General features: G+C 39.1%; 1 protein-coding gene and 1 long non-coding RNA gene across 3 annotated transcripts; one reads left to right on the forward strand and one right to left on the reverse strand.

The window, feature by feature from the left end:
* Nucleotides 1–5,208: 5,208 nt before the first annotated feature.
* Nucleotides 5,209–53,997, reverse strand: BTBD1 (BTB domain containing 1). The gene is made up of 8 exons (XM_003413868.3): nt 53,588–53,997; nt 44,751–44,907; nt 36,408–36,513; nt 25,689–25,886; nt 22,347–22,539; nt 12,820–12,907; nt 7,530–7,676; nt 5,209–7,050 (listed from the first exon to the last, which is right to left on the reverse strand). The coding sequence occupies exons 1-8, from the start codon at nt 53,980–53,982 to the stop codon at nt 6,892–6,894; spliced, it is 1,443 nt and encodes a 480-aa protein (XP_003413916.2). The 5' UTR covers nt 53,983–53,997; the 3' UTR covers nt 5,209–6,891.
* Nucleotides 53,998–54,168: 171 nt separating this feature from the next.
* Nucleotides 54,169–58,457, forward strand: LOC104846235 (uncharacterized). Of its 2 annotated transcripts, none has more exons than XR_775828.3 (4): nt 54,169–54,398; nt 55,179–55,296; nt 56,170–56,331; nt 58,232–58,457. It is a non-coding gene; the product is annotated as an uncharacterized LOC104846235 (long non-coding RNA). The 2 variants fall into 2 exon arrangements; XR_775830.3 differs by having other exon boundaries at nt 54,169–54,347.
* The last annotated feature ends 13,632 nt before the right edge of the window (nt 58,458–72,089 follow it).

The following is a 72,089-nucleotide window of genomic DNA, read 5'->3' on the forward strand; positions in this document are numbered from 1 at the left end:
CCGCTCTGCGCATCTGCCCCGCCCTAGAGCGACACCTTCCGGCCGGCGGAGCGAGTCTTGTCGTCCCTCCAGAGCCTGTGCACAGAAGGCCCCTCTTCTACTGGACAGTGGCCAAGGAAAAGAGGGAGAGATGGGGACCCGAAGCCTGATCATGTCGTGAACCCCTCCTCGGCTAGTGGGGAACTAGTATTATCTCCGGTCTTCAATTTCCTCATCAGGAGGAAAAAAAAAAAAAGTATTGTCACGTCACCTGTGCTATTCTACAGGATGGGAGTGAACGGCACGGAGGAGTGCGCCGGGCCAGGTGTCTTCTCGCTGCTGCAGTCAACCAACAGGTGCAGGCAGAGTCCCACGCGACTGCTTCCTATGGCCTACAGGTGGATGTAGTCTCGTGTTGGCTTAGCCCTTGAGTACATTTCATGTATTGATGAACCTACCCGCCTTGTGCCAGGCACTGAGGATCCCACAGTGTAAAAGGAGTGGAAATATACTGTGCCCTGTGATGTGGCGAAAAATGATGCTGGAGAAGTCAGTAGATGCAAGATCATGGAGTCATTGAAGGGTTTGGAACAGGGTCAATTTGTGGTTTAGAAAGATCACTGTCTAGTGTGGCCAACAGAAGGAAAGCCGGAGGTAGGGAGATCTGCCACTTAATAGGAGATGGTGGCTAGAACCAGAGCAGTGGCAGTGGGGATGGAGAAAGGGTCATTCCAAGGACATTCCGGAACTGGGATGGCTGGGGATGTAGGAACGAGAGCAAAGAGTCAAGGACGATGCCAGGTTGGGGCCCAAGGAAGGGTTTTGGGAGTCTGAGGTGATAACGGACGTAATGAGTTTGAGATACAGTGGGACATCCAAGTAGAAATACTGAGAAAGTAAGTCATTATATGTAACTAAAGCCTGAGAGCTTTGGGCTGGTAGTATAGATTTTGGAGTCTTCTGGAAATAGATGGTAATTGAAGCCATGGAAGTGGCTCAGAGAATATAGAGCAAGAGACCTCAGGATTAAGGGAAGGTAAAGGAAGAGAAGCCGCTAAAGGTAGCCAGAGGTAGGAGTCGGATGTAATGGCAGCCAAGGGAGGGTGCTTCAAGAGGAGGGAGTAGTGATCAGTGAATGAAAGCCACAGAGAAGACATGTAAGACAAGGATTGAGAAATGCTGATGGGATTGAGACATGCGTAGTGTTGACCCAGGCAGGAGTAGTTTCAGTGGAGTGGCGGGAACAGCAACCAAACTTGTGAAGTGGGAAGGTAAAGAGGGGAAGAAAAAATGGACGTATCGAATATACAGGATAATTCAATGAATTCACTATGAAAGAGTAACTGGTACTGGAGAGGGGCATGACATTAAAGGACTTAAAAAAAAAAAAAGTGAACCATATTTGAATGTTGATAGAAATGAGCCAGAAGAGAGGTTACAGCAGAGGGAGGTTCCTGAGGTGGTGGGATATTGTGCACAAGTGGAGAGAATGACCTATCTACAGCAAGTCTTAGCCACACACCTCTTTATAAGAGGAGGGAAAGTTTAGGTACACACATAGGCGATTATAGGTTTGGTAGTAGAAGCTGGAGTTTCTTTCATTAGCTAAGGGTGGGGAGGTGTTAAAGGCTTGAGGAGAAGTGGAACAGATTTGTATAGCCACTCTGAAGAATGGCAAAGAGCTGCCTATTGAACCACTCTCACCTGGCAGCCCTGATGGTCTAGTTGAGGTTGGTGACCATGAAATTACCATGACTCCCATCTGTATAGTTACATGATTTTAAAAACTTGGGCTCACCAGACAGGATGTTGAAGAAGATGAGACAGACAGCTGGAGGGATCTAGGGAGTATAAGGGGTTACTGACAAAAGATGGATTCTAACAGGGTAGGGAAAGAAGTGAAGAGAGTTGAAAGAACAGAGAAGTCAAAGGGCTGGCTGTCTTGAGGTCCAATGACAGATATAATTGAAGTATGAGAGCTGAAAGAAGCATCGAATGTTGTGGTCAGAGAGTAGGATATTTTAATTTACTATTTCAGAGATAGAGGAATTGTAGATGACAGGAACATGGTGTGGATATGAGAAGGAATGGCTGACATGGAATGGTGAAGGTGACTGGGGAGATAAGGTAGGAAATGGCAAGCTAGGTTTGAATGGGTCATCCTCATGGACACTAAGGTCACTCAGCCTGAAGGCTTGGGTAGAGGAAGACAGTGAACCAGGTGTTAAACCGAAGTTATGATTTGTTTGAAATCAGTTAAGAATTTAATCACAAAAGCTAAATCAACATTATATAGCAGCCATTTGCACAGTTTTGGGTGAAGTCACGGCAGCCTCAATTAGAACTCTGACAGTCGTGTTGGAAATATAAAATAGGGGCACTTGCGAAGGTGAATTATTAATGGTATCTGGCAGTTGACTAGATGGGTAAGGGGAGAGGTGCCCCACAAAGAACCATTCAGCCTTTCCCAGAGCTGAGTCAGGAGTGGAGCATGGGAGTACTTCATTACGCACCCCAGGAGGGACGGAGCACCTGATTTATTGCTCCTGCTGAGGTCTGTCTCTGGAATGGAAAGAGAGAGGCAGAGTGGGAAGAACTATTGTCCAATGGGGTGGGAAGGAGCAGGGGCTATGATCCAAACAGCAGAGAGCCTATTATAAATGTTTGTGCTAGCCCCCATTTCATCTTCTCTCAGTTTTTAGTAAGTTCTATTAAAACCTCTCTCTTGTCTTAGCTTCACCAGTATAAAGAAAAAGGGATTTTTAAAATGTGCAAAGTAAGCAAGAGTAAATGAGCTGTGCACCTCGGGGCTGCAGATGTTAGCGGCTGGGATCGCTGTGGCACGGTCCCCTCTTTAGAAGGATGCAGTTTGTCTAATTCAGGGACAATGCCCAGGCTTTGAATCTGGTGACTATAACAGTAAAGAAAGAAAACAGTGGCTTGAAGGAGAAGGGAATAGAAAGGGAGGTGGAACAATACATTTTAGATATACTGCGTATGAAGCAGGGAGCAGGGCTTCCAACTGGTTTGAACCCCTGCTGAGAATTTGCATTTCTCATAAATTCTAGGATGATGCTAATGATGCTGGCTAGGGATCAATTCTGAGAACCACTTCTCAAAATTCATTATACATAAGAATCACCTGGGGATCTTGTTAAACTGTAAATTGGTTCAGTGTATCTGAAGTGGAAAGGCAAATTCTCTGCAGAGGTTCCAATGCAATGAATCCTTCAAAGCCTGGAAGACCTACCTGGCTCTCTCTAATGTCCTACCAGCTTGTCTATTCCCAGGTAAGTTTTTTCTGAAAAACTGTAAGTACTACTTAACATGGAGCTAAAAGAAAGAGCACTTTGATAATGCAATCAATCTCACTTTGCTGGGTAGATACTGGAATAATCACATATTCTTAAAATAGAAAATATTTCTATTCTACAGTAAATTCAGATTAGACAAAAGTATCTTTTTGGATCTTATTGTAAAGTTTGAGAATGGTGACATAAATGTTGCTTTTGGGCCCAGAAAAACAGTATTTTTCCAACTCTGTAGCTTCGGAGATAGACCTGGATTTAACTCCACCTCTTTACCACTTTACCACCATTTCTTTACCTCATACTGAAGTTGTGAGAAACAAATGAGAATGTAAGTACTTAGTGCAGAGCCTGGTGCATAGTAATCACTCGGGTAGCTATTGTCAATAACAACTGTGAGATGGTTGTCACACAATAATACAGTGAATAAAAGTGAATAATCTCTACCTACTGAGATTAGAATGGGGGAAAAAGCCTGAGACCACAAAAAACTGGTCAAGAAGTCAATCACAGAAGCAGGAATATTGTGAGAGACCACTATTATAAAAATTCAAAGAAAGGTTTAAACACAGAAAAAAAAAAAACTTTGATGGCCACTAAGGAGGGAAGGTTTAGGGATGGGAATTCATTAACTAGACAGTAGACAAATGTTAATTTTGGTGAAGGGAAAGACAGCACACGATATAGGTGAAGTCAGCACAACTTGACCAAGGCCAAGTCACAGAAGCTTCCTAGACATATCCAAACACCTTGACAGACTGAGTTAATGGGGCTGAGGGTCAGGGACCATGGTCTTGGGAGACATTTAGGTCAATTGGCATACCACAGTTCATGAAGAAAATGTTCTACATCCTGCTTTGGTGAGTAGTGTCTGGGGTCTTAAGAGCTTGCGAGCAGCCATGTAAGTTACATCTATCTGTCCCAGCGTGTTTGGAGTAAAGGAGAATGACGAATAGCAAAGACACAAGGAAAACAGTCCAAAGGACTAATGGACCACATGAACCACAGTCTCTACCAGCCTGAGCCCAGAACTAGATAACAGCCAGCTACCACCACTGACTGCTCTGACAGGGATCACAAGAGAGGGTCCGGGACAAAGCGGGCAAAAAATGTAGAACAAAATTTGAAATTCACAAAAAAAAGACCAGGCTTCCCGTTCTGACAGAGACTGGAGGAACCCCTGAGACTACGGCCCCTAGACACCCTGCTAACTCAGAACTTAAGCTCCTCCCAAAGCCCATCTTTCAGCCAAAGGTTAGACAGGCCTATAAAACAAATGTAGCCCTGGTGGCGCAGTGGTTAAGAACTTGGCTAACCAAAAGGTTGACAGTTCAAATCCACCAGCCGCTCCTTGGAAACCCTACGGGGCAATTCTATTCTGTCCTATAGGGTCACTATGAGTCAGAATCAACTTGATAGCAACCAATTTGTTTGGTTAAAAAACAAACAATAACAAATGTGATGAACGAACTTGCTTCTCAGTTCAATCAACTACAGGAGACCAAATGGGCAACACCTGCCCAAAATCAAAGAGGAGAAGGCAGGAAGGGACAGGAAAACTGGATGAATGGACATGGGGAACCCGGGGTTTAAAGGGGTAGAGTGCTGACATATTGGGGGAATTGCGGCCAATGTCGCAAAACAATTTGTATATACATTTTGAATGAGAAACTAATTTGGGCTGTAAACCTTCACTTAAGCACAATAAAAAAAAAAAACTGGTCAAGAAATGGACAGCAGCAGTAGTTGTTATTTCGGTAGTTTTTGTGACTTGCTGTGACTTGCTTTAAGGCAGCAGCAATAAGACATTCTTAATTTATGTTGTATTATTTCCATAAATTAAAAATAAAAGTTAAACCTCAATTAACTAAAACCACTGTTCCAAAGTGGTGCCTTACATTCAACTTTTAGAAGAGACAAATGACAAAAAAAGGATAACAGATGTTTATTTTTTTCAAAAAAATCCAGGGGATGTCCCACTGTCTGTGAACAGTTCCATTTTTTGTTCACCTTCTATGACTATATTCAGTTACAATCATTGTTGTTCATTACAACATCCTTGAGGCATCTGAAATACCCCAAACATCAAAAAACATAAACTTATCTCCAATAAACCATAGTTAAGGCAGAAGAATTTTCCATAATGGTTACTGCAGAGTGTTTGTGGTGAGTTAATTAACCAGAACCACACATTCCACAGATATTCCAGTTAACTGAGGTTTATGTCCAGAAGGTCACTGGTACCAGAGAGAGAAAATTTTCCCTTTTCTTCAGCAACTTCAAGAGATCTTTGCCACCAACACACCTCGCTCCTTCTTGAAAATATATAATTTAACACTATTTTGGATGAAAACATTTTAAATCCTAATTACTATTATTTAAGAAAAAAATTCTTTTTAAATTGGTACTTAAGAGAATTTTGATTTTTAACTATCTTCCACAACTATCTGATATACCTTCAACTTAATTACACTTAAGTTTTTTTAAAAGATACTCACTTTCAAGGGGAAAAAAAAATGAATGTTATTTCATTTATATAAAATAATTTGCTTTATAAAAAAAATATATAAATGTTAGTCTGCCAGTTACTTCCTATCCCTTCCTGCCCCGGCTGCACCAGTGATGTTAATGATGTCTTAGGTATTAAACATATTTTTCTTCTTAGATAAATCGTGTAGGTGACAGAAAGCATACTTTTCAGCGGGAGTGCTTCTGTTGGATATCTTTAAAATTTCACAAAGTAACTGTCAGAAATATGTTGGTATTTTATTCCGTTTCTTCCTGTGTAGATTACCACCACAACGCTGAACTGGTGTCTGTTTACCCAATCATCATCATCTCAGTCTTGGGGAGTTTCAGCAGCATCCCCCCCAGAGACAGACAGGGACAGTGGTGCAGTTTAACGATGAGGAATCCAGTCTTAGTCTATACTTTTAGAGCCTTTGTTTATATCACATTATGGTGAATTTACAAACTCCACTTATAGTTTAAAACATATAACACATTACTCACTATTACAAAATATCGTCTTCTGTAAATGCACTGAAATTTGCCTTAGGTATTTATTATTCCTATGTTTAGTACCTTTCCAAATGCTAACAACTAGGTATTTCTCCACAGTTTCTTGATATTTCAAAACCCCAAATATAAAGTCAAATTTCTTAATTTTCCAAAATTAGCTATTTGTGTTAATAGGAACTCTACAGGAATACCAACCCATCTCATTTCATCTAACCTTCAAAGCAGTTAAAACAAAAAACAAACCAGCTATATATAACAAGAATCTTTCAATTACAAAACTATTGAAAGACCATGAATCAGCTGATCTATGAAATTATACAACAGAAAGGTAAACAGCGGCTGCTTTTTTTTTTTTTTTTAAACAAACTTAGCTCTCTTTTCCCCTAAGGTTATAAGAAAATGGAAAATCTGCCTTTAAATCATGCAGAGTAAATCAACATTTTTCTATCTCCTCTAAGAAACGAAAGTGTTTTTTATCTTACAAATATTCGTAACACTCAAACTATTTTTTGTGGCCAGTTATTTATGCCTTTAAGACTAGACTATGTGGTACCATTTAGCCAAGATGTATTATAGTGCTAAATTATGTATAAAATATTATTTCTGGTATTTGTCCATCTTCTATTGATGTGCCATTATTATTGCCAGGAGAACTAAAAAAGAAAAAAACAGTCTTGCTAGCAGTAGGTGTTTCATGCACTACTTTCTTCAATCCTTTTGTGCCATAGTGGGAATCTGGACCCTAAGTGAGAACAAAAGATTCATTAGTAATTTTCATTTAATAAGCAATGTGGTGTTTTAATTAATCTATTTCATTATAGCTCCCGTATAAAATTTTATGCTAAGGTGACTTGATACACCAAAACTCAATGACTCGGTCATTCCATGAAGAATGAAGATTTTGCTAAAAAGCTAAGCTAATTAATGATTACAAAGACTGAAAGTAAAACTTAGCTATTGGAGAACAGTGAAAAGGTTTTAATAATTATTTTATCTTCTGTAAAACATTCAATCTCTACTTAAACAAAAGGCTGCTTCTTCATAAAATTATTTCTTTCAAAACAGAGGTGGGCTAAGAGGCACCTCTCAAAGTAGCAGAATATTTTCCCTTCCAGCTTCCTTTTCTTCCCTCCCTAAAAGACTACTGTCAGTGACTTCTGTAAGAGGACACATTGGGCCCCGTGTGAGTTCCCCATCTGGAACATTCTAAATGACTCTTACTTTGAGTGTTGCACATGCTGTGTAGCACACGTTGGGCAGGATCTCTATAGGTTCTTTGAACATGACCCTGAATGTGTTAGAGGTCCCATCGCAACTAAATCCGGTGTCATTTTGTCCCAAGGTTTGTTTTTTTTCGTATTCAATGATCTGTAATTTTTAAAGAGGAAATGCATACAAGTTAAACCAACTGAAACAAGGTTTGATAGAAAAGAATACGGAGCTAAATCTCTGTGTTGCGGTTTTCCTCTCCTTATCTCTAACCAGCAAGGATGGCTTTAAGCATGCTGTCGGGGAATGGCTGTTTTCCATTCATCACAGTAATGATGGGGGGGACGCCAGGTAACTGGGGCTTGGCTGTAGGAGGAAGAGGAGCATCCATAAAAGACACAGCTTGGACCCTGACAGGGAATGCAACAAAGAATCCCTGATGGAGCAGGAGAACAGTGGGATGCAGATCTCAAATTCTTATAAAAAGACCAGGCTTAATGGTCTGACTGAGACTAGAGGGACTCTGGAGGTCATGGTCACCAGACCCTCTGTTAGCCCAAGACTGGAACCATTTCCAAAGCCAACACTTCAGACAGGGATTGGACTGGACTGTAAGACAGATAATGATGCTGGTGAGGAGTGAGCTTCTCGGCTCAAGTAGACACAGGAGACTATGTGGGCAGCTCCTGTCTGGAGGTGAGATGACAAGGCGGGGGGGACAGGAGCTGGTTGAATGGACACATACAGAGAGGAGAGGAGGAATGTGCTGTCTCATTAGGGGGAGAGCAGCTAGGAGTACATAGCAAGGTGTGTATAACTTTTTATATGGGAGACTGACTTGATTTGTAAACTCTCACTTAAAAGCACAATTAAAAAAAAAGGCAGCTTGGGAACTGGATTTTTAGAATGTGTGGCTTTTAGCTACCTGAGGGAAATGAGCCTTTACTCCTTGCTAGCTTTTGTCTTGTTGCTAGGAGACCCCCTTAGCATGTCCTATGTTTAAATGTTATTTACTGAAATTGAAATGACCTTAAATGCAGTTTTCAGTTATGTGAAGGTTCAAAATGTGAAGATTTTGTCTTTTCAATTTAGTTCCATGATCCAGGCCAGGCATGGTGCAGGGAGGCCCCAGTCACTGGAGAAGACATGTAATCAATGTTGGTTTGGTGCCGCAGAGCACATACAGTAGGGGGTGTGCACAAGACTGGGGACCTCCACAGAGGAAGAACTGATCTTGTCTGCAGGGGGAGGTTTTAAAAGCTAAAGTAAGTGTTTAGGAGGTTACAAGAGGAAGGTCTTCCAGGCTGAGGGAAGGACTCGTGCCTGCGTTTCTGCATACTAATAGTAGTAACAGTAAAAGACGCAAAACCAATCTGTGTGTTAGAAGTCATGACAGTGTCACCTCTGCAGGGACAGTGACTAGAAAAGAGCATGAGGGGGTCTGGGCTGCTGGTCAGGTCCCTGTTCCTTCTTCTGGCTGCTGGTTACACAAGTGTGTTCAGTTTGTGAAAATTAAGCTCTATGTACTACTTACAAATATGTGCAATTTTATGATGTATATCTTAGTTCAACAAAAAGTTAAAATTAAAAAAGAATGGCATGATGGTGGCCTGGGATAAAGTTAAGACACAGAATTTGGTTGTGACACTGTGACGTGGAGCAAATCACTTCAGTTCTCCCAGCCTCAGTTTTATTAACTTTTAATTTGGGAAAAATCCTTGTTTGCTTTCCTCCTGAAGGTTGTTGTGAGGATCAAATGAAAAAACTGCAACAATGACCGAACAGACCACGTTCCAAACACTTTACATGTGTCATCTCAGCCAGTCTTCAAACACTGTGAGGAGGTGCAACCATGCCACAGTAGACAAGGACACTGAGGCTTAGAGAGTCCCAGAAGTTGCCTGTGGTCACAGCTTCTAGGTAGTAGGGATCAAAATCAAGCACAGGTCAATCTGAATTTAAAGATCATTCACTTGGAAATTTCATTTTATCTCCAATAAAACATAGATGAAAGTTCCTTAAAAATGCCAACTCATTAAACAACTCTAACGTGGCATCGTTATTATTAAAGGGGCCCTGGTGGCCCAGTGGGTAAGTGCTCAGCTGCTAACAGAAAGGTTGGCAATTCCAACCTACCCATCGCTCTGTGGGAGAAAAGACTCGGTGATCTGCTTCAGTAAAGATTACAGCTTGGAAACCCTCTGTGGCAGCTCTACTCTATCACACAGCGTCGTTGTGAGGTGGAATTGACTCAATGGCAATGGGTTTGGTTTTTTTTTTTTTAAATCATTAACCAGCTTTACAGACTTGCTGTCCCTCAGTATTGCTATTCCATGGGGATATTAGAGAAGCTGAGACAGAATAAGCTCCTTACATAATACAGCCTGTTACAATCATCTTTTGTCTTAGCTCATTTTAGGAGTAGTTTCTCCAGTGATCTCACATTAACAGACCACGGATAAATGGCCACCTGCCCTGACAGAGTAGTTGGAAGAGCCAGCAATTCTCTTATCCTGGTGCAGCCACCAGCCTGCAGCCCTGCTCAAAACTAAACAGCCCAGGCAGCTATTGGTAGTCAATGTGGGTTGACTACTGCTGTCAGAATCTTCCATGCCAGCAACATGCCGTCTCTGCTATGTTATACAGTGCTTTGGAGCTAATACTCTTGAGTTGATCCAAAGCTGTGTTTTCAGAAGTCCATGGCTCTCCTTTGGGTATAGGGTGAAGAAGCTCTCTGCCAGCATATGAATAAGACTAATTTTCACAGCAAAATATCATCTCTATCATGCTCACACCCAGTACTTAAACAGTACAGATTTTTCCTTCTATACTCCGTATCTCTGGATTAAGGCTCCACGGTGTACATTATGAAAAAGCCCTCAAGGTACTTCTAACATATACTCTTGTTTAAAACATGATGATTTAGAGGAATTGAAAAAAGCATTTTCAGGTTAACACTATTCTCACTTCCTACACCTACCTGTGTCTCTAACAGTTCAGTTGAAACTGCTTTTTCTCAGCAGCCACTATCAGAATAACTTATTTCTCATTCTAACAGTCTCTAGAATGTTCCTGATAGTTTTCAAGATTGAAGGGCATTCTAAGTTATAACAATCCTTAAATGCTCACATAAAACACAAGTATCACCACAGGTACTGGCAGAAAGGAAGGAGGTGAGTGAAGAAAACCTGGGTGTACATAGATGCACAGTAATATAACAAATACTGAGAAGTACATATCAGAAAGGTTTCCTACTCTCTGGCAACTCAAAGTACAACAGAATAAATTTAAGAGTACAGTATAATCAAATAAAACACATAAACAGAGTAAATTATAGGTTGTAATGGAAGGACTGAATCAGAGACCATACCTGCTAGCTGGTGTATATCTGATACTGTGGGAAGTTTCCTGAAGGAACTGGGCCTTTACTGAAGAGTTAAAGCACAGGTTGGAACCTGGTGGCCATCGGGACTCAGCTTTAGACTCACTTTGTTTAGACCTCACAGAGCTGGTGTTTCTGAAGATTCTGAATTACTGGTCAACACTTAAAAATGGGAAATGGGGAGATTTCAAGCAAAAATCCAGATTTCTGGCTTCTTATGAAAAATAAGAAGCTCTGACATCCATGGGCCCATACTGCCACACTGCAACTAATGACAGGAGCTTAGTCAAATAAATGCCCCTTTAAGTGTTCCACTTCCCACACTCAGCTCCTGTTGCTATCGTCTCCCACACTAGGACCACTTTCCCCGTTTAAAATCACCTGCCCAGTCCCTGGTAGGCATTGGAATTTGCCATCTGTCACAAAGGAATAGATGGTTATTAGTGTATCTGCAGCATGCCTGAGACTAGCCATTGGAGGAAGAAAATGAAAAGAACTTCTGTCTCTATTTTGCTTATAATATTTATATTTCATCACTTTAATATACCTATTAACCCTGATGCCTTCCCTCAGTTTGTACCCAAGGGAGCCTGGTGTCTCATGTAGACATGAAGTATACCGACGAAAGCAGGGTTCCCACAATTCAAAGTGGCTGAGAGTAAGGCTCTTGGTCCCTCCTAGGCCTGCTGATTATATAGTCTGCTTAAGTAGGTTCATGGACTCAACTGGATAGGATCTTCACAATACTTAATAAAGTATATCAAGTGCAGTGGACAGTGATCCCAAAAATCTTTCATACCACTCAGAAGTTTGCTGGGGTTTTTCTGAACTTAAAAACACGGGAACAAAATTTTCTAACCTATTTAAAAACCTTTCAAATAAACAATTTCAGTGGGCTTTGAACTTATTTGTTAAAAATATTAAAAACGTAACACTTTCTAATTAGTTTGTAAGAGCAACAAACTAACATGAACAGTGATATAAATTCATCAGCTGAATATGCTGTATGGGGTTAAAAAATGAGCGTGATGATCTCATTAGCATAGCCGGTAATGCAACTCCTCAAGGAGTCTTTGTGATGTAGTACAGGGTCTTCACCGAGCCAGGTCTCTGAACAGTTGTATCACAAAGTATAAAACCACTATTTAGAAAACTAGTGATATATTTCAATCACAAGGTTCATGGAGATTTTTACTATTAAAAATAATATTTTAGAGAATGAAGTTTTTTTCTGTTGGTAAGTAAAAATTTGAAACATTGTCCACTTCCTTTTCCCATTTCTATTTTTTGGGTATGTTTTAATTTGTGCATAATATATAAGCATAGTACTGCATATATACAATTTAAAAATAAAAATGCAATGTAGATGTGCTTTCAAAACTAATTCCATTAATTTAGGTATGCAATCAAGAAGTATGGAGAACACTGGTTTACTGAAAGGGAAGGAAAGAGGTATTTACTTTCTTCCAGGCTAGGTAATAGTGCCATATCCAAAACAACTAAGGTGGAACAGATCTAAAGAATGAGGTATGGTCAGACCAATGCAAGTCAGCAGGGCGTCTGTAGTTGTCACAAGAATCATATAGCTTCTAGGACCCTAGAGCTCAAAGGACTAGGAGAAAAAAAAGCAGGTGGTTATTTTAAGACAGTGTACAGCAGGAAGTACCAAGAAGGGGTTTCCTGGACAAAAGAGAGCTCCTTGTAAGCTAATGTGTCTGTCAAGAACCATTTTCTGAAACCTCTGATGGTGAGATAACTATCAGGCTGGAACTGCTCATGTAACACAGAACTCTCTAGGCTTAAAATACTACAACTGGGCTTTCTGGTTCCTTAGACAATTATATTCAAATATGGATTTTGTTGTAAAATTACATGTTTATTATATTTCAAGATAATATATAATGAAGAAAAAAAGTGTACCTGTATATTCACTTGATAATCCGTGGGGCCATGAATAGATCCATATAAGCCAAATCCGACTATAGAAATTCTTCTATTAACTGTGAACCTGAGAAAGAAGCCAAATATAAAATAAGTAATTCGGTAAGCACTCATATTCTGAAGAATTAAATTTTTCAGTGTTACCTAGAACATCTAAGTTTGCTTATTAAAAGGAAAACTCACAAATTAAGGTATCTTTGGAAATGTAAGTCTGTTTGCTTATAAAAACTTCCTTTTAAAGGTAGAGAAACTTAACTGGAATTTAATTAGAATTATTCTGTACTCTACAGTTTTGAGAGTCAAAGGAACTCATTTAGCTTAAATACCCACTTTTGTTATAATAATTTTAGTGATGAACTAGTCCAAGTAGGTTTGCATATCTTCTTCATGAACACAGAAGTTTCAGCCATTAGGCCTGAAGCTCAGCATTCCAAACTGACAATTCATTAGTTCAATAAATACTTTCTGAGGGCCCATCATATTTAGGTACTGGGCTTGGCACTTAGAAAATAATGGTCAAGACAGACATTTTCAATCCCTGTTGAGCCTATAGCTTAGTGGAGGACACTGATAACAAACAAGTAAACAAAAGAACAAATAAATAATCAAATTGTGATAACAGTTATGATGGAAGCAGACTTCTGCAACTGAGAATATTGTAGGGACAGGACCTAATTCATAACAGGTGGGACAGAATGAAGACTTCATACTAGAACATTTGGAAAGTCCACTTTGGCCATAACAGTTAAGATATATTGATTCACTGTAAGGATTTTGTAAATGTACAAAACAGACATTAAGTATGAATGGCACCAAAAGTCTATAAAATCTGAGATAATCTGTAATGTAAAGCAGTGACTGTCAACGTTTTCAACAACTGTGATTATTACTATTAGTACTACCATACCACCACTTAACGAGTACTTCCTTATGTTCCAGGCACTCAGCTTTGGTTCTGTAGATGAATTATTTCCTATAATCAATACAACGGTCCTAGAAACTACGTGACACAGAACTATTTTTATTATTCTGTTTGTGTAGTTGAAGAAATTGAGGCTTAGCGAAATTAAGCAACTTGTCCCTGATCAAAAAAAGTGACAGAGCTGTGATACCGCCCCAGGTCTGCCTGGATCAAAAACCACTAAGGGAAACTGCCAGCAGAGTATGAGGACCACCTTAAAAAGTTTCTATATACATAACGGTAGGTGCTACACATATATTTAGATAGGCAATACAGCACACAAAGGACACAGTCAGGACAACTCCTTAGACATAACTCAGTACCTCGAGGGAAGAAGTTCCTATGCTCAAAGGCGAGGGACCACAGATTTGGGGGTCATTTGCATCAATTGGCACAAAATAGTTCATATAGGTAAAGTTCTCTATCCTACTTTGATGAGTAGCATCTGGGGTCTTAAAAGCTTGTGAGCGGCCATCTAAGATACATCTATTGGTCTCTTACCATCCAGAACAAAGAAGAGTAAAGAAAACCAAAGACTCAAGGGAGCAAATAGTCCAAAGGACTAATAGACCTTATGAACCACAGCCTACACAACCCTGAGACCAGAGGAACTAGATGGTACCCGGCTATTACTACCTATAGCTCTGATTGGGACCACAACAGAGGGTCTCAGACAGAGTGGGAGAAAAATTGTAGAACAAAAAATCAAATTCGCAAAAAAGACCAGACTTACTGGTCTGACAGAGACTGGAGGAACCCCTGAGACTATGGCCCTAAGATACCCTTCTGAACTGGAACTGAAGCCATTCCAAGAGACCACCCTTCAGCCAAACCATGGGCCCATAGAACAAACAAGGAACGTGCTCCTTAGAACAATCAACTGTATGAGATCAAAAGGGCGACATTTGCCAAAAACCAAAGATGAGAATGCAGAAAGGATAGAAAATTAAGACAAAAGGAAAACAGGGAACACAGGACAGAAATGGGGAGAGTGCTGACACACTGTGTGGAGTAACACCAATGATACGAACACTTTATATACAAACTACCAAATAGGAAACTGATTTGCTCTGTAAAGTTTCATCTAATGCACAAAATTTTTTTAAAAATTCAATATACCATTTATATCTTTTTCTTATTATAAAAAGTAATATATTTTCTGTAAAAAAAAAAAAATTAGAACACATAGAATAGATAAACAGGAAGAACATTTTAAAGCATCCATAAATCCATCATCCAGAGATAACCTCTGTTAACTCAGTCTGTATTTCCTTTTCAGGCCTTTTCTCTATGAACACATATGTATTATTTAAAAATCATATCAGAATACACATATTTTTGTAGCCTGTTGTTTTCACATAAAAAGGTAGTGAGTTACTACTGATTCACTATATTTAAATAACCCCTTCTTATGGATAATCTAGATTATTTCAGCTTCTATTGTTATAACAATCCCATGGTAAACAACCTTATACCTAAATCATTTTACAGAACCTTAATTATTTCCTTAAAATAAATTCCTAAAAGTAGAATTGTGGAGGGAAATGAAAGGCACATTTTTCTTCTTTTTTTTTTATTGTGCTTTAAGTGAAAGTTTACCATTTAAGTTAGTTTCTCATACAAAAACTTATACACACATTGTTATGTGACCCTAATTGCTCTCCCTATCATGTGACAGCACACTCCTCCTCTCCACCCTGGATTTCCTATGTCCATTCAACCAGCTCCGGTCCCCCTCTGCCTTCTCATCTTACTTCTGGACAGGAGCTGCCCACGTAGTCTCATGTGTCTATTTGAGCTAAGAAGCACACTCTTCATTAGTATCATTTTATGTCTTATAGTCCAGTCTAATCTTTGTCTGAAGAATTGGCTTCAGGAATAGTTTTAGTTTTGGGCTAACAGAGAGCCCAGGGGCCATGTCTTCTGGGGTCCCTCCAGTCTTAGTCAGACCATTAAGTCTGGTCTTTTTACTAGAATTTGAGTTTTGCACCTCACTTTACTTCTGCTCCGTCAGGGACTCTCTGTTGTGTTCTCTGTCAGGACAGTCATTGGTGGTAGCTGGGCATTATCTAGATCTTCAGTCTCAGGCTGAGGGAGTCTCTGGTTTATGTGGCCCTTTCTATCTCTTGGGCTCTTATTTTCCTTGTGTCTTTGATGTTCTTCACTCTCTTTTGCTCCAGGTGGGTTGGGACCAATTGATGCATCTTAGATGGCCACTTGCTAGCTTTAAGACCCAAGATGCCATTCATCAAAAAAGACCAGACTTACTGGTCTGACAGAGACTGGAGGAACCCGAGACTGCGGCCCTAAGATACCCTTCTGAACTGGAATACTTTCTTAATAAACTTTGTTATGCCAGTTGACCTAGATGTCCCCTGAAACCATGGTCCCTAGACTCCCGCCCCTGCTGCTCTGTCCCTCGAAGTGTTTGGCTGTATTCAGGAAACTTCTTAGCTTTTGGTTTAGTCCAGTTGCGCTGACTTCCTCTGTATTGTGCATTGTCCTTCCCTTACCTAAGATAATTCTTGTTTACTATCTAGTTAGTAAATACCCTTCTCCTTCCCCACCCTCGTAACCATTAAAGGATGTTTTCTTCTGGAAAGGCACATTTTTAAGGCTTCTAATATTTATTATCAAATTGCTTTCTGGGAAGGTTATTACACTTTACACTCCAAAAGGAATAAGAACGGTTTGTACCTCACTCTCATCAACCACAGGTGTTTTAATTTCTTTTTGTCTTTGTGAAACTGATGGATGAAAAGCAGCATTTTGATTGCATTTGTATTTCTTTGATTACTAATGAGGTGAAACATTTGCTCATGGTGTGCTTACTGCCCCTGCAGTTTCTCTTTAGTGAAATGCCCACTCATGTTCTTTTCCCATCTTTCTCTGCTGGCAAGTTTGTCTTTTTCATGTGGATTTGAAAGTGCATGTTATAGATTTCAGTTATTTATACTGTGTTAATAACATCCATTTTAAAAGGTTTCTCATTTGTCATTTAGGTTTTAAACCTTTAGACTTGTGTCAAGTTTAGCCAGGCCTGCCTCATCCTCATAGCAAATAAACATTCACCTGTTCGAGGACTTTCATGTTTTTTTTGTGTGTGTTAAATTTTTAAAATTTATATGAAGATTATGAGAACAGAAAGGATCTAACTTTATTTCTCAGAAGTTAATCTTTTCCTCAGCTTCATCATATTCTAAATGCCTACCTATGTTCAGGTTGGCAACCCTAGTGGAAAAGTGGTTAAGTGCTACAGCTGCTAACCAAAAGGTCAGTAGTTGGAATCTACCAGGCGCTCCCTGGAAACTCTATGGGGCAGTTCTACTCTGTCCCATAGGGTCACTATGAGTCAGAATCGACTCGACGGCAAATGGGTAAACGGGTCATATTTAGGTTGGTTTCTGAACTCTATAGTCTGCTCCATACAACACTAACTTACTATAACTTTATAATACTTTTTCATGGTTCACCTTTATCATTCTTTTTAAGAGAAACATTTACTCTTTCAGATGAACTTTGGAATAATTTTGCCAAGCCACTCCCCTCTATATAAAAAAAAGATTTTTGGAAAGACATGCATAAAATACATTTAAAAAGCCCTGTCCTTATTAAAGTTTGATTCCAGCCAAAATTCTCTAGTTCTTCGTAAAGGCACTATACTGTATATTTCTTACTGGGTTTAACCCTAGTATTTTATGCTATTTCTTATCACTGTGAATAGGATCTGCTTTTACTCAATATTGTAACTGCATTCTGATAACAAATAGGAACAGCACTGATTTCTGCATATACATTTTATAAGTGCCCACTATTCCCTCTTATTGCTTCTAACAGATTTTTTTTTTTTCCCTTTTAAAACTGATTCTGAGGTAACACAGGTAGACTAGTTGCTCTCAAAAGGAGTTTACCCTTTAGGATGCATGCTTTGTCATCACAAAGGTTTAGGTGCATACTGGCAGGGAGCTAGGGACACTTGATTTCCTGGGATGCTTATGACCAAAACCAAAACCACACCTGTTGCTGTCATGTCAATTCCGGCTCATAGCAACCTTATGTAGTAGTTATTAGGTGCCGTCGAGTCTGTATCAGTCCACAGCAACCCTATGCACAACAGAGCAAAACAGTGCCCAGTCCTGTGCCATCCTCACAATCGTTGCTATGCCTGAGCCCATTGTTGCAGCCACTGTGTCAGTTCATCTAATTGAGGGTCTTCCTACAGGAAAAAGGTTCCTCATAAGCACAATTAAGTGTTCTGGAATTCCCATTCTTCATGATGTTATCCGTAATTTGTTATGATCCACACAGTCAAATGCCTTTGCATAGTCAATAAAACACAGGTAAACACCCTTCTGGTATTCTCTACTTTCAGCCAGGATCCATCTGACATCAGCAATGATATCCCTGGTTCCACGTCCTCTTCTGAAACTGGCCTGAATTTCTGGCAGTTCCCTGTTGATATACTGCTGCAGTCATTTTTGAATGATCTTCAGCAGAATTTTGCTTGCGTGTGATATTAATGATATTGTTCTATAATTTCCACATTCGGTTGGATCACCTTTCTTGGGAATAGGCATAAATATGGATCTCTTCCAGTCAGTTGGCCAGGAAGCTGTCTTCCATATTTCTTGGCATAGATGAGTGAGCACCTCCAGTGCTGCATCTGTTTGTGGAAACATCTCAACTGATATTCCATCAATTCCTGTAGCCTTGTTTTCCACCAATGCCTTCAGAGCAGCTCGAACTTCTTCCTTCACTACCATCAGTTCCCTGATCATATGCCACCTCTTGAAATGGCTGAACATTGACTAATTCTTTTTGGTACAATGACGCTGTGTATTCCTTCCATCTTCTTTTGATGCTTCCTGTGTCGTTTAATATTTTCCCCATGGAATCCTTCACTATTGCAAACTTGAGGCTTGAATTTTTTCTTCAGTTCTTTCAGCTTGAGAAACGCCGAGCATGTTCTTCCCTTTTGGTTTTCCATCTCCAGCTCTTTGCATGTCATTGTAATACTTTACTTTGTCTTCTTGAGATACCCTTTGAAATCTTCTGTTCAGCTCCAGACCACTTAATTGTGCTCGAGGAGCGTTTACATAGATCAAGAGGCAGTTGTTCAGACAGAACAAGGGGATACTGATTGGTTTACAGTCAGGAAAGGTGTGTGTCTGGGTTGTATTCTTTCACCATACCTATTTAATCTGTATAATGAGCAAAGAATACGAGAAGCTGGACTATATGAAGAAGAACGGGGCATCAGGATTGAAGGAAGACTCATTAACAATCGGAGTTATGCAGATGACACAACCTTGCTTGCTGAAAGTGCAGAGGACTCGAAGCACTTACTAATGAAGATCAAAGACCAAAGCCTTCAGTATGGATTGCATCTCAACATACAGAAAACAAAAATCCTCACAACTGGACCAAGGAGCAACATCATGATAAACGCAGAAAAGACTGAAGCTGTCGAGGATTTCATTTTACTTGGATCCACAATCAACAGCCATGGAAGCAGCAGTCAAGAAATCAAAAGATGCACTGCACTGGGTAAATCTGCTGCAAAGGACCTCTTTAAAGTGTTGAAGAGCAAAGATGTCACCTTGAAGACTAAGGTGCGTCTGACCCAAGCCATGGTACTTCCAATCACATCATATGCATGTGAAAACTGGACAATGAATAAGGAAGACTGAAGAACTGACACCTTTGAATTATGGTGCTGGTGAAGAATATTGAATATACCATGGACTGTCAAAAGAACGAACAAATCTGTCTTAGAAAAAGTGCGGCCAGAATGCTCCTTAGAGGCAAGGATGGCGAGACTGCGTCTTACATACTTTGACCATATTGTCAGGAGGGATCAGTCCCTGGAGAAGGACATCATGCTTGGCAGAGTACAGGGTCAGCGGAAAAGAGGAAGACCCTCAACGAGGTGGACTGACACAGTGGCTGCAACAATGAGCTCAAGCGTAACAACGACTCTAAGGATGGCTCGGGACTGGGGAGTGTTTCATTCTGTTGTGCACAGGGTCACTATGAGTCGGAATCAACTCGATGGCACCTAACAACAACAACAACATAGGAAAGAGGAGAACTAACCATAGAGTTTCCTAGGCTGTAGTCTTTACGGAATCGGACTGCCTTTCAGTTGTCAGCCTAGTGCTTTAACCACTGCGCCACCAGGGCTGCTAGGCTTCTCAAAGTCCCCTACAAAAGAATTCCAAACAATTTTCAAGTGTACTGCCAGAATTCATGTAGGGGAAAAACTTGTTTATAATATGTGCCTTGAATCTAATTCCATTTAAAAAGGCAATTTTTAATTTTTCTAGTACAATTTTAATTTCACTGACTTTTCCAAGAGGAAACTCTTACACAAATAGAAGAAATATTACACATTGTTTTATTTTAGAACTTTACCAAGGGTTATTGACCATTTAAAGAAAAAGACATACTCAACAGCAATGCTGCTCCTGGTATTTGAGACATTACTTGGATACACCTGTAGCTTGCAATTGTAGCTGTCTATCCTGTTGATATATACAGGTGCTGCATCTATTTCAGTTTGCCTCCTAATGTAATCCTGCCCAAGCACCTACATACTGAAGTTTCTATTATTTTATTATCAGTTACATTTAGTTCTCCTTTACAACTAGGTTATTATATTTTTAAAAAATAATGCAGAAAGCACATTATCATTAATCTCATTTCATGTCAGTAAACAGGGAATTACAAAATATTATGGAAAAAAAAGGAAAATTAGGCTTAACGGAGTTGAGAATTACTTAAGTAGATTATATCCTCTGCAAATAATGAAAAAGGCCCCTTTCCTTTCCAATATTCACGCTTCTAATTTCTTTATTAGTCAGAATTATAAGAGCACTGCTGAAAAACAGCAAGGACAGCAGGGATTGCTATTCTGCGGCTGCCTATCATGTTAAAGAAGTAGTCTTCTAGAACTATTAATAGTTCTATCTGGAATGAAGGTAAAATGATCAAAAGCCTTTTTTGGCGTTTATTAAAAGTTTTTTTTTTTTCCATTAATCTGCTATTGTGATGAGTTATATTAATACATTCCCTAATACTGCTCATCCAGTATTATTCTTCAAAAGTACTGTAGATTCAAAATGTGAAAACTTAGAATTTCTGCACCTACATAATAAGTGAGGTTGATGCACAATTTTTTTTTTGTCTTGTCAGATTTCTGTATAAGGATTATGCTTTCTTAAATAACTGAGAAGCATGTTCTTCTCTTAATGCTCAAGGAACTCATTTATTCCCTGTAAGGTTGATAAAACTCACCTGTAAAAACCACCTTGTGAAGGGACAGTTCTTTGATAACCTTTAATCTCTTCCATGGTTATTGGTCTACTCAGGCTTTCTTCTTCAGTCAATTTTGATAATTTACATTTGCCTATAAAATGATCCATTCCATCAAAATGTTCAATTTATTATTATAGAGCAAACCCAGAACTCAAAAAAATTCTCCTCAGCCTATGACTGTACTCCCATTTTTATTTCTAAATGTGAATTTTTTTTTTTTTATTACTTTTGCCAGAGGCTTGTTTTATTGGTCATCTTAAGTAACCAGCTTATGGAGTTATCAATTTTACTATTTTTGATCAATTAATATCTACATTTACCTATTTTCTTTCTCCTTATGTTTCTTTTGCAATTCATTTTTTAGCTACTTTGTTTGGGTGCAAGCTTAAGTCATTTATTTGTACTCTTAATTTTTTTTACTAAAAGCTGTTAAAGTTGTGTTTTCTTTGGATTCATCCCATTTTTTTTTTTTTTTTTACTTTCCATTAAGTTTTTATGCATAGTATTCTCATTATGATTGATTTCTAAATATCCACAAATGCCTTTGCCATTTTAACCCAATATTTAGAAGTTTTACCCCAGAGAAGTTCTATTTTTTTAACAAACTTGTTATTAACTTCTAGTTTTATACTAAAGTGCTATTAAGTAATAGAAAATCCGAAAGGCATGTTTTATGAAACTGGCATTTGGATTCTATTTTGATATTTAACCTAAAGAAATACAGTAAAGCAAAGATAAATTCCTCAGTAACATATGCATACATTTTCAAGATTCTTGATTTTTGTCCCACTGAACAGCTTTTATAAATATACACCAAAGTATTTTTCATGCAATATTTATGCAAACAAAAAGCTCACACTAAACATAGTAAGGCTATTTAAGAAATCTTACTGCTAGCCCTGTGAAAACCAGTGTTTGATCAATTACGTTCTAATACTCAGCTGACTGGCAGTGGACATGCACACAGAATTCACTTCACAGAAGGTCTAACCCAACCCTTTCTTCTTTACTCATTTCCTAAGGAGTCCTCTCACTCATGAGTCAGTGAGAGACCAGGATGCCTCACTGACTGCTTGACTGTTATATTAACCTGGAAATGTTAAAAAAAAAAAAAAAAAAAGTACAAAATAAAATGCTGGTTTATTATCTCCCACAATACGAAGATAAAGGCCAAATACTACTGCCGTCCCTGCCCACCCTGGCCATCTGTCTACACTATGACGGATACCTGATTCGGTCACTCGTTCCGCTGTACCCCCAACGGCTCTCTACTTGCTGGAATCTATTGATGCTGCATTCCTTTCCTCGGAGGCAGCATCTCGGTCGGTCAATGTACTCAACTCGGGGTTTAGGATTGACAGTAAAATGAAGAAAGAGATTAACCACTTCCCGATCTGACAAAATTCCAGATTGAGCAGGACCTGTAGAAATAAAAATATAAGCCTCAATTAAAGTAATTTGATTTCAATTCCTAAGATTCTAATACTCTACTTAATAATGTGAACTCAAACCTGGAAGATACAAAGTAAGAATGAGGTAGAAAAATCTCAGCATATATAATTTTAGGCTATAGTTAATTTTAAGGTTTCAGGAAATCCATTTGAGGTTAACAGAATAGAATGCAAGGGTCAGAATCATTAATAAATCAAAGCTTAGATGAAACCCCGAGATAAGAGAAAGATCTCTGGATTTCGATCTTTGGATTTACCTATCTATTTACCCCCTCTGAGTACCACAGGCTTTTGCTCACCAGAGAGGAGAGTCATTCCCTATGGTGGGGAAACACTTATAGCGGCAGCCAGAGTTTGGTGACCCATCCATTCCCCCACTCAGAATCTGTCTGAAGCCATGATTTCGAACTAAGGACTATATTTAGAGGTAGAAGTAGACAGAGGATAGTGCTTTACTTCTGGGGTTTAGAAATTAACAGAGGGCAGAAGCTAAGATTAGAAGAGCTGTGGAAGCAACATACTATATATGTCCTGGTTTTCCCATTCACTGTTTCTGAGAAGAGAAAAATTCCAAATGGCTTAAACTTATCCAGGAGTGAATGCTGTTCTTCATAAAAGATGCCAGGAGACCCCTTCCAAGGCCCATTGAAAACAATCTAAGACACTGGAAAACACCTGGTTCAAGAAGCCATAATTTCCAGATTTTAAAGACCCCCTGGTGTTTTTTTTAAACATTAGATTAAAATGTAAAAAGTGTCACATAGGTCAAACAAAGTATGTCAAGCCTGCCAGACTTGGCCCAAAGGTTGTCATCTGCAACCTTGGGATAGGAAAGATTGTAAAAAAAGAAAAATATAGTTACAAACTTAAAATCCACATTTTAGTAAAAAAGAACAGTCAAAGGAGCGACTGCAATGGAAACTCATGTAACTTACTCAGAATGATCAGAAATAAGACCTTAATGATGAAAATGGGTGATAAAAAGCAGAGACTAACACACAGGTAACTAGTGCTCTTGAAGAACTGACATAAGAAATAAGATGATGCAATAATTCAAAAGTACAGTAAGCGAAAAGCTACTGAGTTGAAAAACGATGTTTTCAGATCATGAAAACATCCTTATATATGTACCCATATACCTACCTAAAGAAAGTAATCAAAGATACAATCCAGTTAATGGAGGGGTGAATCAAAATAAAGATAACGTAATTCATGACCTTGGAGCAGGCAAAATTTTTTAAACACAAAAAGCCTTCACCTTAAAGGGAAAGATCGATAAACTGAACTTCGGTAAAATTGAGATCTCTGTTTATCCAAAGATAACACTAAGATGATAAAAAGGCAATTTACAGACCAGAAGATGATGTCAGCAATACATGTATCTGACAAGAGACTTGTATCTGGAATACATAAACACTCTTACAAATCAGTACACAAACATCACGGGCAAAGAACCTGAACAAGTTCAGATATCCAAATACTGGCATGCTCCACATCATTAAGCATCAGAAAAACAAATTAAAGCCACAATGAGATATGTCCTCCCAAATGGCTAAAACTACAAAAACTGACAACACCAAGTACTGAAGAGGATGTGGAGCAATCATTTCCCTTGAACTGTCTTCACACTGCTGTTGAGTGTGAACCGTCATGACCAATTTGAAACACTGTTCGGCAGGATCTACTAATCCTGAACATATGCATACTCTGTGACTTAGCAATTCTGCTCTGATACATCCAACAGAAATGTTTACATATGTACACCAAATGACATGTATAAGAATGTTCTTATTGGCCCCAAAATGGAAACAACACAAATGTCCAGTAACAGTAAAATGGATAAATAAAGCATGGCACATTCATACAACGACTATAATGGAATATTATACAGCAATTAAAAAGAATGCTACACACACAATCACAGGGATGAATCTAACAGACATAATGTTAAGAGAAAGAAGCTACATACCAAAGCATACTGTAAGTATGATTTCATTTATATAAAGTTCAAAAACAGGCAAAACTAATTTATAGAAGCCAGAAAGTAGTCACCTTTGGGAGAGTGGGGTATTAACTAGGAGGGGCATGATGGAGGCTTCTGGCAGGTGGTTCTGGGGTGGTGGTAGTATACTGTAGATTGATGTAAAGTGTGGTTAAACAGGTGTGCTCATTTCATCTGCTCACTTTACTACATGGGTGTTATATTCAATAAAAAAAAGTTTACAAAAAGAAAAAACATTCATCAATTCTGACCAGCAAAAACAAAAACAATTTGGGAAAAATTACAACATATAATAAATCACTAAGAAAAATTTGAATATATGATAAATATACATCAATTTATGATAAATCGGTATGAAAAATCTGAATATCCCAAAAGAATGACAAAAGACATGAATGGTGTTAAGAAAAAAATACATAAGTATAATGAAAAAGCCATCTAAGTACACAGTTTTTATTAGCACACAAAGAAATATAATTCAAAACATCCATGAGGTTATTTTCTTAAATCAATTTGGCCATGATTTAATTGTTAATATAGGTGATGACAACTTGTCACAGATGGTGAGTGGTGGAACTGAGATTCAAAACCAGGTCTGTCTGATTTTAATCAGTAGCATCAACCTTAAGGGTCAAAAGAATCTGTCATTATAACCTTGGGCAAGGCACTTAACCTCTCTTAGGTTCTTTTACCTAAAAAATGCAGATAATATTATCTTGAAGGCTTTTATGAGAACTAAGTGAAATTATACAAACATTCATGGATCATGTGACTAGAAGAACAACTGTTGCTGTATCCCGAGTCAATTCCAAGTCATAGCGACCCTACCAGACAGAGCAGAACTACCTCATTGAGTTTTCTAAACTGTATTTTTTTAAAGGAGCAGATCACAAGGTCTTCTGTCCCTCAGGACCTCTGGTGGGTTCCAAAGGCCAATCTTTTTGTTAGCAGTTGAGCGCTTAACCACTAAGCATCAGGACTCCTTGGAAGAGTGACTGATGTATTGCTATCTAGTCAATTCCGACACATCCTCGATAAACAAGTTTATTTTCCTCTTTGGCACAGACAGACTGACTGGCTGCCCATTAAAATACTCTCCAACAGATCTTGGCCTTACCTGCTGCAAACTCCTCAATTGTCATCAGTGGGAACCGAATTAAGGAAAGTGCTTTTCCCAGAACTTTCTGTTTGTTTCCAAAAGTCACAGGCAATTGTTGTCTCTGACATTCTGCTTCTGCCCAGCGTACAACAGCTCCAAAAAGTCGACTTTCTCGAATACTGAGCGTGTCTCTTTCTAGAACTGCACAGAGTGTGTCTACAGGTAAAATACAAAAATAAGTCAAACTGGGAGTACTTTGCTCTTTAACAAAGCAATACTGACATATAAGCTTACATTAAGTTTTCAAACCTCCAAAAAAAAAAATAGGTTAGATACGTAAAACTAAAGTTTCTAAACTTACAAATATTTAAAAATTAAAGGAATTAAACTCCAAAGTTGCCTTTAAAGGTTAACATTCAGTTAGTACTTAAACGCAAGCTTAGATATACTATCTCCTTATATATTCCTTACAAAGCAAACTCAAATATTGAAAACAAGATTAATAATAAATAAGCCACAGAAAAAGGCTCCAAGCTAATAACATATATTCACAAAGCCCACAGATTACAGTTCATTCTTTCATTCAGCAAATATTTATTAGTAAGTACTATGTGCCAGGCACTATTCTACACACTGAGGATACATCAGAGAGCAGAGAGTTAAAAATCCTTGCATGGAGCTTATACTCTATTGCGGGGGGGGGAGGAAGGGAAGAACAGATTAAACATAACTAAATTATATAATACGTTAGATGATAAGTGTGAGAAAAAAATAGCAGAGTAAGGGGAATCAGGAATAAAAATAGCATGGCTTGGGTAGGCCTCACATGAGCAAAGACTTGCAACAGGCTGGAGAAGAACCCAAGTAGAAGCCTAAAAAAGGCACTGCAGAACTGCCAGTGTGAAAGCTCGAATCTGTGTGTCTGGAATATTCAAGAAACAGGAAGGAGGCTAGTGTGGCTAGAGTAGAGTGAGACAGAGGGAAGAGTAGTGGACGATGAGGCCAGAGCCATAGGGGGAGCTGGGGTACAATTATGTAGCATTCTGTAGACCATTTGGTTTTTATTTTGAGTGCAATGAGGAACTCCTGGAGGGTTTTCAGCAGAATAGTGGCATTTCATGTTCTAAAAGGATCACCCTGGCTGCTGTGTTGAGAATGTAATAGGGGCAAGAGTAGAAACGAGAAAATCAGTTAGAATACTCTAGCACTGATCAAGATCAGAGATGATGGTGGCCTAGTGTGGCGAAATGAGTTCCTTTATGTGGCCTTTTGCCTTGGTTCTTTGGAAAAGCAGCTTGAGAGATTTTTCCCCTAGGCTCTGGGGAGTTACTTTTGCACTAGTTTTCTATCCCAGAGAGCTGCTTACTTTTGCCAGGCTGATGGACATTTCATGGGTAAGCTGTAAACAACTTGGATCTGATTCTCTGTCAGGTCCTGGGCTGCAGCCTGCCCTGTGATTGGTACGCACCTTGCTGGGATTGGTTAACAAACCATGCAAATGAAGTGACTATGGACTATGCATACACCACTATGCAAATAAAGTATCTGTGGCCTACTGAGAGGGAACTGATTAGTTTTTGGCCCCTGGCAGGAGGGGCTATGCCTGGAAATTGACAAGGAATTGTATACATAAGCAGCCAAATCCACAGAGGTTTTTGAGACTGAAAGAAGCAGGAAGAGAAACAGCAGGAAGAAATAAAAGGAAGAAACCAGAAAGAGGCAGAGATAGAAAGAGAGACAAGGCGAGGAACCTCCTAAAAGAGCTATAACTTGGGATAAGGGCTGTTTAACCCTGAAGACAGCAAAAGAGCTAGAAGGGGCCCAGCAGCACAGCCAGATGTGATAAGCCCAGAAAAGGCCCAGCAACAGAGCTGGTGTGACAGGCCTGAAGGGGCTCAGCAGCAAAGCTGGTAGCAACAGGCCCAAAAGCAGCCCTGCGGCAGAGTTGGTGGTGACAGATGGCAGGACCTGTCCTCAGCGGCCTGAGAGGAAGCCTGTATGGTTGAGAGATGAGAGTTGTCCTGCACCTAAGAAGTGAGACTTTGCCTACATGCTTCATGATTCTGATCACTGAGTTGTAGCTGCTGATCCAGACCCTGAGATGTACCTTCTTATTTCCCTAATAAATCACTTGGTATTATCTGTGAGTTCTGTGTGGCCACTGCAACAGATTATCTAACCCAGAAGCAAGGTAGAAAGTGCTGTGGGAGGGACGGCTGGTGTCAGGATTGGTAAAAAGGTTGGTGAGTGGAGGGATCAGCCTTTGGCTGACCTTGATTCACATTATTCCCCCTGAGGTTAGATGAGCCCTGACACCACCGTTTTATACCTGGACCAGTACGGTAGCAGTGGAATTGAAGAAAAATGATTAGACTCAGGTTAAGACTGAAGGAAGATTCAATGAGATTTCCTAACAGATTGGATATTGGGTGTGACAGAAAGAGAAGAGTCAAGAATAATTCCAAGGTTTATAGTCTAAGCACTGGAGCGATGAGGGTGGCATCAACTGAGATGAGAAGGACTACAGAGGAGCAAGTTTGGGGTGGGGAAGAAGATGTGAAGTTTAATTTTGTACCATATTAAGTTTGAAATCCTTATATGATATCCAAGTACAAATGTCAAACCCATACCACAAGCCCTCTCAGAATCATTTTCCTCTTGTCGTAGGCAAAATTACCATCAGCTCAGTTACTTTTAAGCTACAGCAGATAAGAAGCAGTAAGCTCAGAGGAGAAAGGGGCTTTAGGAGCCGGCATACCAGAATGGGTGATAAGCTGGTCATCTAACGGAGAGAGAAGAGAGTTTATGAAAAGTAGATGTAACTACTTGAAAAGCACAGCAGTTAGGAATATTATGCAAAGAGAAAGAGATTAAGAAGCAGCAATACCATGTCAGAGGCCTGAGTGCTTCACTGTGCAGTAACAGCATAGTATCTAATGCTCCTCCTGACGAACACCAGTAATCACAAGACCACCCAATTATACTCAATATATACTGTTTCCCCCACGTGTCGGTCAGTTTGTCCTACTGTGAGGGCTTGTGTGTTGCTGGGATGCTGGAAGCTATGCCACCAGTATTCAGGTACCAGCAGGGTCACCCACGGAGGACAGGTTTCAGCTGAGCTTCCAGACTAAGACAGACTAGGAAGAAGGACTTGGCAGGTCTACTTCTGAAAAGCATTAGCCAGTGAAAACCTTATGAATAGCAGTGGAACACTGTCTGCTACAGTGCTGGAAGATGAGCCCCCCAGGTTGGAAGGCCCTCAAAAGATGACTGGGGAAGAGCTGCCTCCTCAAAGTAGAGTCGACCTTAATGACGTGGATGGAGTAAAGCTTTCGGCACCTTCATTTGCTGATGTGGCACAACTCAAAATGAGAAGAAACAGCTGCAAACATCCATTAATGATTAGAACCTGGAATGTACGAAGTATGAATCTAGGAAAATTGGAAATCGTCAAAAATGAAATGGAATGCATAAACATCAATATCCTGGGCATCAGTGAGCTGAAATGGACTGGTATTGGCCATGTTGAATCGGACAATCATATAGTCTACTATGCTGGGAATGACAACTCGAAGAGGAATGGCGTTGCATTCTTCGTCAAAAAGAACGTTTCAAGATCTATCCTGAAGTACAACGCTATCAGTGACAGGATAATATCCATACACCTTCCTTGGAAACTTTATGGGGCAGTTCTACTCTGTTCTATAGGGTCGCTATGAGTCGGAATCGACTCGACGGCAATGGGTTTGGTTTTTGGTTTTTTTGTACATGGAAGACCAGTTAATACGACTATTATTCAAATTTACACACCAACCACTAGGACCAAAGATGAAGAAATAGAAGATTTTTATCAGCTGCTGCAGTCTGAAATTGATAGAACATGCAATCAAGATGCATTGATAATTACTGGTGATTGGAATGTGAAAGTTGGAAACAAAGAAGAAGGATCAGTAGTTGGAAAATATAGCCTTGGTGATAGAAACAATGCTGGAGATTGAATGACAGAATTTTGCAAGACCATGGTTTTCTTCATTGCAAATACCTTCTTTCACCAACATAAACGGCGACTATACACATGGGCCTCACCAGATGGAACACCCAGAAATCAAACTGACTACATCTGCGGAAAGAGACGATGGAAAAGCTCAAGATCATCAGTCAGAACAAGGCCAAGGGCCAACTGTGGAACAGACCATCAATTGCTCATATGCAAGTTCAAGCTGAAACTGAAGAAAATCAGAGCAAGTCCACAAGAGCCAAAATACGACCTTGAGTATATCCCACCTGAATTTAGAGACCATCTCAAGAATAGATTTGACGCATTGAACACTAGTGACCGAAGACCAGACAAGTTGTGGAATGACATCAAGGACATCATCCGTGAAGAAAGCAAGAGGTCACTGAAAAGACAGGAAAGAAAGAAAAGACCAGGATGGATGTCAGAGGAGATTCTGAAACTTGCTCTTGAGCGTCGAGCAGCTAAAGCAAAAGGAAGAATTCATGAAGTAAAAGAACTGAACAGAAGATTTCAAAGGGCCTCTCGAGAAGACAAAATAAAGTATTAGAATGACATGTGCAAAGAGCTGGAGATGGAAAACTAAAAGGGAAGCACACGCTCGGCATTTCTCAAGCTGAAAGAACTGATGAAAAAAATTCAAGCCTCGAGTTGCAATACTGAAGGATTCCGAGGGGAAAATATTAAATGATGCAGGAAACATCAAAAGAAGATGGAAGGAATTCACAGAGTCATTATATCAAAAAGAATTAGTCGATATTCAACCATTTCAAGAGGTGGCATATGATCAGGAACTGATGGTACTGAAGGAGGAAGTCCAAGCTGCTTTGAAGGCATTGGCGAAAAACAAGGCTCCAGGAATTGATGGAATATCAATCGACAGGTTTCAACAAACAGATGCAGCGCTGGAGGTGCTCACTCGTCTATGCCAAGAAATACAGAAGGCAGCTTCCTGGCCAACTGACTGGAAGAGATCCATATTTATGCCTATTCCCAAGAAAGGTGATCCAACCGAATGTGGAAAGTATAGAACAATACCATTAATATCACACACAAGCAAAATTCTGCTGAAGATCACTCAAAAACGGCTGCAGCAGTATATCGACAGGGAACTGCCAGAAATTCAGGTGGGTTTCAGAAGAGAACATGGAACCAGGGATATCATTGCTGATGTCAGATGGATCCTGGCTGAAAGCAGAGAATACCAGAAGGATGTTTACCTGTGTTTTATTGATTATGCAAAGGCATTTGACTGTGTGAATCATAATAAACTATGTATAACACTGTGAAGAATGGGAATTCCAGAACACTTAATTGTGCTCATGAGGAACCTTTACATAGATCAAGAGGCAGTTGTTCGGACACAACAAGGGGATACTGATTGGTTTACAGTCAGGAAAGGTGTGTGTCAGGGTTGTATTCTTTCACCATACCTATTTAATCTGTATGATGAGCAAAGAATACGAGAAGCTGGACTATATGAAGAAGAACGGGGCATCAGGATTGGAGGAAGACTCATTAACAACCTGCGTTATGCAGATGACACAACCTTGCTTGCTGAAAGTGAAGAGGACTTGAAGCACTTACTAATGAAGATCAAAGACCATAGCCTTCAGTATGGATTGCACCTCAACATAAAGAAAACAAAAATCCTCACAACTGGACCAAGGAGCAACATCATGATAAACGCAGAAAAGATTGAAGTTGTCAAGGATTTCATTTTACTTGGATCCACAATCAACAGCCATGGAAGCAGCAGTCAAGAAATCAAAAGATGCACTGCATTGGGTAAATCTGCTGCAAACGACCTCTTCAAAGTGTTGAAGAGCAAAGATGTCACCCTGAAGACTAAGGTGCACCTGACCCAAGCCATGGTATTTTCAATCGCATCATATGCATGTGAAAGCTGGACAATGAATAAGGAAGACCAAAGAAGAGTTGACGCCTTTGAATTGTGGTGCTGGTGAAGAATATTGAATATACCATGGACTGCCTAAAGAATGAACAAATCTGTCTTAGAAGAAGTACAACCAGAATGCTCCTTAGAAGCAGGGATGGCGAGATAGCGTCTTCCATACTTTGGACATGTTGTCAGGAGGGATCAGTCCCTGGAGAAGGACGTCATGCTTGGCAGAGTACAGGGTCAGCGGAAAAGAGAAAGACCCTCAACGAGGTGGACTGACACAGTGGCTGCAACAATGAGCTCAAGCATAACAACGATTGTAAGGATGGCGCAGGACCGGGCAGTGTTTCACTTTGTTGTGCACAGGGTTGCTATGAGTCGGAACCGACTCGACGGCACCTAACAACAACAACAACATATACTGTTTAAAGAAGGCAGGTAAAGTAAAATATGTTTTAGGTATCTTATTCTCATGGCCAAAATAAAATGTCTTCATTCTTTAAAAGTGTTGTTGTAGATACATGGGAAAATTACTTACATGGAACCTTATTCTCTAAAGAATCTAAATACAATAGACACTACTATAAAATATTTAATAGTTGTATTTTAAATTTAAATGGGTATGAGTATGACACAGATACATAGCAGAAATCAATTAAAACATTAAATATGATTAAATCACCCAGAAACAAAGAGGAAAGGAAAAAAAAGAAAACTATGATGCAATGGTTTATCCACATATTCATACTAAGAGTCAAATAATTAATATCAAACATAGCTACCATTCTAGCAAAGTTATCACAGTCTGCAGAACATAGTAGGGGTTCCAAAAATGTTGTCAAGGAATTGGTTAAATATGTGCCCACTCCTCATTTACTGACATGCTTAGGTTCCAAAGATCACGTCCTTAGGCGAAAATCAGCATTATGCGAAAATGGCAGTTATCATTAGATAACTGCCAAGCTACATCATTACATAACTGCCAAACCATTGAGAATCATGGCCCAGCCATGCTGACATATAACCTTAACAATCTCTGCCAGCGTTATTCTCGCCTCGCTCCTCGTTGTTCATTACTGCCAGATGTATGCTAATGTGCAAAATAGCTGGAGAGTAGATTTTTCACTACTATCATAAATGCAAAACGTAGGATGACATGATGCCAATAAGTGAGTAATGGGTATAATTAAAAAAAAAAAAATCCCTTCTGTTGTAGCTGAGCAGATGAGTATAAACTAAGTCTCCATTTAAGTTTTTGCACAGGTAAATTAAAGGTTATTAATCAATATACCTCAATCCTTGTTGGATTAGGAATATACAATGACCATAATATTTAATCATTCAATAGAAAAATAGAAGACTTCAGACCTACATGTCTACCTTGTGTGCTAATAACTTCAGTAAATATAAATATATAAACTTAAAGTATGACCAAAAAAAAAAAGCACATTATACTGCCCTTGGTACAGTGTAAATTCATTTTGCTTTATCAAGGTGATAAATTATTTTCTTCCTTTACCAAAAAGCTATAAAAGAGAAACAGTACTTCTCCACTTAGAAAATAGTAAACACATCCCTCCAGAACACATATTCAAATCCCAGAACAGAAAAACCATTCCCAGAATCTAAAACAGCTGTCGAAAGTCTCCTGACCCAGTCTGTCTTTCTTCCAGCTTCTAGACTTCTCTTTAATTCCCAATTTTTAACAAATACATTTGAGGTAAATTAGATTATGGGGTGGGAAGAGGTAGAGGGACATACAGGTCATCTATAGGCAGATGTGTTAAAAATAAGAAATTATAGCTGAGAGTCTAATGAAGATCATGACATAATAGATTATGTTTTAGAAACAGTACAATACAGGATTTTAATATGAACAATTATGAATCAAATCAACAAATATTTATGGGGCATCTAATCTGTGCAAGGCACTTACTTCAAAATCTCCAGGCTCCAATGGTATGTGTAATTTAGGAGCTATTTACAAAACAACTTCCAAGAGTAAGTCACCCAGATGCAGGCAGTATTGTTTCAAGTGAGAGTACATTGAGGAATAAATAGAGCACTCGACAGCTCTTCAATGGGAAGGAAATTAGGATTAAGCAATGTTTCATTAGCAATTTGGGCAGTGTTTAGAGCCCTCCAACACGCAGTAACTCAACAGCTGCAAGAACTCACTATGGACAGGTGCAAGGGAAGAACCAGGCCAGGCCCAACAGCTGTTCAAGGGCTGACTATGTGCAGGTGCTAAGGAGGAACCAGACCTAGGCCCTGCCCTTTGGTATAATACAAGCAGAGTGCAAATTCTTCCTAAGGGATTCTGCAACAGACAATGGAATGTGTTATTATAACAGGAATACACTGTCATGGAAGAGGGAGAGTGTCAGTTCTCAAGAAAGGAGTCACTGCAGAGATATAATTTGAGCCCAGATGTTATGACTGAGTGAAAACTAGACAAGGGGGTAAGGAAAGGCAACATTCTAGAGACAGGCAGTCAGTCCAGATGGTCAACAAATATTAACTGAACATGCACTATGTTCTCTTTCTTTAGGTACTAGAGATGCAGTGTGAAACAAGACAAAGTCTCTGCCTTCCAGGAGTTGACGTTCTGGGAGGGGAAGGCAGACAAGCAACATATGCACACGTACACAAAAAGCCAGATTAGAATTTCAGACAGTGATATGTATAAGGAAAATAAACCAGAGTCATGGAACAGGGACTGTTTAGGGGAGTGTGGATACTTTAACTAAGCAGGGTCTGAGAAGGCCTCTCTCAGGTCTCATGTAACCTGAAATCTGAGTGATAAAAAGGAAATACTCATAACAGAGATTCTGAAAAAGAGGATTCCGGTCAGAAGGAATCAAAACCCGTTACTGTTGAGTTGATTTCAACTCACAGTGACCCTACAAGATAGAGGACAATTGCCCCATAGGGTTTCCAATGAGCGGCTGGTAGATTTCAACTGCCGACCTTTTGGTTAGCATCAGGGCTGTTAACCACTGCAGGAACGCCAAATACAAAGGCCCTGAAATAGTGGAAGATAACGATTGCTAGCATTTCACCCAAAAATTTGTTTTCTCTTCTTCCTGGGATGTGACTAGTCCACATCTCTCGGTCTCCACTGAAGTTAGGTGGGACTGAATTCTGAACAAATGAAATGGGACCCAAAATGAGGGTGCTATTCAGGGCCAACGCTTTTAAGATGCAGGTGTTTTCCCTGCCTACACTTCCTCCTGTTCTGCCAACGAGATACACATAATGACTAGGCCCTAGGGAATGGAGGTGCTACTAACAAAGGGAAAAATTGGCAAAGGAACAGAGAGATCTGATGGGGGTGGGCAGAATCAACCGTTTTTGTTTTAGCTGTGTTGTCTGAAATAAAGTCTTCAACTGGAGATGTCAAGTAGACAGTCGGGTATATGAGCTTGGAATCCAGAAGATATGGTCAAAATATGTATTTTGGGTTAATCATCATAAGGATAATATTTACAGCCATGGACCTGGATTAGTTTTCTTTATTCTCCTATAGGAGTCCTTGGGTGGTGCAAACAGTTAAGTCCTTGACTACCAACTGAAAGGCTAATGATTCAAACCCACGCAAAGGTGCCTTGGAAGAAAGGCCTGGTCATCTGCTTCTGAAAAGGTCACACCCATGAAAACCCTACAGAGCACAGTCCTACTCTGTGACACATGGGGTCTCCATGAGTCAGAATCAACTCAACAGTAACTGGTTTGGGTTTTTTGTTTGCTTGTTTTTACTCTCCTACAGGAGCAAAGTCAAACTCTCTGGCCTGTCATTAAACAGCCCTCTATAATCTGGCTTCACCTGCCTTGCACTTCCCTTCCTCTATACTTGTTCATGTGGTTCCACTAGCCTGTAACACCCTCTCCTCTTCACCTACCCAAGTACAGGGAAACCTGTGAGAGCCAGAACTTGATGGGATTGCCTTATTTTTCTGGGTCTCGCCAGTTTTCTCCCTTTTACAGGGTACAGTCTTACCACTTTTCTATCACTCGTTTTAGTGGAAAATATTTGTGTTTTCCTTCTCTGACAGGTTTCCGCCTGATACAGGTTCTAGTTTTATTGTACTATCCATTCTTTAGGGCCCATATCAGACCCTGCCCTGTCAAGATTATTATCATACCCTAATTTGAAGTAATCTTGCCATTTTCTGGATTTACAAAGTAGTTCTCTTCTATATATCTAGTTCAGAAAATTATAATATTCTGCCTTATGCCTTAGTGTTTTAATGTTATTTTTCACATATTTGTTCCTTGATTTTCCAATTCCCCTTCTTTATACGTTCTACCCTTGCCCAAGCCCATTGCTAACAAGTCCATTCTGACTCATAGTGACCCTAGAGGTCAGAGCAGAACTTCCTCATAGGAGTTCCAAGACTGCAAACCTTTACAGAAGCATCCTGCCACCTCTTCCTCCTGAGGAGTGGCTGGTGGGTACGAGCCGCTGACCTTTCAGTTAGCAGCCGAGTACTTATAACCACTGCGCCACCAGGGCTCCTTATTGTGTCCTACAGGACCTTACTATAGCGCCGCGCACATGGTGAGCATTCAATGAACATTTGTTAACTTGATTTGACATCTTTAAAACAGGCAATAGGTAGTTAAGGCTTTTAGGAATATTTTCCCCTAAATGAAACAAAGTAAAACTCTTCTTTTAAAGAGGTAGACTTCAATTATTTGGAAAAACAACCAGTTTAAAAACAGCTCATTCTCCAACAAGGCTGCCTAGTACAGCATTAAAAAAAAAAAAAAACTGTGCTTAAAATGTAAAAAAGGTAGTTCACAGTGAACTTACCTATATCAATATCAGTAAACCCTTCTGCACTTATTGCATCCATCGTGCTTTTGTCTATTGTGTCTAGACAAAGACTAGCAAGCTGAGGTTCATCAAACAGTCGAGCCTAAACATAAGAAAAGGTAGTTATTTTTCCTTCAGACTACAGATATTCAAATCTGAGACTAAAAACAGTAACAATCACGCTAACGCACATACTTAAAACGCAATTATAATGTCTATCCTTAAAACTTTTCATTCCACAATCAGAAATGAAAAGCCAAAAACACATCCGCCCTGCTGAGATAACAAATTTACATTTCCAACAACAATCCTGTTATTTGTATTTTCATATACATACATTGCCTATTTTCTTATACACCGCTTACTTTGGTTCTCAGAGAACCATCGGGGGTAGATAAGGCAGACATTATTATCCCTAGTTTCTAGATGGGAAACAGGCTCAGAAAGGTATACTAAGTTGCTTAAGGCCATCTAGCTAGTTATGTTTCAAAGCTAGTACTTACATCCAAGTCTTAGGATATTTTCACTAACATTAATTGTCAAGCACACAAGTACAAACAGATCAAATTTCTTTTTTTTTTTTCATTTCCTGTTTTGATTGTGGGTCAGGGGGATGGAGTACATGAATTTTAAAGTATGAGAGCTATGGAAACCTAAAAAAGGACTCAGGAATAACTAGGCCTAACAACTAAAGAACAAATAAGTAAAATCATGTGATGGAATATCAAACAACACTGAGAATGAACAATCTACAACTGTGAACAACATTATGGATGAACCTCACAAATACAACGATGAGCAAAAGAAACCAGAGTCTATACTGAGCAAGAGTATACACTGCATGATTCCAGAAGCGGGAATGTAGGCTTTAGGAGATCAGAAGTAGTGCTACACACTCGTGACATGTGCTTTATTCAGCATACATATTATAATTTAAAAAGTTAAAAAAAAAAAAGAAGGGGCACTGAAGGCCAACCTCAAATGGGATTTACAAACAAACAACACTGAAAAATTAGACGTGATGCTGGGCACACCAATGACCAACCTTTCATCTGGCCTTGGTCAGCTCTGTTTCCATTAAGTAGCATGGATAAACACACATGAGGATAAGCACTAAACGCACAGAGGTATTCATTCTGGGTCATCTAGATAACTGCTAAGAATATCGTCAATTAATTAACCACACCATAAATGACAATATTATTTGGCACGACTGATGACTCTTCCTTTAATTTGAAAGGAAAACCCATTTTCAAATGACTAACTCAGTCACTACCGAACTGATGACAATCCCTTAGCTAAGCAGTTACCGTGTGTTTTATGGCAGAGAGAGGCAGCAACAAACACACTAGATTTAATTTTAAAATGTACATTAAAAAAAAATTTATTTATTGTGCTTTAGGTGAAAGTTTACAAATCCAGTCAGTCTCTCATACAAAAAGCCATACACACCCTGCCGTGCACTCCCCGCTGCTTTCCCCTTACCAGCTCCTGTACCTCTCTTCCTTCTCCTCTTGCCACCAGACAGGGGTCACCTGCATAGTCTCATGTGTCTACCTGAGCCACGAAGTTCACTCCTCACCAGCATCACTGTCTATCTTTAGTCCAGTCCAATCCTTGTCTATAGAGTTGGTTTCGAGAATGGTTTCAATCTTGGGCTATCAAAGGGTTCAGGGACTATGACCGTCAGGGTCCCTCCGGTTTCAGTCAGACCATTAAGCCTGGTCTTTTTTGGACAATTTAAGACCTGCATCCCACTGTTCTCCTGCTCCATCACAGATTCACTGTTGTGTTCCCTGTCAGGGCAGTCATCAGTGATAGCTGGGCACCATCTAGTTCTTCACGTCTCAGGCTGATGGAGTCTCTGGTTTATGCGGCCGTTTCTGTCTCTTGGGCTCATATTTACCTTGTGTCTTTGGTGTTCTTCATCCTCCTTTGTTCCAGGTGAGTTGAGACCAATTGATGCATCTTAGATGGCCACTTGCTAGTGTTTAAGACCCCAGACGCCTCTCACCAAAGTGGAATGCAGACCGTTTTCTTAAATGTACGTGTTTTTTTAATCAGTAGGACATTTTAATTATAGAGTACTTCAGATATGTTTGGAAATGCTCTTCTTAGATTATACATCAAGCCGGTTTATAATATTTGCTTAGTCAAGTTTTTAAGTTCAGCCCTAAATAATACAACAATCTGTGTTACAAGAATAAATAGTAACTCTATTTCATAAACTTTTCCTTTACAAATTTTTTTAAATTTAGAAATAATTTTAAATTTACAGAAAAGTTGCCAAAGGGCAAAAGGACCATACGGACCACAGCCTCCACCAGCCTGCATCCAAATGAACTAGATAGTACCTGGCTACCGCCACTGACCACTCTGACAGGGAACACAATAGAGTGTTCCAGACAGAGCAGGAGAAAAATATAGAACAAAATTCAATTTCACAAAAAAAGACCAGACTTACTGGTCTGACAGAGACTGGAGGAACCCTAAAGACTACGGCCCCCTGATATCCTGCTATATCAGAACTGAAGCCTTTCCCAAAGTCCAGTTTTCAGACAAAGATTAGAGGGGCCTAGAAAACAAACGACGAATGGGAGTAACGTGCTTCTCAGTTCAATTAAATAAATGAGACCAAATGGACAACTCCTGTTCAAAAGCAAGACAAGAAGGCAGGAAGGGACAGGAAAACTGGACCAATGGACATGGAGTTCCCGGGTGGAAAGGGGGAGAGTGCTGTCACGTTGCGGAGATTGTAATCGATGTCACAAAACAATATGTGTATAAATTTTTAAATGAGAAACTAACTTGAGCTGTAAACTTCCACCTAAAGCACAACAAAATTGAAAAAAAAAAAGTTGTAAGGACAGTACAAAGAACACCCATATACCTTTTATCTGGACTTATCTATCTAAACGTTATTTGTCTAACATTTTACCCATTTGCACTATCATTTGCTCTTTCTCTTATATATGTGTGCATATGATATATACATATTATACACATATATATATATTTGCCCCCTCTCTCTTGAACCATTTAGAGAAAGATGGATACATCATGGCTCTTTACCCTTAAATCCTCCAATGTGTATTACCCAAGAATAAGGATATTCTCTTACATACCCACAGTAATTGACTTTGGTAAATTTAACAATGATAACAATATTTGTATCTAATCTACTGTCCAGATTTCAAATTTGTCAACTGACCCAATAATTTTTTTTTTTTTTTAAATAGCATTTGTCTTCCTCTAGTATAGGATCTAGTCTAGGATCATAGTTCACTCATTTTTTTTTTTAAATAATATTTTATTATGTCTTCAGTGAAAGTTTACAGAGCAGACTAGGTTCCCATTCAACAACTTTTACACAAATTTTTCAGTGACATTGGTTACATTCTTCACAATGCGTGAACATTCTCACTGTTTCCGTTCTTGGTCATTTTCCAGTAATCTAGTTTCCCTGCCACCGTACCTTATCATCTTTTTTAAAAAAGTAATTGTTGACCGTTTGGTCCCCTACAGATGACTTTTTAAGGGAGCGCAGTACTCAATGGTGATATTCTTTATTTTGTGAGCCAATCTGTTATTTAGCTAAAAGGTGACCTCAAGGGATAGTTTCGGTTCAAGGTTTAAAGAATATCTCAGGGCAAGAGTCTCAAGGAGTCCTCTGATCTCAACTGATCCAGTAATTATGGATTTTTTTTTTTTTTTTTTTGAGAATTTAAGGTTCTGTTTCACCTTCTTCTCCCATTCTGTCAGGATCTATCTATTGTGGCCCTGATCAGGATAATCGGTAGTACTAGCCAGCCAGGCACCATCTTGTTCTTCTGGTTTCAGGGTAGATGAGGCCATGGTTCATGTGAACAGTTCTGTAGACTAATTTCTTCTCTGTGTCTTGGGTTTCCTTCTATCTCTTTTGCTCCAGACCAGTACAGACTAATAGTTGTCTCTTAAATTGCCACTCACAAGCTTTTAAAACCCCAGACACTACTCATCAGACTAAGATGTAGAACATAAACTTTATGACCTATATTATGCTAGATGACTGAGTTGTCCCATGAAACTATGGTCCTAAGCCTTCAAACTCAGAAAACTCATCTCATGAGGTCTTTGGTTATGTCTAAGAACTGCCTGTAACTGGGCTCCCTATGTGCTTTATTATATAAATGAACATATATGTATGTATACACATAAACATACACCTACACATACACACATATACATACCTATACACATATCTGCATATACACATACATATATACCTGCACATATATTTTCTAATTGTAGTTGCTGCATTTTTAAAACATGAAAAATAGCATGTTGTTAATAAGTGAAATTTTAATATCAACAGAAATTTTAATTGGCCAACTCAATTACATTTTAGTTAGTATCCATGCAAACACTGATATTTCACTCTAGGAAAAACAAGTTTTAGAAAAAATTATTTTATTTAGGATAGTAATTTTTAAGTCACTCCTTATCACACAAGGGCAGTATCAAGTCTCCTATGGAATTTAACACTGCTTTTTTTTTTCTTTTTACTTACTTAGGCTAAGATAAATTTTCTCAAAATTTACTTTGACTCTGGCATTATCTGGGATAAACTAGCACTGATTGTATTACTTTATGAACAGTGTTTTCCTCTGTATAAATCATACTGGTACAGTATACTAACACTCTTGTTTTAGAGTGAAGCTGGCATAGGTCCTCTCAAATAAATGAATATGTTTAGCTCAGATGACTCACTTGTCAGGAACAAGAAGTTCACATGACAGCACGTGGGCTAATTCATATGATCTCACCAATGGAAAATCTGGAGTAATATTGAGTACTCAAACCAACAAAAGACTGAAAAGTTTGTTTTCTCATGGTGACATAGGTTAGCCCTTGTTATTATTCAAAATGTGGTCCAGAAGCACCAGCATCATCTGAAAGCCTGTTAACAATTAATATTGCCAGGCCCCACCCTGGACCTAATGAACCAGATGTGCATTTTAACAAGATCCTCAGGTGACTCCTTTGCACACGAGAGTTTGAGAAACATTGTGCTAATCCACCACTGGCATTCCTGCATGGAAAATACCAAGAAATATCACATGATACTGGCCAAGGAAACAGGTAGGTGTGAGAGTTCGTCGGAAATAGCTGGCTGTCTTCTCAACCAACATGGAAGGATCAATTTTGCATTTTTTGTTCAAAGTTTTGCATCTCGAAAGTCATACACGTTATTGACGTCTAAAAATGTTAAATATTTTGACTGTATATTTTAGAATTTTTATATATTAATGTTACAGAATGCGTTAGTAGTTTCTGAAACCACCTACTTTAAGAAAAAGTAGTGTGTAGCAACGTGTATATTAAACTGGAAAAATAAATGTGAATTCATTACCTTTAAATGAAATACCTTTCCCAAGGCTATCTCTAAATGTGTCCAAGCAGCAGCAGCAGCATCAGACTTTTCCTCCTACTAACATTTATGCGCAAACCCTAGTGCCTAGATTTTAGTCTCTATTACTATTCTCCACTGAAAGAAAGCAAGGCTCCTTACAATGTAACAGATATAAAGTGTTGATGTAGAGAAAATTCAGGATGGATCTAGAATATCCTACTGCCAGAAAGTAAGGATGTTAGAGGTGGTGCTAAAATAACATGAAAAATAATGATCATTATATTATTACAGTTAATGAAAATAAATGTGAATAAGGCCATGAGTGTGTAACAATACTCAATATTAAAGAGTTAATATAAAATTTCAAACAAGTAGTTTTAATGAGAATAATATAAAATTAAGTTTCAATTTTTTATTAATTTTAATTTTAAAATGTTTATATGCATATTTGGCTTCTTTAAGAATATGCATAGATAAGCCCTTTTATCTATTTATACAGGAAGACAAAGATAAATACAGAAAACATACAGTCCTAGGACAAAAAGGGCTGATCAGCACTGGTGATTTTACTTTTAACCAAGCAAAAAGAGAGTTTAACAGCGTGGTTCCAAGAGGATGAATTAGCTAAACACACTAACTGGGAGAAATCTGATTCCTTACCACCTAGGAGATGAACTCTCCAAATGGTTCTACTACTTATAATAAAATATGAATAAAGCAGACTTAAGTTTTAATAATGCAACAGACCAGGTCATATATCATATATATGAATCATAATGGATTATTCCATCTGATTAAGCAAGTCTTAAAGAGAACATTTCAGGGAAGACTCCTGGTTAAAAACATACACACAAACACAAACAAAAATCTATGTAGAAAAGATAAGCTTAAAAAATCTTCACATAATAAGAATTTAGCTATAAAGGGAAATCTTGACTTAATGACTCCTGGCTGGGACTTAACATCCATCATAGAGAAGCTACCAGGTCCTATGTCATATCCAGGGTTCATCTGGTTGATAATCGGATCCTGTAATCCACAAATCTGAGATATTTTCTTTCAGATGTGACAAAGTTAACATAACCTGGAAAAGGTACATTATAAGAAGAGTGAAGGAATAATAAAGAAAACAAACATATGGTATTGATACTTCTGAATAGGGTAAATGCAAATGCTCTCCTAAGTTTTAACAGTATACATGTTATGATTTTTCTGTTGTGAAAGGTGTCTGAAGTGTTCAAAAGGATCGGTTACTAAATTTGTAGTACATATTCTCTAGGCACGTAAGTGTGATTATTTTTCATGAACACGTCATTTTGAAAGTTTTGTTTGCAGGTTTATGTATTTAACAATTAAACATTTAAGAAGTGGTCAAGTGAGCCTCTTCAAACACATTAAAGCCCCTTGGACAATAAAGAATCTCGTGAATATCAACTTCTTTATTAGATTCTTCTCACAAGTTCAAAAGAGAGAAAATATATAGAAAGATATTGCTTTCTAGTTATATGACTTTGGTTATTTCACCTCTGTCTCTGTGCCTCAATCTCTTTATCTATAAATTGGGGATAATAAGAAACATTTATCTTGAACACCTAAACCTCCTGAAGTTATTGTGATGATTAAATGAATTAAGGCACACAAAGTACTTGGAATGCTGCCTGGTCCACAGCATCACTCAATATATTTTGCTTTTGTTACTATCATCAACATCACCATACCTTGAAAACTGTTCATTTAAGGTAGAGGTCCTAGTTTTACCACTTGTTAATTGTCTAACATTAAATAAGATATTTAACCTCTCTAAGCTTTCATTTCTTCATCGTTACAGTGGGGATAATAACAGTAATCTACATCACAGAGTTTTTATGAAGAGTAAACTGATAACACATATGTAAAGAGGACAATTTGGTGCCTGGCACACTACAGACATGAAGTTCAGTGATTATATCCAAGAAGGGAATGTCTTTTCTTCTAAAGTACAAATAGTTGATGAAGGAATATTAAAAGAAAAAGATACCTTTAAACATTTTCTATGTGATGGAATGAGCACTGAACTAGAAAACATGAGCTCTGAGCTCTGGCCTGCCTATCCTGTTGAGAGACTTTGAGCAGGGAGTTAATTAGCCCATGTTGTAGTTTTTCCATTGGTGAAATGAGAGGACTGAGCTAGTGGACATCCATGATTATTTTCAATACTAATATTCAATAGGGTTACATTTTATCAACTTAGAATTTTAAAATAATTCATACAAAGGTATTACAACATTGTCCAAAAAGAAAAACAGCAATTTATATCTAAAGTATGAAGCTCAGTTTATAGGCATTTAACAAATGCTGAATAAAATACGTCAGAGAGTGGTTAATGATTCCTTCAGTGTGTTGTTTGCGAAAATTCTTCAGAATGTATACTTCTGATACGCACACTTTTCTGTATGTATATTGTACTTAACGAAAACTTTAAAAGTATGTTTTTTCCAGAGAAATAGTATTTTGTAAAAACCTTAAAAAGTGATTACTCCAGGAGCAGGTCAGCAAGCTTCCAGATACAGGTCCGAAGAAAATGAATCTTAGAACTTTTCTAGACTTGAAATACTCAATCTTTATTCCAGATCTAACAAAAATTGAGAACTAAGATGTCCAGAAAATTTCATGCTGTGCTGTCAAACACTCAAGCATAGCAGGAACAACACTGAACCTTAATCCAATTCCAATCTAGTTTCTTTATACCTATGATTCAGGATTGCATTAAGAAAACTCTAGTTTGCTTTTCTATTTTAAAATCTTACAAATTTGATATTATTTCCCTGAATGGTATTAGAGAAATAATTACATGTGCTTGAATATACTCATCTATAATTATCCAGGAAATATTAAAAGTTCATATATAGTTACGGTTATACTCCATTTCTTAAGTTCCGGCAATACACACCTTAGCTACATTTACTTACCTGAGTAAGAAGCATAAAGGCATTATCTGCCCTAAGATGTTTGGTGAGAAATTCCACACAGTGTGCTTCCAAGGCTGGAACTGCATATTTCTTAGCAGTATAAAGAGTGGTCATAACTGTTTCTGGGCCAATCTGAACTTCATCTGAATACAGAAATCTGGAAAGCAATTGAGAAATTACAGAGATGGTTAGTAACGTTCTACATAAGCAATTCATCGGAGTTAAACCTCTGAGGAATATTTTCAAAGGTAATAAACAAACAGAAAATAACCTGAAAACTGCAACAGACTTTCCAGCCTATGGGGTATTTGCACGTCCATCATCTCTTTTTATTTGTACTCAATCTTGAGAGGTAGGTTGTCTCTCCATTTGACAAAGGACACTGAGGTTAAGCCAAGATCACATAGCAGACTCATGTCTCCAAGTCAAGTCTTTGGAGTTCTTTTTACCACTCATAGTTGCTGAAATCAACAGTGGTTCACTTTTCCCTCCCTCATGCCCACTTACTAAATCTACAGAGAGCTGACATCCACACCTCAATGTTAGAACACTCATTTCCTGATAAGGGTGCCTTCTTATGCTGGGCATTTTTAACTTTTCATTGTTATTTCAGAATTATCATAATAACCGAAGATTAGAGAGTACTCTGCGGCTTTGGAGGAATAAAGCAATTTAGTAATATGTTAAATGACCCCACAATGCTATGTGCTTTGAGCTTTCAGGTCCAATTTTCTCTCAAAATATTATCAGCCCAAGGCTGCTTTCCTCCTAGTTGACTGCTTCTAACTGCTAGGTCACTAATTAATCAGCTTCACAGGACTATAGATAAAGCATAGATTCTCAATGAAGGCAGAGGCAGTTCTTGTTGAACTACACTTGAACTTCTGTATATCAACTTCGGGCTCCCTTTGTGGCTCCTCATAGACCCTTTGGGCTTACTGCTCAGATCTCAGCTACTTTTAGAACAGCTGAGGGTCTTGGAGAGGTATGACATTAGGAAGAAGTGCATATTTCTTTTTAGTGATACTACAGACACACATACACACACTTATTTCCCCAGGACTCAAGTCGTAAATTAAGTATTCAAGAAAATCCATTAGCTCTTCCAGAATCCTCTACCATACTGAAGTGAGCAAGGAAAGTAAGTTCTACGTCATGTCCCTACTCTCTTTCAACTCCCTCCCTCTTTCATTCCTAGAGCCCATAATCGCCACCTAAGACGAAGCCCTGGCCTAATACACCTCCAACATCCGTTGAGCATATTACTACCCTTACAACTATCTCATTTTCATATCTCAGTTTCAAAAGTGAGGCCTGCTGTTTTTCTGAATTACACTATTTTAAAGTATTTTTTCCAAAAACTCCTTTTGTAGACTCAAGTCAGTCAACTGTATCGCCCTCGTAATACTTAACATTATATGCCACACTTTGTGATGAGTATAAGGAATTAAAAACCAAGTACCCTCAGAGATCTCATAGTTGGAAGGAGGAGGATAAAAAGATAGGAGAGAAAATCATCATTTGCTGAGTGTCTACCATGTGATAGACACCATCTCATTTAATCCTCCCATAAAGAACGTTGGCACTGTTACCTCCATTTTAAAGATTAGAAAATCAGGCTGAGGAAACATGACAGCTGTCTACCATGTCATACCACTTCTGGGCTTCTGTACGCATCCAGTGCTACGCTATAAGGCCAACTGGGAGGGGACTTTTAATTTGTGTGGACTCTGTAAGAGATTTGGAGTTGAACCTCTCCCATTACTTGCTAGCTCTGTGACTTTAAGGAAGTTATTATCACTGTGTGCCCATCTGAAAACAGATAAGAATAACCAAAAACCAAACCCCTGCCATCGAGTTGATTCCGACTCATAGTGACCCTACAGGATAGAGGAGAACTGCCCCACAGAGTTTCCAAGGAGCGCCTGGTGAATTCGAACTGCCGACCTTCTGGTTAGCAGCCATAGCACTTAACCACTATGGTACCAGAGTTTCCGATGAGAATAATAGTACCTATTTAATAATGCTGTGGTGAGGGATTAACACAAGTTAAAACACTGTTTACAACAGCATCTGACAAATAATTAGCCTCAGTAATTGTTAGCTATTTATTTTTAGATTGTCTCATATTTGTTATCTCTACTATTTTCCTCTGCATTTTGGAAGACTTCCATGGCATTATCTTATAGCCTTCCTACATAACAGTGGTGGGGAAACAACTTTCATTTCTAATAAGAAAAAAAGGTACCTAAAAATTCAAGAATCATCTTGGTTCACATTTCAGTCACACATTTATCTCAATTTTATTTAATTGTTAAAACTGCTATTTAAAAAAAAAAAAAAACTAAGTAAGCCAAGGTTTTTAAAAATGTAAATAAAAACTAAACATGACATAACCACAATCCTTTGTATTTTAAAGTGAACATTTCTGTTCTCATATACAATCTCTAAGGACAGGACCATAAAGAAACGGTTATGTCATGAAATCACTTCTGTTTTCTCCTGAAAGATTAATGGTTTTCCAAAAAGACTAAAAAGACAAAAATTTAAATCTAACTTTAAAAAGACTAAAGTGAAAGTTTATTTTATACTTAAAATTATATAAGATTTTATACTTAACCATTGTCCCACCAGGCTCCTTAGAAAGAAACCATGTATCGCTACTGATTCATTTATTTTACTCAAAAATATTTATTGAGGGGCTATATAATGCCAGAGGAGCCCTGGTGGCACAGTGGTTAAACACTTGGCTGCTAACCGAAAGTTCTATGGTTCGAACCCAACAGCCACTCCACAGGAGAAAGATATGGCAGTCAGCTTCTGTCATGATTTACAGCCTTGGAAGCCCCATGGGGCAGTTCTACTCTGTCCTATAGGGTCGCTGTTGAGTTGGAATTGGCTTGACGGCAATGAGTTTTTGGTATATAACTTAAGTCACTGTGACAAGGTCTAGAGATACAAATATGAATAAGATAGTTTTGCCCATAAAAAGCTTAGTTCGATAATAAAATTGATTAAAAAGTAATGTCACATTAGGTAAAAACTAAGCAAACATGAGTAAACTATGGACTTCAGTAAATTCATCAGTACCAGTTCATTAATTTTAACAAAAAATATCACAGGAATGCATATTAATAATAGTAGAAAGTGGGTGCCTGGTATATGGAAACCCTATGTACTATCGTTTCAATTTTTCTGTAAGTCTGAATCCATTCTAAAAAATATTCTATTTTTAAAAAAAGTAATACCATAATGATAAAAATGTACACATTAAGCACTGTTATAGCTAATCTCTATAGATGGCTCCCAGTAAATCACACCTCCCAGAATTCACACCCCTGTATAGATTGATCCTGCAGTGAATCTAGGCTGGCCCTGTGTGACTCCTGTGTGACCAAAAAAAAAAAAAAAAGTAGCAGAAGTGACATTGTGCCAGTTTGTGGCCTAAACCTTAAGGAAGCCTAGCAGCTCCTGCTTTTGTGCTCTTGAGCTGCCTGCTAGAGGGACCTACTGGAGAAGCTACGTGGAGAGAATCTGAGGCTTTACATGGAGAGGGAAGAAGGCTCAGTCATCCCAGCATCTAAATCAGACCTCTAGAAGACTCCAATTACATGACAGATTTCAAGGAGAAATCTTAAGAACCACTCAGCTGGTCCCAACAACTGACACAACCGTGAGAGATAATAAGATGGTTGTTTAAGCCACTAAGTGTTAGGGTGGTTTGTTACACTGCAATAGACAACCAAAACACACTGTGGAGTAGATGAAGCAGTGCTCAATTCTGTCTGGGGGTGGAATTAAGTGATGTATATAGAAGAGGTAAAGCCTGATGTATATCTGAAGTATAGTAATTAACTGCAGATCTTCTGGGCAGTTAAGACTAAGAAGTACAAAGGCAAGGAGGCCTTGGAAGTAAGGCAGTTTAAAAAAAAAAAAGTTATTAGGAAACCTCAATGGTGTAGTGGTTAAGAGTCTGGCTGCTAACCAAAAGGTCAGCTGTTCAAATCCACCAGGCACTCCTTGGAAACCCTCTGGAGCAGTTCTACTCCGTTCTATAGGGTTGCTATGAGTCAGAATTGAATCAACGGCAAGGGGTTTGGTTTTGTTTTGGTATCAGTAATTAGGCTTGAAGCACTGAGTAAATGGAGAGGAGTGGGAAGAAATAGAAATTGAATCACAAAGGTCTCATGTACCTGCTAAAGTGTTTACACCTCATCCTATACACAAAAAGAAGTCATTACAAGATTCAAGGGAATCACATGACAATATTTGGATATGAGAGAGATAACTCTTTTGACAGTATGAAAAATGGAGAGAGTTAAATCTAAAGGTTACCTGACTACAGTTGTAATTCAGTTGAGGCAATGCAGAGAAAAAAAACAAAAATAAAGAAAAAGGGATGGAATCTTCAGGAATGGTCCAAAAAGGATGAGAAAGATGTGGAATACACTGCAACAAAACTATAGCTTGGGGTCAAGTCCAGCTGATTCCATATCCAGCTGACCCACAGACTCATGAGCGAGAATAAATCATTGTTTTTTAAGTCCCTGACTTTTGGGGTACTTTGTTAGAAAGCATTATTGTGGCAAAAGCTAGAACGGTATAGTAATAATTGTCTCTGCCTCAAAGGACTGCTCTGAAGTTTAAGTGAAGTCACATAACGTGCTTAGGAAGAGTAAATGGCACACAGTAAGCACTCAGTAAATGTTAGTTATTTTTATTATTGACACATTCATCTGCATGGGTACTACACACTTGTGAGTGTCCCACTGGCAACTGGAGTCTGGAGCTGAGTGAGGCCTGGAGTTATACACGGAGGAATATAAAATGCCGTGGGTTAATCGGAGAATAGAAGAAAGCTGAAGACAATCCTGAGGAATAGTTACCTCATATCCACTTCCAGCCACCACTCCTTTTGTTTCCCTTTCCAGCAAAACTCCTTACTCGAGGACGGTTTACACTGCTTGTCTCCGGTTTCTCACCTCCCATTTTCTCCTCAATCTACTCTAATCAGTTTGCCGAAATCAGTTTTCAGGGTTACTAACAGCCTCCATATTGTCAAAACCAATAATGAATTCAATGTCCTCATTTTACCCAACTCCCAGCAGCATTTAACATAGCTGACTATTCCCTCTTCCTTAAATTTTTTATTTTGGTCCTTCTTCTTGAAATGCATTCTTCAACGTGACATCCAGCATACCATTCTCCTTTCTTCTTACACCGACAGCTCCTTCTCCGTCTCATTTTATGTATGCTCCTTCTCCTCTGTTACATCTCTGCATGTTGGAGGATCCCAGGGCTTATCCTTGTTCTCTTTACCTACATTCACTTCCCAGGCAATCTCATTTGGCCTCATGCTTTCAAATTTATATTCAGTGAGAAGCTCTTCCCTAAACTCTGGGTTCATGTATGTCTATTCTATAGCCCTATTTGGACTTCCTCTTGGTTCTACCTTCAAAATATACCCACATTTGACCACTTCTGATCATGTTCATTGTTACCACCCTGGTATAATCCATTATCATCTCTTGCCTGGACTACTGCAAAAGCTTCTTAATCCACCACCCTGCTGCCTATCATACTCTCCAGACAGTCTAATCACCAAACAACTGCTGGAAAAAAAAAATTTTAAACATAAATCAGATCATGTCACTCTACTGTTCCAAAACTTTATCATCACACACCCAAGGAAGCTCAAAGTCCTTCCATGGGCTCTAAAGCCCTGCACAATCTTGCCTGGCCTATCTCTTTGACCTCATCTTCTACTTTCTTTCACTCACTCTGATAAATCACACTGGTCTACTCTTGCAGTCCCTCCAAAAGGAGAAACTTGGGACCTTAGCTCATGCTTTTCCCTGCTTAGAGGGATACTTCCAACATGGCTTTATCATTTTCTTCAAAATACTTATCAGTGCTTGACATTAAACTCAAACCAAACCTGTTGCCACTGAGTCAATTCCAACTCATAGTAACCTTATGGGACAAGGCCAAACTGCCCCATAGGGTTCTGAAGGCTGTAATCTTTATAGAAGCAGATTGCCACATCTTTCTCTCCAAGAGCAGCTGGTGGGTTCGATCTGCTGACCTCTGGGTTACCAGCCAAAAGCTGAACCATTGCACCACCCAGGCTCCTTTACTTGACATTAAAAAAACATTTTTTTTTTTGACATTACACTGCATTAAATCTTTGTTTCCCTTCACTAGATTATAATTTCCATGAGGGCAGGGACTTTGTTCTTGTTGCTCAGTGTTGTATTTCCAACACCTAAAACAGTGACTGGCACAAGGGAGGCACACAGTAAGTATTTGTCAAAAGAACAACAGAAAAATATCACTCAAGGGCCAGGCTGATCAAAACGAGCAGTTTCTTAAAGGGCTTCAAACCCAAGCTCAAAGTCCTTTTAAGAAATGACAATTAATTAAAGTTGTATAATAAAAGTATGCCCAACCTGCTTTTCCAACTCAGCAAGTACTATCAGACGTCTTTATGTCACACAATATTAGGTAAGTACGCTATGTTTCACAGTCAGCCATTGCCTAAGGTTAAAAACAGCCCAGCCATCAATTTCAGAATAGAACAATGCCTGGAATCCGAAGGACAAATACCATGACTACCTGAGAAATTAAAGTACACTGTGCTTCAAGGATTCTAAAGTTAGTTCACTTATTTTCTATTGACAAGAAGGGACTGACTGAAATGGAGCAGTTTTCCATTCTATCAAGTGGACCTCTACATTTTTATCCTAGCTATTTATACATTTTTTCCAAAGGAAAAGGCTACTCAACAATATTTTTTGATCAGTGGCTCTCAAACTTTAACAGGTATAAATATCACTTAAAACCCGCTGCCTTCAAGTCAATTCTGACTCATAGCGACTCTATACTTATGGAGAGTATTAAAAATGCTCACAAGGTCCCACATCCAAATACTGTGATAGTGTAATGGCGGAGAAGGGAATCTATAAATTTAACAAGTGTCCCAGGAGATTATAATGCAGGTGGCCGACAGACCACTTTGAAAATACCTCTAGTTTAGAAAATCTAATTGAGCTACATATACCCAACCCTCCTGGGTCAACTTCAAATCAAAAACCAAAATGGCCTAGATCCTAGCTTTTGAGATTTTTTCCCCCTTATAGGTATAACTGAACGAAATTACAGAAAATATGGAAAACAAAGAGGAAATTAGAAAAAAAAGACATCCATCCTCTCCCCACCTTGATACAACCTTGGTTAGCATTTTGGTAAGTTTCCTGCTATCTTTGTCTCTAGGCATACAATGCTTGTGCCTTTTCTTTTCACAGCTGTAATCGTAGCCTAGTTTCAAATGTCATTTTGTTAAAAATTTTCCATGTTATAACCTAGTCTTCATAAATATCACATTTAGTGGCTGCATTACATTCTATCAAGTGGACCTATCGTAGTTTACCTAACCATTTCCCTACAGTTGAACACCTCCTCATTACTGTAAATATTTCTGTGTAGACCGTCTTTTTTCAGTATCAGAATATTTCCTAAATGTGGGGTAGGGTGGGGTGTGTATAGCTCCAAACTCTTTTCTGAAGGGTTTTACCAATACCTTTACAGTAAAACCTCAGCATCAGATACTATCTTTAAAAAATAACACGTTAACATCAGACAATATATTTTAATATTGACATTATCTTTTAATATTTTAAAAATACTATCTTAAAAATTTTTTGTTAATAAAAGCGGGAAAGCACTTCACTTTTAAAATGCACACTTCTTTAATTACTAATAAGGTTAAACATTCTCTTTGCTGACTAGTGGTGTTTTTTCCTTTTCCTAAATTATCTATCCTGTCCTTTATCCATTTATTAATGGAATCTTAGTATTGTGTAAACTGAGTTGTGAGTCTTTGTGGAACTATCTGTTCTGTTCCACTGACATGTCTGTTTTTGTAGCAGTACCACCGAAGACTCTGCTACTTCAACAGGGACACACTCTATTCAGGCAGCTAAAAAACATACTAATATAATGAAAAACACCTTGTTGTCAGTGAAAAAGCCCTGCGTTGGCTCAGTTACCTTGGGCAAGTTACCTGACCTTTCTGGGCTTCGGTGTTATTTGCAAAATCCGGGGAAATACTATCTACACCTCCCCAACAGGTCTGTCGTGATTAAAAGCTAGTAATGCCAAACTATTCTCTTGACCTGGCAACGTTTCGTTGTTATACATAAGGTCGCCATGAGTTGGAGCCGACTCCCCAGCGACTGACAACTAAATAAATTAATCTAAGTCCAGCTACCATCCTCAAAAAAAAAAAAAAAAAAAAGCCTCTCTAACACTAACGGTGGGACTCGTTTTTTTACGCAAATGGGAGCTTGTCTGCAGGAACACAAGGCAGGTTTAGCCACAGTACTTGCTTTGGTATTCACTTTCGTAGGGGCAAGACCTTTGCAATAAATAGGCTAAAGAAAAAGAAATCAGAGATTTTTAATTAAAAAAAAAAAAAGACACCAGTCCTGCAAAGCTTTTCAACTACTACTCTCCTAACAAAATCTCTGCAAAGGTTGTGCTCTTCCAGATTTGATGGGCATCAGGATAACCCGATCCGAACCCTATGCTGCCACTTCTCTAATTCAGAAGCCTGGGCGACAATCCACTATTGGGATGTGAAAGCGCCTTTTAACGGTAAAATGCTCGCTATGTGGGTGCTGACATTTACATTTGTTTTGACAGCAGGCAGCCAACCGTCCACCTTACGGATTTTGGTTTAGACCTTCCGGAGCATCACTGGCTCGAGAGGAAACTGAGGCCGGAGCGGTAAGGAGAGCCTGGCCAAGGTCACCGGGGAGTCCCGCCGCTCCGCTCACCTCAGCAGCGCCAGGAAGGCTGCGGGCTCCACGTCCGGCAGCTCGATCTCGGCCGACGTGGTGGCCATGCCGCCGTTGAACATGGCGTCGAAGACGGCACTGCCCGCGGCCAGCACGAAGCGGTGGGCGGGGATGCGTTGCGGGCCCCCGGCGGCCGCAGCGCCGCGGCCCTTGCCCAACACGAACCGCACATCGCTCAGCAGCTCGGAGTTGAAGAGAAAGGCGAAGCGCTCCTTCAGCGACGCCTTGGTCGCCTGCCAGTTGTACAGAGGCTCCCGCTGCAGGGGGAGAAGGGGCCCCAGTGGCGACGGCGATGGCGGCGACCCTGCGGGGCCCGGCTCCGCCTCAGCCCCCGGGGCCTGCTCCCCCGGCGCGGCCGGCCCGACCGAAGCCATTCTCTAGCGGCGCGGCGCCCGCTGCTGAGGAGAGCGCCCCCGCGGCCCCGCAGCCATCTCCTAGGCCGCCTCCGCAGGCCGGCGCCGCCTCCCTGCCTTCCGGGAAAGGCGCTTCCGGAGGCCGCGCGCCGCCGTCCCTCCCGGCCCCACCCTCCCGGAACCGCTCGGCGCGCGACCCGGCGCCAGGCGCGCCCCGCCAGGTGGGGGTTCCGGGGCGCTCGCGAGCCCGCCAGGAGGGGCCTGGTGCGGTGGGCTGCCCCTACGCCTCGCGCCGAGCGCTCCGAAGAGCTGTACTCCAGGAGCGCGAGCTTCTGCAGGCCTCACAACCGGACGACCTCCAGGAGCCTCCTCAGATCTGCGGCTCGGTTGGCATATTCCGTCTCTTCCTACCTTCAGGTCCCTCATCACCAGCTCCGGTAGCCTCATATGTTCCTAGGACAGGTCCCCAAGCCTAGTCCTTCGAGGGGTTTCCCACAAGAAAGTGGAAGGGGACAGAGGGCATGGCCAAGGGAGCATGTGGATAGGGGATGATATAATTCCTGACAGCCCTCATCCCAAGCATGGCGAAGTCATTACTCCAGATGGCCACCCTCCTGTGTCAATTCCAGACCAGAGCTGGGAGGCTTGGAAACCCAGTGACCTCTTCCCAGGTCTGCAGGTCCCTTCCCTTTCCGGCTGTCTGCTGCTCATGTCCTCCCAGGCTAATGGACGCTTCCTCCTGGCCACAGGGCCCCGCTGCTCCATCTAGGCCTGCTGTTCCATCCCTGCTGTTAAAGCCCCCTTGCCTACCTCCTCTGCCTTTCTAGCACTTGTTTTCAGTCCCTGACCCTGAAAGAACCACCGCCTAAGCCTAAAGTAAAGAATAAATGGAAAAGGCTGTGTAGACTGTGTTATCCCCTCATGGGCACTATTTATAATGTGGCTCTTCAGGATTGGGGGAGAGAGGCCTTCCTTGCCCCAGTGCAGTATGGCAGGCCCCGAGTCAAGTCAGCTGTTAAAGGCAGAGGATAAGAAACCAGGAAATAGTTCTTGGACAGGCAAGTATAGTCAGAAACATCTTTTTCTTTGTAGGAAAAGCTGTATAGATTACAATTTTTAAGTTATTATTGTTTGTAGGAAAAGCCTTATAGATTACAAAAAATGCCTTAACCTAGGTGTCTCCTGTAAAACCACTCCATCTGTCTTGTCTTCCAAAGGGACTTCCAGAGCCGTTAGGCCTTTCGAATAACTCTTTCTTTGGAAAAGGAACACACTCAGGAAGAAATTCAAATTGGGACTGAAGTAGTGACTGAGCAACCCCTTCCCCAAGCCCAGGTTAGATGGAATAAATGTCCACGGTTTACCTAAAAATGCAAGTGAATAGATTTTGTTTAAAATGCATATAGTAGAATATAGTAGAATGGCAGTCTCAAAGCCCAAGTGCTGGAAGCCCTAACAAGCCACAGCTAGCTGTACACTCAAAAAGAAGATCAAGGCAGCCATCATTCATTTCATATTTATATGTTTGTATAGTGAGATTTGAGGCAGAGCAGCTCCCTGTGATGTAGGTCCAGGGTGGGTGCTGAGAAAATGGGTGAGTAAAGTAGAAGGGAGCAGGGAGGGAGCTAGGGGTTAGGCCTCATCCACACAGATATTGAGATACCATGGAATCATGGGAAGAGCTATGATTCCAAAGTCTTTAAGGAATGTGGAGGGTGGACTAGAGACAAAAAGGGTAGTGTGTGCATGTGGTTGGGATTTCAGTGAAGGAGGGCTGCTAACTGAAGGAAGTAGAACAGTGGTATGGAAACCCAAACCACTGCCGTTGAGTCGATTCCCAGTCATAGCAACCCTATAGGACAGAGTAGAACTGCCCCATAGAGTTTCCAAGGAGCGCCTGGTGGACTTGAACTGCCGACCTTTTGGTTAGCAGCCGTACCTCTTAACCACTATGCCACCAGGGTTTCCAGTATGGAAACAGCAGTGGGTAATAAGAAAAATGCTATCTACTACCTGACTCTAAACTACATGGATGGTTATAGGGGAAATAAGATCCCTGGGAAAGCCAGTTTTGGCTTAAAATTGGGGCATTTTGTCCTAAATTGCCTCATCTCAGGAGCTGAACACTGAAATTGCCTCCTCACACCAAAACTTCTTTCTAATCCTGTCCTTCCCTTTTCTCCAAACTTCCCTTCTCTCACCTCCAAGCGATAAAAGTCTGGCCTCTTGTTCAGTGGTGACTTGAAGAGTTAAGAAGGGGAACTGGCACCCACATAAGGGGTGTTACAGCATGGAGAAAAGACAATAGCCACAGGAGGCAAGATGGTGAACAAGAGCCAAGAACCCAGAGCAAGATGTAATCAGAAGATTGTAAGCCCTCTGTTTCTTCTCTCTTGGGAATCCTTGGAAATATTCAGTAAAGTCCTAGACTTTATATGGAAAGGAGGTTGAACCCTTTTATTTGTATACTAAGGAAACTAACCTCAGAAGACTAGAAATTTGGAGATATTTTTTGTAACTATAAAAAGCATGTATTTCCTTTTTACCGTTGGAGTCCCTGGATGGTGGAAATAGTTAATGTGCTTGTCGCTAACTGAAGGGTTGGAGGTTGAGTCCACCAGAGGCACCTCATAAGAAAGACCTGATGATCTACTTCTGAAAAACCAGTCATTGAAAACCCTGTGGAACACAGTTTTACTCTTAACACACACAGCTTGTCATGAATCATAATCAACTCCACAGCAATTAAGGAAAAAAAGAAAAAAAAATTTTTTTACCACATAGAATTATAAAAATTGACCATTTTCCGCCAACTTTTTATCATGAAAATTTTCAAGTATAACAAAAAAGCTGAAAGAATAGTACAGCGAATACTTGCAGCTTCAATAGATTTACCTGTTAACATTTTGCCACATTTTTTTCTGAACTATTTCAAAGCAAGCTGCAGACCTCATAACACTTGAACCCTAAATGCTTCGGCAGGTGTCTTCTAAAGACAAGGGCATTCTCCTATAACCACCATACCATTATCACACTAATGCAATTAACTATAATGTCATAATAGCTTCTAATATATATCTAATATTATTTCATATACAGTCCATATTTCAAAAAACAAAACCATTGCCGTCGAGATGATTTTGACTCATAGTGACCTGACAGGACAGAGTAGAACTGTTCTGTAGGGCTTCCAAGGCTGTTATCTTTACAGAAGCAGACTGCCATGTTTTTCTCCCACAGAGCAGCTGGTAGATTCAAACCACCTACCTTTCAATTAGCAGTTGAGCACTTAACTGCTGTACCACCAGTTTCTCCGATTGTCCAAAAAATGTCTTTCATAAATGATTTTTTTAAAAATCCAGGATCAAATTAAAGTTCACATGTTGCCATTGGTTATATATCTCCTTAGCCTATTTTAATTTAAAATAGTTCCTCTACATGTTTTTGTTTTTTATAATATTGACTTCTTTAAAGGGCCCAGGATTATGAAGCAGAATGCTCAGCAATCTAGATTTGCATAGTTATTTCTTCATGATTTTGTAATTAGCTTTGAGGTTAAACATTCTTGGCAAGAATACTATGCAGATGATATTATATACTTCTTATTGCATCGCTTCAGAAGGCACGTGATATGCTACTGTTGATATGCTAAACTTAATTCCTTGGTTAAGGCTGCCAGATCGCTCCATACTAAAGGAGTATGTTTCCTATGTAATTAATTTTCAATTGGCTGCTAACCTAAAGGTTGGCCATTTGAATCCACCTTGTGGTGCTGCATAAGAAAGGCCTGGTAATCTGCTCCCATAAAAATTACAGCCAAGAAAACCCTATGGAGCAGTTCTATTCTGTAACACGTAGGGTTGCCATGAAATCAGAATCGACTCAACAGCAACAGGTTTCCATGGGGTGGTACTTTGATACCTTTTGATTATCCTGTTTCCCAAAAAACTTTTCACCTCATGGTTTTAGCATCCGTTGATGATTTAAAAAATCCGAATCAATATTACACTGGATGTTGCAAAATGGTGATTTCTAATTCTGTAATTCTGTCTACATCTAACAGTGGCATTATTCTGTAAAGAAGAACCTTCTCTTCTCCTCTTCACTACCCACCCCTCTCTGTATTGTTCTGGACTCATGGATTCTTTTTTTAATGTGTTATAATCCATTACCACAAATTGACCATATTTTAAATCCCAAAGAAAATCTCAAGTGCATCAAAGCAAAAATAGTACTGGCTGAGATTTCCTTTTTCCTGTTCCACATGTAGAGATCTTGGGACTCATCATTCCCACCCTTGCAACAAGAAAATGCTGAAAAACTGAAAATCGGAGAATTGAGGTCACAGTGCAAACCACATCCCTGAAAAATTGGAGATACAGGCAGATACAGAAAATCACAGCCTACTAGGAGCTGAAACTGCCACTGGATCCAACATCTGATAGGAATATTGTCCTGTGGGGATTAATTTTGAAATAAAGAAATGCTCAAGTTTATCATGCATAAACTCAGTTTATTGCAGGGTAGTCATGGCAAGGCTCACAGGTAAGACCACAAGATGTTCAATTATGACTGGAGAATAAGGACAATGTAAGGTTTGTCCAGTGGCTAGAGTCCACATCTTTAGACTTCAAGCATTCACCTTTAATGAGTGGTCTCAGGATGAAGTCTTGACCTACTGAGGAAATTCTCTGGAAGCAAATCTGCACTACAGTGTTCTTCAGACTGAAGGAAAATGATCCCAGAAAGAAGCTGCAGGACAGAATGAAGAGCAGCAGAAAGGGTAAATTTGTGGGTAAATATAAGTGACTGTTGACGGTTTAAAACAACAACAATAATGTCTTATGGGTTTGAAACATATATAGGAGTAAAACATACGATGACAATGGGCCTCTCTAGGGACCTGGGTTTCCTCACAGCATGGGTGATTCAGAGGGAGAGAGCCAGGAGGGGGGCACTATCTATCACTTTTTATCACCTAGCCTTGAAAGTCACACAGCGTATTATCTTCATACTTAATATGTTGAGGCAGTCACAAAGGCCTGCCCAGGTTGAAGGGGAGGGAACTTAGACTCCACCTCTTGACGAGAGGGTGGCCAGGTCACATCGTAAGAAGTCCTCATGAGACTGGACAAATTGTTTAGACGTATTTAGAAATATCATCTGCTACAGGTGTTTTACATATGTAAATATTTTTTAGGTTTGTACTTATGTCCTTTACAATATGTAAGTTGTAGCTCAGTAAAAAATTAAATAACTAGATGGTGGCTGGCTATCATTACCAACGACACTGACTGGGACCACAATAGTAGGTCATGGACAGAGTGGGAGAGAAATGTAGAACAAAATTCAAACTCATAAATCAGACCAGACTTACAAGTCTGATAGAGACTGGTGGAACCACTGAGACTATGGCCCTTAGACACCCTTCAAGCTTGGAACTGAAATCACTCTGGGAGATTACATTATAGCCATATAATAGACAGGCCTATAAAATGAACAGAAACCAGTGAGGAATGTATATCTCAGAACAATCAACTATATGAGACCTAAAGGGCAGCATTCGCCCAAAAGCAAAGTTCAGAAAGAAGGAAGGGGCAGAAAAGCTGGACGAATGGAAATGGGGAACCCAGGGAGGTAGAAGAGAGAATGCTGACACATTCAGGGGTTTGTAACCAATGTCATAAAACAAGCTGTGTGTAAATTGTCGACTGGGAAACTAATTTGCTCTGTAAAACTTTCACCTAAACCACAATAAAATGTTCAAAAAAAGTAAATAAAATGAGAAATTGTTTAAAAAAAAAAAGAGAGAAATGTGTAAAGAGCAATAATTCTCGCCTATACACCCATTCTCAAGGGTGACCAGTGTTATCACTTTGGTATATATGCTTCTAAACTTTTTCTTATGTACAACACATACTTTTATATATATATATAAATATATAAGCACATATACGCCTAGATATAATCTTTTAATTAAAATGTGCCCCACACCATACACAAAAACCAATTCTGAATGGAGTAAGGACCTAAATGTGAAAGTTAAAACCATAAAATTCTTAGAAGAAAATACAGGAGCATAGATACAGGACCTAGTTTTTAATAATAAAGTATCAGATATGACAAGAAAAGCACAAGCATAAAAAGACTAAGTAGATAAATGGACCCTCGTAGAAATTAAATACTTTTGTTCATCAAAGGACTTTATTTTAAAAAGTGAAAAGACAACCTACAGATTAGGAGAAAATTTTCAGAAACCATATCTGATAAGAGTCTAATATCCAAAATATATTTTTTAAAAAAGTTTCTACAAGTTAACAAAAAGATAACCCAATCAAAACAATGGGAAAGGACTTGGCCAGACACTTCACAAAAGAGGATATTCAGATGGCCAACAAGCTCATGAAAAGATGCTCAGCATCATCAGCCGTTAGAGAGATGCAAATGAAAACTACAATGAGATGCCACCTCACCCCTGTTAGAATGGCAATGATAAAAACAAAAACAAAAAAATGAAAATGACAAGTGTTGGTAAGGTTGTGGAGAAACTGGAAACCTCATCCATTGCTGGTGGGAATATAAGATGGTATAGTCGCTGTGGAAAACAATTTGGTGACTCCTCAAAAAGTTGAACATAGAATTACTGTAGACCAAATCAAACCCATTGCCATTGAGTCAATTCTGACTCATAGCAACCCTACAGAATCAACTCGACTGCAGCAAGTTTGGTTTTTTTAACAATTACTATATGACCCACTGGAGCCCTGGTGGTGCAGTGTTTAAGGGCTCGGCTACTAACCACCGGCCGCTCCCCTTGGAAATCTTATGGGGCAGTTCTACCTTGTGCTATAGGGTCGCTGTGAGTTGGAATCGATTCGATGGCAACAAGTTTGATTTTTTTGTTACATGACCTAGCAATCCCAATCCTAGGTATGTACCCAGAAAAAGTAAAGACAGGAATGCGAATATAAATCTGTACACCAATACTCTTTGCAGCACTTTTCAAAATAGTCAAAAGATGGAAACAAATGTCCATCAACAGATGAATGGATAAACAAAAGTGGTATGTACACACAATGGAATATTATTCAGCCATAAAGAAAAATGTAGTCTTAATGCATGCCACAACAAGAATGGACTTTGAGAACATGCTGAGTGAAATAAGTCAGTCACAAAAGGATAAATACTGTATAATCTCACTTATATGAAATAAGCAAATACATAGAAACCAGTAGAGGGTCAGCAAAAAAGAGGATGACCCTCAACAAAGTGGATTGACACAGTGGCTGCAACAATGGTCTCAAGCATAGCAACAATTGTGAGGATGGTGCAGGACCAGGTAGTGTTTTGTTCTGTTGTTCATAGGGTCACTATGAGTCAGAACTCACTTGATGGCACCTAACAACAACAACAGCAACATAGAAACCAAGGACTTGAAGCACTTACTAATGAAGATCAAAGACTACAGCCTTCAGTATGAATTATACCTCAACATAAAACAAAAAGCCTCACAACTGGACCAATAAGCAACATCATGGTAAACAGAGAAGAGATTGAAGTTGTCAAGGATTTTATTTTACTTGGATCCACAATTAACACCCATGGAAACAGTAGTCAAGAAATCAAATGACACATTGCGTTGGGCAAATAGGCTGCAAAAGACCTCTTTAAAGTGTCAAAAAACAAGGATGTCACCTTGAAGACTAAGGTGTGCCTGATCCAAGCCACGGTGTTTTCAATAACCTCATACATGCAAAAGCTGAGCAATGAATAAGGAAGACCAAAGAAGAATTGATGCCTTTGAATTATGGTGTTGGCAAAGAATATTCAATATACTGTGGACTGCCAGAAAAATGAACAAATCTGTCAGGGAAGAAGTATAGCCAGAATGCTCATTAGAAGCAGGTATGGTGAACCTTCATCTCACATACTTTGGACATGTTATCAGAAGGAATCAATCCCTGGAGAAGGACATCAAGCTTGGTGAAGTAGAGGATCAGTGAAAAGAGGAAGACCCTCAAAGAGATAGATTGACACCATGGCTGCAACAATGAGTTGAAGCATAACAATGATTGTGAGTATGGTGTTAAGACTGGGCAGTGTTTTGTTCTGTTGTACATAGGGTTGCTATGAGTTGGAACTGACTCGATGGCACCTAACAACAGCAACAACAACAGCAACAACATAGGAACCAAAGATTATTCGTGGTTACCAGGAGTGGGAGGGAGAAGGGCAGGGGGAGTTTTTGCTTAGGGGGGAATTGAGGTTATGTTAATGGTGGTAGAATGATTTGGAAAAGGATATCGAGAATGGTTGTACAACTTGAAGAGTGTCATCAGTGTTACTGAGTTGTACATGTAGAAATTGTTGATATGGTGTATGTTTTGTTATGTATATTTTCACCACAATAAAAAATAAAAAAGTAGTAAAACTCTATCATGCTACACATATTGTTCTGAAACTTGCTTTTTTTCATGGAAGACATTGTGGAAATTCCTCCATGCCAAGAAGTTTTGGAGTGGAATGCTTTCAAATGTTCAAAGAATAGATGCTAAATAAACTATTGAGAATTTGGATGATGAACTTCCAAATTTATATTTGAAGTTACCTTAATTCTGATATCAAAAACCGCCAAGATCGCTCATAAAAAGCAAACTATCAGCCAATCTCATATATGAGTATTGTTTAATTTTATTTGTCAACTTGGCTGGATTATGGTGTCTGGTTGTTTGGCCAAACACTAGTCTAGAAGTTGCTGTGAAGGTATTGATATATGACCAACATTTGCGGTTAGTTGACTTTAAGTAAAGCAGATTATCTTCCATAATGTGAGTGAGCCTCATCCAATTAGTTGAAGAACTTAAGAGCAATAACTTAGGTTTCCCAAGAAGAAAGAAATACCTTAAGACTGTAACATAGATATTTTCCAGAGTTTCCAGCCTGCCACCTGACCTACAGATTTTGGACTTGTCAGTCCTCATAACTGCATGACCCAATTCCTTTAAATAAATCTCTCTCTCTCTCTCTCTCTCTGTATATATATACATGTACTATTGGTATCCTATTCTATTTCTCTGGAGAACCCTATTACAAATTACAAACGTAATATGAAAAATCTAAAAATAAATCAACTCAAATATAGCACTAATTAAATGCATAAATAACCACAACTAAGTGAAATTTACTCAAGTAGCTCAAAGGTAGCGCAACAGAAGGAAATAGTACTGGCAGTTATCACCTCAAATGTGGATATCTTGACCCAGGTCAAGAGGCATCTCCATATACCCTTTGGAACAACGGTTGCCGTCTTGGGTATTTATCCTATTCAAATATATTTGCATATTTGTGAAGTGATGCAAGCATATGAGTATTATTGGAGCTTTACTTGTAATTATAAAAGATTGGGATTTTCATCAAGAGGGTACTGATCAAATTATGGTAGCTTCATATAATGGAATATTATACAACCTTTAATAATAATAAAGTAGTAGTATGTATACTGATATGGAAAGCTCTTCAAGTTCTATTGTCCAGTGAAAAGAGAAGATAAAAACAAAGTAAACTCTAAAGGTGCAATAATACAAACTGTAATAAAGCACAGTAACTAATATAGACTGTCTGGGTCAGTAATTCCTAGCTATGTGACAATACATTAACTAACTGTTCACATTTGACTTCTCTGGGCCTCATTTTCCTCATCTATAAAATTTATTCTTTAGTAGATACACAGAGTCAGGAGTGCATCCAGGTTATATGGGTGTAAAGCTTACACAGTTGGGAGTGGGGGGGTGTTAAGATAGAATATGAAATTCTGAATATAAAACTAGAAAATTGGGTATATGGGTGTTCATTGCAAAAGTCTTTCAAACTTTTCTCTGTGTCTGAAATTTTTAGAAAAATTATAAGTGAATATTTATTTGGAACAAGAAAAATAATAAATCACATATTTTTTAGAAAGCCAACAAATACCACAAACAACACAAAATCCAGAAAACAACATACTATTTTTTATTTTTTATTAAGTAATGGCCTGAAGCACTTCTGTAATATTTTTTCCCTGCAGTTTTGGCTTCATACTCTTTGATTGCCTCTTCACATGAAGATGAGTTTGAAATATTTACTAGGAAGAAGAACAGAAAAATTGCTTTTTTCTACTAGCATGATAAATTTGTTATTGATAGTTTAGAAAAGTTTCTTCAGCTTCAGAACTTTTTATTGGTAATACGTACATTTAGGACTATTGCCGAATGTGAAAAACCCTCTTTTATTTTCTTTCCTGTACGAACTACAACATATTTATAGTACTGTTTCAGGTTTGTGTCCTACAAACACAGGAATTCTGAGAAATCCTATTTTGTGATTCTGGTCACAAAAAAAAAAGAAAAAAAGTATGATTTATTTATAATCGTAAACTTTGAATGATCAAGAAATTTTCTAACAGGAGAAGACTTGATTAACATTTTTTTAATTTCGATTATATAATATTATCTTGGTAAAATATGCATAATAAAAATTTGCCATTTTAACCTTTATTAAGTGTACAATTCAGTGACATTAATTATATTCACCATGTTGTGCTTCCATCACTGCTATATATTCCCAAAAGTTTTTCATTACCCAAATATAAACACAGTATTCCTTAAGCAATAATTCCCCATTCCTCCCTTCCCCAGCCCCTGATTTAAAAAAAAAACAAACAGTTGCTGTGGAGTCGTTTCAACTCATGGTGACTCATATGTGCAGAGTACAACTGCACTCCATAGTGCATAGGTCAAAGATGTGACCTTTCAGAAGCAGATCGCCAGGCCTTTTCTTCTGAAGCACCTCTGGGTGGATTCAAACTTCTAACCTTTCGGTTAGTGGTTGAACACTCAACTGATTGCACTACCCAGGGACTCTCAGCTCCTGGTAACCACAAATAAATGTCGATCTCTATACATTTGCCTATTCTAGATATTTCATATAAATGGAATTATGCAATATTTTTTTTATGTCTGACTTATTTCACTCAGCATAATGTTTTCAAGTTTCACCCATGTCCTAGTATTCATCAGAACTTCATTTCTCTTTATAGCTGAATATTCCATCGTATATACACACCACATTTTGTTTATGTATTTGTCTCTGACAGACCGTTGCTATATATTATTTGTTTATTTTAATTGTACTTTAGATGAAGGTACACAGAACAAACTAGCTCCTCATTAAACAGTTAGTACACATATTGTTTTATGACGTTCATTGGTAGACAACACGACGTGTCAACACTCTTCCTTCTCAACCTTGGGTTCCCTATTACCAGCTTTCCTGTTCCCTCCTGCCTTCTAGTCCTTGCCCCTGGGCTGGTGTGCCCACTTAGTCTCATTTTGTTTTATGGCCCTGCCAAATCTTTGGCTGAAGGGTAAACCTCCGGAGTGACTTCATTACTGAGTTTAAGGGTGTTCAGGGGCCATACTCTCGGAGCTTCTCCAGTCCTGTCAGGCCAGGAAATCTGGTCTTTTTTTGTGAGTTAGAATTTTGTTGTACATTTTTCTCCAGCTCTGTCTAGGACCCCCTATTGTGATCCCTGTCAGAGCAGTCAGTGGTGGTAGCTGGGCACCATCTAGTTGTACTGGACTCAGTCTGGTGAAGGCCATAGTAGTTGTGGTCCATTAGTCTTTTGGACTAATCTTTCCCTTGTATCTTTAATATTCTTCATTCTCCCTTGCTCCCGAAGGGGTGAGACCATTGGAGTATCTTAGACTGCCACTCACAGGCTTTTAAGACCCCAGATGCTACTCATCAAAGTAGAATGTAGAGCATTTTCTTTATAAACTGTGTTATGCCAACTGAGCTAGATGTTCCCCAAGACTATGATCCCCACAGCCCTCAGCCCAGCAATTCAGCCCCTCAGGGAGTTTGGATGTGTCTATGGAGCTTCCACGACCTTACCTTGAACAATTTGTGCTGGCTTCCCCAGTATTGTGTACTGTCTTATCCTTTACCAAAGTTACCACTTACGTATTGCCTATTTGGTGTTTTTCCATTCCCACCCCTCCTGTCCATCATAACCATCAAAGATTGTTTCTTTTTCTGTGTAAATATTTTCATGAGTTTTTGTAGTAGTGGCCTCATACAATATTTGTCCTTTTGGATTGACTTATTTCACTCAGCATAGTGCCCTCCAGATTCATCCATGCTGTGAGATGCTTCTCAGTCGCTTTTTTTTTATCATTGCATAGTACTCCATTGTGTGTATGTACCACAGTGTGTTTATCCATTCATCTGTTGAAGGGCATCTAGCTTGTTTCCATCTCTTTGCTATTGTGAACAATGCTGCAGTGAACATGGGTGTGCATATATCTACTTGTGTGACAACTCTTATTTCACTAGGATATATATTTCCGGGGAGTGGGATTGCTGGATCTAGCTTTCTAAGGAAGTACCATATCATTTTCCAAAATGGTATTGTTTTGCGTTCCACCAGCTGTGCCTAAGAGTTCCAATCTCCCTGCAGCCTCTCCAACATTTGATATAGTCTGTTTTTTTGATTAGTGCCAGTGATGTTAGGGTGAGATGGTATCTCATTGTGGTTTTGATTTGCATTTCTCTAATGACTAGGGATCGCAAGCATTTCCTCATGTGTCTGTTAGCTGCTTGAATGTCTTCTTTGGTGAAGCGTCTGTCATTTCCTTTGCCCATTTTTTAACTGGATTATTTGTCTTTTTGCTGTAGAGGTGTTGGATTTTCCTGTAGATATTAGAGATTAGACCTTTATCGGGTTTCTAATAGCCAAAAAATTTTTCCCAGTCTGTAGGTTTTCTTTTTACTCTTTTGGTAAAGTCTTTTGATGAGCATAAGTGTTTACTTTTTAGAAGATCCCAGTTATCTAGCTTATCTTCTGGAGTTTGTATGTTTTTGGCTAGGGTTTATATCCTATTAATGCCGTGTATTAGGGTCTCTAGTGTTGATCCTATTTTTTCTTCTTTGAACTTTATAGTTTTTGGTTTTATATTTAGGTCTTTGATCCATTTTGAAATAATTTTTGTGTATTGTGTGAGGTATGGGTCCTGTTTCATTTTTTTTATAGATGGACATCCAGTTTTGCCAGCACCATTTATTAAAAAGACTATATTTTCCCCATTTGGACTCTGGGCCCTTGCTGAAGATCAGGTGATTGTAGCTAGGTGGATTTACATCTGGGTTCTAAATTTTGTTCCACTGGTCAATGTATCTGTCCTTGTACCAGTATCACGCTGTTTTGACAACCATAGCTCTATAGTAGGTTCTGAGGTCAGGCAGAGCGAGTCCTCTTACTTTATTCTTCTTCCGTTGCTATGTATTTTTAACTTTGTTTTCCTTCCACTACCTGCATACTTCTGAGGCTGGGTGCCAGAGGATCCATTTAAATTGCAAGTAGAGTTCTGGCCCTGTACCTTTGTGTCATGGTGCTGGGTAAGTTGGCACAATTGGGCAGTAGGAGTATTCCTGGAAGCTATTCTTACAATGGGGCATCTAGCAAAAATGGCTGTTAACCACGTAAGGATATCCTACTAAATCTAACTAATGTATCCCTTCATGTTAGAGGCCACTCTGATTCCCCCCAATGGCAGGGGAATTATAACAGAAGATTTGTCAAAGTGAAAAGATACAGCAGCCTTAACTAGCTGTTGTTAAAATATCTTAGTTTTAAATTTTACAAAAATATAACACCGTCTGAACATATTGCTGGGCCCTCCCAGGGCCTTGGAAGTGGTCTGTGCAAGTGAAGGACCCTGAAGCTCAAGTTTCATTAGTTTGATGGCAAATCTGCCTCAGCATGGAGCTGATGTGAAGGTTAACTGAATTAATAATGGAAATCATTTAGAACATTTAGAACAGCCTGGCAACAGAGTAAGTGCTCAATAAAACGAATACACACAGACTGGGAAGCCCAGCAACAGAACCCACCTACCCACCCAAGTATATATATTTGGCATAGGATGAAAGTAACATTTCATATTAGTAAGGAAAAGATGGGTTTTTATGTTAAAGATATTGGTATAAACTTGTTTAATTCATTGGAATTAGTTAGATTGTATTTCACTCCCTACAACAAAATAAATACTGAAAGAATAAAGCTAAATATTAAAGAAGAAGAAGGAGCAGCAGCAGCAGGATCCATAATGAACTAAAATTAAATGCAAGTGAAAATTATCTGGTGTTGAAATGGGGAATGCCTTTCTAAAGATAATACCAAAAGTCAAATTAATAAAATAAAATTAGAAAGTGGCAGATTTGACCACATAAAAAATGTTAAACTTCTATCTAAAAATAAAGCATAATAAAATTAAAAATAAAAAGACAAATTGGGAAAAATGTTTGTATGATCTATGACAAAGACATGGTATCCTTAATATATAACAAGCCGTTATAAATTAGTAAGGCAATATGTAGCTCTCTTTTTTTAACAAATGAAGTCTCTGAAGGTAAAAAATTTAACGCATTTGGCTGCTAACCAAAAGGTTAGAAATTCAAGTCCATCCAGAAGAAAGGCCTGGCAATCTATTTCTGAAAAATGAGCCATTGAAAACCCTATGGAGCACAGTCCTAATATGACACACATGGGGTCACTATGAATCTGAATCAACTTAATAGCAACTAAATAGTTGGTTGGTTTTTAATGGACAAAGGACACAAACAGGGAGTGCTAAGAAGTGTAACCTCTCTGGAGAGTGGTTCAGAAATGTTTGCCCGCAGTTTGAAAGCTTTTGTCCCAGCAATTCTATCTATGGTAGTTTATCCTGAGGAAATAAGAGGTGAATATAGAATTAAAAACAACAACAACAAGAAGGATATCACAGCACTATAGTAATTCAAAAAAAATGGAAACAATCTAGATAGATGATTGGTTAAGTACGTTATGGTACAATCAATCGTATAATGGAATAATAGTCTGTTGAAAAATGTTGATTGATGTGACAATGTGTTCTCAATCTATGGTGCTTAGTGAAAACAGCAGGTGACAACAAGATGTATAGTGTACCACTTTCTCCTATGGACTCAAAATATATCATTTTATTTTAAGTGTCTCTGTTAAATACAAAAGGAGCCCTGGTGGTGCAGTGGTTAAGCACTTGCCTACAAATCAAAACTTCTGTGGTTTGAACCCACCAGCCACTCGTCAGCAGAAAGATGTGGCAGTCTGCTTCCATAAAGATTATAGCCTTGGAAGCCCTAGGGGCAGTTCTACTCAGTCCTACAGGGTCACCATGAGTTGGAATTGACTCCGTGGCAATGGATTTATTGTATAAACTCATACTCATGGGGTCACTATGAGTCAAACAAGAATCGACTCAACAGCAGCTAACAACAAGAACATTACATATAGAAAAAGACTGAAAGTATACAATCACTTATTTATTTGACATGTTGCAGACCAATGGGATAGTGCGTGATTTTCACCCTTTTTATTACTTTTCTTATTTGATGGAAAGAGAGATTTTTTTTAAAAAATTTTGTTTTGTTTTTTTGAAGTAAAAGTATTGCCAGATTTGACTATATAAAAAGTTTGAACTAGCTAACTGGTAAATTACAGCAGGGACACTTGGTATGTCTATGCCATAAAGTGCAGTTTTCTTCTTTGAATTCCTTTGAAATGCTGTTAAGTATTGTTTCTCATCTGACTAAGTGCAATCTGATTCAGTTCAACCCTCAGTATACACTCCTATGTGCAAAGCACTATAGGTGAGATTACAAAAATGACTAGAACATATTACTTGCTCTGAAGGAGCTTATAATTTAGTAAGAAGGGGAAACCCACTGAGGCCTGCTCAGCTAGAAATAAAACTTCTTTTGCTGTCTGCTGGGTTTTTGTTTTAAATGCAGCTCCAAAGGCAATTTGCCACAAAAAAAAAAAAAAAAAAATTTGCCATATCCTAGACTAAATACAGCTTACTTATGGGGCTCTTTTTTCTTTGCTTGTCATTGCTTCCTGGAATCCAGCCTAGGAAAGTAACATATGTCACCATGTGTGCAAATTTATAATTAGAACAAATGTGAGGACTTATAAGGAGAAGATCTATTGGCAAAAAGCATTTAGCAAAACTCTAGAAAAGGCAGTCAAGAGAAAGGAGGAGGAAGAGATCTATTTTGGAAATTAATTTAATGCCAAAAAGGAGAAGGCATTTAACAAATATAAAAGGCAATTATTTTGTCCTTAGGATTTTTACATATCAGAGAGGGCATGAAAATGTGGCTGCTATTAGATTACCCTCTATTTGAAAGGATGAGTGTTGTAGGTATAAATAGAAGCTAAGGTCAAGAGGCTAAAGACAGAAAAATACTCACGTGTCCAGCAGAGACTGATAAGGATGCAAAATAATACCCTTCTGTGTTTAAGGCTGCTATTTTGCCTGTGACCCCAGTTTGAGCTCGGGGTGGAGGGGGGGCGATTAAAGTCAGGAGGGTCAGAGGGTTGCCTTTCCTGTAAATCTTAAACCAGCCCAAGCCTCCACCAGACTTCACTATGATAACGCTATCTCACAGTAGCCTTATTTCTAAGATCTCTGAACTCATGGAATCTCTGGATGGTGAAAATGGTTAGCATGCTCAGCTGTTAACTAAAAAGTAGGAGGTTCCAGTTCACCCAGAGGCATTTTGAAAGAAAGCCCAGGCAATCTACTTCCAAAAAATCAGCCGTTGAAAACCCTGCGGAGCACAGGTCTCCTCTGACACACATGGTGTTGCTGTGAGTCGGTGTTCACTCTATGACAACTGCCCTTCAACTAGGACATGCCCAAGGATGTTCCCAAGAGTACTAATTTTTATTTATTTATTTATTATGCTTTAGATGAAGGTTTACAGAGCAAATTATTTTCTCATTAAACAACTAATAGACACATTGTTTTGTGACATTGATTGCAAACCCCGCATCATGTCAACACTCTCCGCTTCTGGACCTTGGGTTCCCCATTACCAGCTTCGTTTCATTTTATGGGCCTGTCTAATCTTTGGCTGAAGGGTGAAACTCAGGAGTGAATTCAGTACTGAGTTAAAAGGGTGTCAGGGGGCCATACTCTCATGGTTTCTCCAGTCTCTGTCAGACCAGTAAGTCTGGTCTTTTTTTTGTGAGTTAGAATTTTGTTCTACATTTATCTCCAGCTCTGTCTGGAACTCTCTATTGTGATCCCTGTCAGAGCAGTCAGTTGTGGTAGCTGGGTACCATCTAGTTGTACGGGACTCAGTCTGGTGGAGGCTGTTGTAGTCGTGGTCCATTAGTCCTTTGGGCTAATCTTTCCCTTGAGTCTTTGGTTTTCTTCATTCTTCCTTGCTCCAGACAGGATGGGACCCATGGAGTATCTTAGATGGCCGGTCACTATTTTTAATAAGCAAAAACTAGCGACTACCCAAATGTTCACATTCAGTAGAATAGAAATACAAATTGTGGTATGTTCACACAGTGGAATACTACACAGCCTTGAGAACGAACTGATATATGCAACAGCATAGATGAGTCTCACAAACATGATATTAAATAAAAGGACCCAACCCAGAAGAGTATAGACTGCGTAATTCTGAACTAAACTATGGTATTAGAAGTCAACACAGTGGTTATCCTTGGATGGTGGACATGACTGGCAAGGGGCACAAGGTAGACTTCTGGGCACTCTTAATATTCTGTTTCTGGGTATTCCTACAGGGGGTAGACCCACTTTTTAAAGTTCAGTCAGCTGTGCACTTAAGATTTGTGCGCCTTTTTGTCTGTATGTTAGACTTCGATAGAGTTTGAAAAATGGTGATTTGTTCCTCAAATTCTTCCGGATGATTTAGTCAAAAAGTTTTCTTTAGGCTCATGCTGATTTTTACTGCCATTGTTCTTAGATTACTTTTTGCTTGAGTAATGGTGACAATTGTTTTGTGCAAAATAAACTGATACATTTTAATTTCCCCTTTAAATAATGTTCTCTTGCAGCCTTCCTCCTTTAAGACAGGAGGCTTATCTCCTCAGAGCAGAAGAAGGTGAATATTTGGCCTCCTTATCAAGACAAGGGGCCCTGGTGGCACCACAGTTAAGAATTCAGCTGCTAACCAAAAGGCCGGCAGTTTGAATTCACCAGCTGCTCCTTGGAAGCCCTATGGGGCAGTTCTACTCTGTCCTATAGGGTTGC

The sequence above is a fragment of the Loxodonta africana genome, chromosome 13, assembly GCF_030014295.1.
Source record: "Loxodonta africana isolate mLoxAfr1 chromosome 13, mLoxAfr1.hap2, whole genome shotgun sequence".
In the NCBI taxonomy this organism is placed as follows: domain Eukaryota; kingdom Metazoa; phylum Chordata; class Mammalia; order Proboscidea; family Elephantidae; genus Loxodonta; species Loxodonta africana.

Excerpts from the sequence above, each read along its gene's own strand:
- BTBD1 (XM_003413868.3), bottom strand. The coding sequence starts at position 53,982 with ATGGCTTCGGTCGGGCCGGCCGCGCCGGGGGAGCAGGCCCCGGGGGCT. Across the intron at positions 7,677-12,819 it reads ATTATCAAGTGAATATACAG|ATCATTGAATACGAAAAAAA; the intron begins GTACACTTTTTT and ends TAAAAATTACAG. Across the intron at positions 7,051-7,529 it reads CAGCATGTGCAACACTCAAA|GGTCCAGATTCCCACTATGG; the intron begins GTAAGAGTCATT and ends GTTCTCACTTAG.